We start from the raw sequence: 65,428 nt of genomic DNA on the forward strand, positions 1-65,428 counted from the left end.
GGTTTTATTGTGGTTGTGTCAACAGTGCGAATGCAAAATTTGTTTGCCACCAAGTATGATTAAAATCGATATGGCTCAAGACATATCTTTTAGCATCTTATGTTATCCACGCGTGCCTCTTAGATCCTTTGGGTTAGTTATGTCTGATTTGTTTGTTTGTTGTTGTTTAACGAAGCACTCACCAATATTTCAACTCAACTAAATGACGGCGGTCTGTAAATAATCGAGTTTGCTCATGTATTGTCATTTTAGCCATTAATAATAAGCGGCACTGCTTTTCAACCAAACCTTGTGAAATCATTTTATACCACCCGTTATTATTTTTTGTGTATCATGCACAATGTTAGACAAAAGGATGTGTTGAAAGTCTCTATGTTCTAACACTCATATGTTGAGTTTGTGTTCTGTTTCCAAAATAGAAAACACTACCATTTAACACTGCAAATTAGGGCTGGGACGGGTGACTCGGGTACTCGAGTCTTGTGGGCCCTGAATAGGACCCGGGTACCCACAGGACTACCCAGACCCGTGGTTGGTCACGTTATATTTTGTTTAAAGACAAAAACATACTATAGCTCAATGGTTACAATACAAGTCGCTAATGTTAAGATTATTTTCTGACGATGCACTCATTCCTTTTGACTTGTAAATGTTTGAGTAAAAATAAAGCTTCAGTCAACTTCAGTGTATGCATGATCTGATTGTTTGATATATGTATCTGAATAGCTTTAGCCAGGGCTGCGGTAAAACAATTACCAATCTGACATTTTGTTCCCTACTCTTGACACTTACAGTGGGTACCCGGGTAATAGGGGATCGGGTAACCGGGTAGTAAATTTGAACTCGTCCCAGCCCTACTGTAAATATATCACAAAATAAATGCTTCAATAACTGCAAACTGTGAAAAGTTTTATTGTGGTATGGTACTTAGTTTTAAGTCTTAATTTCATTCCATCTGTGCTTTAAACTTAAATTTACAAATAAAGCGTGTGTGACAGTGTTAATGCACTTTTACATTTCCCAATACAAGGAATAAAATCTGGTATTCAAGTTTCAGTGAATGTTACTTTTGTTAGAAATACAGTCAAAATCAATTGGGTTTCTGTCACTTGCAGAACTACAACAATGGATCATCTCAAGCATGACAAATATTACAGTACATCCTTAATATCAGAACTCAGCTATTTATCATATCTAGCTTGTGACAATTTTAACATGATATTCTCGTTTCACATTTGTCAACTGAATAATGTGTTATAGTTCACAAGAAAATTAAGTTAGCCAGTCAGGCAACCTTAATGTTATTTCCATGAGCCCTGCTTGAAATTAATGGTTTCTTAACCATAAAAGGTCGGGGATTTAATCTTTCCGAGGACATTTTCTAGTGTGACTTATAACTTGAAAACTACAGCATAGATTCTTCTCAAACTTTGTGTATTAATAGGACAGGTGCTGTGTGAGGTTTGATTTCAATTTTTGGATTTTCTGAAAAAATACAGCTGTTTTTCATTGGGTTACTTATATTTTTTCTACTTAAACATTTTAAGCACTGCATGCATTCTTTTGAAATTTAGGGAACAGTTTCCATACTAAAATAGAGGAGGTGCAGTGCACAGTTTGATAAGTGGAATTTCTCAGAAAATATACCGGTATCTTGTTTCATGTTTTCAACTTAGAAATATTTTTATACCCCTGACCTAAAAGCTTCAAAAGGGCAGCGCATCATATTTAGGACATAAACATACTGTGTTTTCAATGTAGAGCTAGGTTACCTGTAGATTTAACCATGCTAAATTGAATTTGGAACCAAAAGCGCAGCATGAGGTTTCAAATATTAAATCTCCATTCTACCACGACTAAATAAAATGCCAACTCTTTTGTAATACAAAAATATATTGAGTGAAGTGGCATGGGTTGAGTCCAGTATTTTGAGTGGGTTGTTGATCTGAATTTACGGAATCCCTGACAACAGCCTGTAAACACAATATGGTGCTCTATATGTCCAGCAGTTCCTTTACACTGTAATACTTCACACAAACTTATCATACCCGTGAAGACCCGGGGTAGATTAGGTCTTCAGCAACCTATTCTTGTCATTGATATCATGAGCATCAATCCACACAATTGGGATCGATGACATGCTTCAACCAAGTCAGCGATCCCGACCACCCGATCCCATTAGTCGCCTCTTATGACACGCATAGTCGCCTTTTAGGGCAAGAATGGGTTGCCTAAGACCTATTCTACACTGGATCTTCACGGGTCAACTGTTATGATGTCATATTGCTCATTGTGATGCCAAACACATCCAACGTCGTACAAAAGTGCCAAATAGCAAGCTCTCTGTTGACCTTAAAGCTTAAAATACATTCTCTTTGCGGATTACTGTCATGTTCTCTGCATGAAAATATTTGCCACACATCCTTTGAAACATCGTACAATCGCATCGTTTATGACTCCTACTAGAACGTCTACAAATTATTATATAAAAGAAACATCGCTGTGTGTTTTTTCCAATATCAATTAAACAGGAGACGAACACTGGTCGCGGAAAGGGACATCTACAGACTTTTCACATTGCTTGCATATAGCGCGTGGGTAAATAGTGGTCACTACCTCCAAAGCTGTCGTAATATATATATGTTATTTTTACTATGCATGACCCCTACAGGCCACTCTACAGATTATTATATAACAAAAACATCCCTGTGTGTTTTCCAATATCAATTAAACAGGAAACGAACACTGGTCGCGGAAGGGGCCATCTACAGACTTTTCATATTGCTTGGATAATGCGTGTGGGTGAATAGTGGTCACTACCTCCAAAGCTGTCGTAATATATATATGTTATTTTAAATATGTATGACTCCTACTGGTCACTCTACACATTATTATATATAAAAAAACCATCCATGTGTGTTTTCCAATATCAATTAAACAGGAGACGAACACTGGTCGCGGAAAGGGACAACTACAGACCTTTCACATTGCTTGTCTATTGAGTGTAGGAAGTGAACGTCGCTACCTCCACAACTGTTGTAATATATTTATTATTTTGACTATGTATGACTCCTACTGGTCATTCTACACATTATTATATCAAAGAAACATCCCTGTGTGTTTTCCAATATCAATTAAACAGAAGACGAACACTGTTCGCGGAAAGGGACAACTACAGACTTTTCATATTGCTTGTATGTAGCGCGTGGGTAAAAAATCGTCGCTACCTCCACAACTGTTGAAATATAATGATTATTTTTACTATTTATGACTCCTACTGGTCAGTATACACATTATTATAAAAAAGAACCATCGCTGTGTGTTTTCCAATATCAATTAAACCGGAGACGAACACTGGTCGCGGAAAGGGACAACTACAGACTTTTCATATTGATTGGATATGGCGCGTGGGTAAATAGTGGTCACTACGTCCACAGCTGTTGTAATATATTTATTATTTTTACTATGTATAACTCCTACTGGACCGTCTACACATTCTATATAAAAGAAACATCCCTGTGTGTTTTCCAATATCAATTAAACGGGAGACGAACATTGGTCGCGGAAAGGGACAACTGCAGACTTTTCACATTGCTTGTCTATTCAGTGTAGGAAATAATCGTCGCTACCTCCACAACTGTTGCAATATTTTTATTATTTTTACTATGTATGACTCCTACTGGACCGTCTACACATTATTATGTAAAAGAAACATCCCTGTGTGTTTTCCAATATCAATTAAACAGGAGACGAACACTGGTCGCGGAAAGGGACAACTACAGACTTTTCACATTGCTTGTCTATTGAGTGTAGGAAGTAATCGTCACTACCTCCACAGCTGTTGTAATATATTTATTATTTTTACTATGTATGACTCCTACTTGTCACTCTACACATTATTATATCAAAGAAACATCCATGTGTGTTTTCCAATATCAATTAAACCGGAGACGAACACTGGTCGCGGAAAGGGACCACTACAGACTTTTCATATTGCTTGCTTATAGCATGTGGGTAAATAGTGGTCACTACCTCTACAACTGTTGAAACATAATGATATGACTCCTACTGGACCGTCTACACATTATTATATAAAAGAAAGATCCCTGTGTGTTTTCACTTATCAATTAAACAGGAGACGAACACTGGTCGCGGAAAGGGACAACTACAGACTTTTCATATTGATTGGATATGGAGCGTGGGTAAATAGTGGTCACTACGTCCACAGCTGTTGTAATATATTTATTATTTTTACTATGTATGACTCCTACTGGACCGTCTACACATTATTATGTAAAAGAAACATCCCTGTGTGTTTTCCAATATCAATTAAACAGGAGACGAACACTGGTCGCGGAAAGGGACAACTGCAGACTTTTCACATTGCTTGTCTATTCAGTGTAGGAAATAATCGTCGCTACCTCCACAACTGTTGTAATATTTTTATTATTTTTACTATGTATGACTCCTACTGGACCGTCTACACATTATTATGTAAAAGAAACATCCCTGTGTGTTTTCCAATATCAATTAAACAGGAGACGAACACTGGTCGCGGAAAGGGACAACTACAGACTTTTCACATTGCTTGTCTATTGAGTGTAGGAAGTAATCGTCACTACCTCCACAACTGTTGTAATATATTTATTATTTTTACTATGTATGACTCCTACTGGACCGTCTACACATTATTATATCAAAGAAACATCCATGTGTGTTTTCCAATATCAATTAAACGGGAGACGAACAGTGGTCGCGGAAAGGGACAACTACAGACTTTTCATATTGCTTGCTTATAGCATGTGGGTAAATAGTGGTCACTACCTCTACAACTGTTGAAACATAATGATATGACTCCTACTGGACCGTCTACACATTATTATATAAAAGAAAGATCCCTGTGTGTTTTCCAATATCAATTAAACCGGAGACGAACACTGGTCGCGGAAAGGGACAACTACAGACTTTTCATATTGATTGGATATAGCGCGTGGGTAAATAGTGGTCACTACGTCCACAGCTGTTGTAATATATTTATTATTTTTACTATGTATGACTCCTACTGGACCGTCTACACATTATTATATAAAAGAAACATCCCTGTGTGTTTTCCAATATCAATTAAACAGGAGACGAACACTGGTCGCGGAAAGGGACAACTGCAGACTTTTCACATTGCTTGTCTATTCAGTGTAGGAAATAATCGTCGCTACCTCCACAACTGTTGTAATATTTTTATTATTTTTACTATGTATGACTCCTACTGGACCGTCTACACATTATTATGTAAAAGAAACATCCCTGTGTGTTTTCCAATATCAATTAAACCGGAGACGAACACTGGTCGCGGAAAGGGACAACTACAGACTTTTCACATTGCTTGTCTATTGAGTGTAGGAAGTAATCGTCACTACCTCCAGAACTGTTGTAATATATTTATTATTTTTACTATGTATGACTCCTACTGGTCACTCTACACATTATTATATCAAAGAAACATCCCTGTGTGTTTTCCAATATCAATTAAACCGGAGACGAACACTGGTCGCGGAAAGGGACAACTACAGACTTTTCATATTGCTTGCTTATAGCATGTGGGTAAATAGTGGTCACTACCTCCACAACTGTTGAAACATAATGATATGACTCCTACTGGACCGTCTACACATTATTATATAAAAGAAAGATCCCTGTGTGTTTTCCAATATCAATTAAACAGGAGACGAACACTGGTCGCGGAAAGGGACAACTACAGACTTTTCATATTGATTGGATATGGCGCGTGGGTAAATAGTGGTCACTACGTCCACAGCTGTTGTAATATATTTATTATTTTTACTATGTATGACTCCTACTGGACCGTCTACACATTATTATTTAAAAGAAGCATCCCTGTGTGTTTTCCAATATCAATTAAACAGGAGACGAACACTGGTCGCGGAAAGGGAAAACTGCAGACTTTTTACATTGCTTGTCTATTCAGTGTTGGAAATAATCGTCGCTACCTCCACAACTGTTGTAATATTTTCATTATTTTTACTATGTATGACTCCTACTGGTCACTCTACACATTATTATGTAAAAGAAACATCCCTGTGTGTTTTCCAATATCAATTAAACAGGAGACGAACACTGGTCGCGGAAAGGGACAACTACAGACTTTTCACATTGCTTGTCTATTGAGTGTAGGAAGTAATCGTCGCTACCTCCACAACTGTTGTAATATATTTATTATTTTTACTATGTATGACTCCTACTGGTCACTCTACACATTATTATATCAAAGAAACATCCCTGTGTGTTTTCCAATATCAATTAAACCGGAGACGAACACTGGTCGCGGAAAGGGACAACTACAGACTTTTCATATTGCTTGTATGTAGCGCGTGGGTAAAAAATCGTCGCTACCTCCACAACTGTTGTAATATATTTATTAATTTTACTATGTATGACTCCTACTGGTCACTCTACACATTATTATATCAAAGAAACATCCCTGTGTGTTTTCCAATATCAATTAAACCGGAGACGAACACTGGTCGCGGAAATGGACAACTACAGACCTTTCATATTGCTTGTATGTAGCGCGTGGGTAAAAAATCGTCACTACCTCCACAACTGTTGAAATATAATGATTATTTTTACTATTTATGACTCCTACTGGTCAGTATACACATTATTATATAAAAGAACCATCGCTGTGTGTTTTCCAATATCAATTAAACAGGAGACGAACACTGGTCGCGGAAAGGGACAACTACAGACTTTTCATATTGATTGGATATGGCGCGTGGGTAAAAAGTGGTCACTACGTCCACAGCTGTTGTAATATTTTTATTATTTTTACTATGTATGACTCCTACTGGACCGTCTACACATTATTATGTAAAAGAAACATCCCTGTGTGTTTTCCAATATCAATTAAACAGGAGACGAACACTGGTCGCGGAAAGGGACAACTACAGACTTTTCACATTGCTTGTCTATTGAGTGTAGGAAGTAATCGTCACTACCTCCACAACTGTTGTAATATATTTATTATTTTTACTATGTATGACTCCTACTGGTCACTCTACACATTATTATATCAAAGCAACATCGCTGTGTGTTTTCCAATATCAATTAAACAGGAGACGAACACTGGTCGCGGAAAGGGACATTTACAGACTTTTCACATTGCTTGGATATAGCGCGTGGGTAAATAATGGTCACTACCTCCACAGCTGTTGTAATAGATAGAATATTTTTGCTATGCATGACCCCTACTGGTCACTCTACACATTATTATATAAAAGAAACATCCATGTGTGTTTTCACTTATCAATTAAACAGGAGACGAACACTGGTCGCGGAAAGGGACAACTACAGACTTTTCATATTGCTTGTATGTAGCGCGTGGGTAAAAAATCGTCGCTACCTCCACAACTGTTGTAAAATATTTATTAATTTTACTATGTATGACTCCTACTGGTCACTCTACACATTATTATATCAAAGAAACATCCCTGTGTGTTTTCCAATATCAATTAAACCGGAGACGAACACTGGTCGCGGAAATGGACAACTACAGACCTTTCATATTGCTTGTATGTAGCGCGTGGGTAAAAAATCGTCACTACCTCCACAACTGTTGAAATATAATGATTATTTTTACTATTTATGACTCCTACTGGTCAGTATACACATTATTATATAAAAGAACCATCGCTGTGTGTTTTCCAATATCAATTAAACAGGAGACGAACACTGGTCGCGGAAAGGGACAACTACAGACTTTTCATATTGATTGGATATGGCGCGTGGGTAAAAAGTGGTCACTACGTCCACAGCTGTTGTAATATATTTATTATTTTTACTATGTATGACTCCTACTGGACCGTCTACACATTATTATGTAAAAGAAACATCCCTGTGTGTTTTCCAATATCAATTAAACAGGAGACGAACACTGGTCGCGGAAAGGGACAACTACAGACTTTTCACATTGCTTGTCTATTGAGTGTAGGAAGTAATCGTCACTACCTCCACAACTGTTGTAATATATTTATTATTTTTACTATGTATGACTCCTACTGGTCACTCTACACATTATTATATCAAAGCAACATCGCTGTGTGTTTTCCAATATCAATTAAACAGGAGACGAACACTGGTCGCGGAAAGGGACATTTACAGACTTTTCACATTGCTTGGATATAGCGCGTGGGTAAATAATGGTCACTACCTCCACAGCTGTTGTAATAGATAGAATATTTTTGCTATGCATGACCCCTACTGGTCACTCTACACATTATTATATAAAAGAAACATCCATGTGTGTTTTCACTTATCAATTAAACAGGAGACGAACACTGGTCGCGGAAAGGGACAACTACAGACTTTTCATATTGCTTGTCTATTGAGTGTAGGAAATAATCGTCGCTACCTCCACAGCTGTTGTAATATATTTATTATTTGTACTATGTATGACTCCTACTGGACCGTTTATACATTATTATAGGAGAAACATCCCTGTGTGTTTTCCAATATCAATTAAACAGGAGACGAACACTGGTCGCGGAAAGGGACAACTACAGACTTTTCATATTGCTTGCTTATAGCGTGTGGTTAAATAGTGGTCACTACTTCCACAGCTGTTGTAATATAATGATTATTTTTACTATGTATGACTCCTACTGGTCAGTATACACATTATTATATAAAAGAACCATCGCTGTGTGTTTTCCAATATCAATTAAACAGGAGACGAACACTGGTCGCGGAAAGGGACAACTACAGACTTTTCACATTGCTTGTCTATTCAGTGTAGGAAATAATCGTCGCTACCTCCACAACTGTTGTAATATTTTTATTATTTTTACTATGTATGACTCCTACTGGACCGTCTACACATTATTATGTAAAAGAAACATCCCTGTGTGTTTTCCAATATCAATTAAACAGGAGACGAACACTGGTCGCGGAAAGGGACAACTACAGACTTTTCATATTGCTTGCTTATGGCGTGTGGTTAAATAGTGGTCACTACTTCCACAGCTGTTGTAATATAATGATTATTTTTACTATGTATGACTCCTACTGGTCAGTATACACATTATTATATCAAAGAACCATCGCTGTGTGTTTTCCAATATCAATTAAACAGGAGACGAACACTGGTCGCGGAAAGGGACAACTACAGACTTTTTACATTGCTTGTCTATTCAGTGTAGGAAATAATCGTCGCTACCTCCACAACTGTTGTAATATTTATTATTTTTACTATGTATGACTCCTACTGGACCGTCTACACATTATTATGTAAAAGAAACATCCCTGTGTGTTTTCCAATATCAATTAAACAGGAGACGAACACTGGTCGCGGAAAGGGACAACTACAGACTTTTCACATTGCTTGTCTATTGAGTGTAGGAAGTAATCGTCGCTACCTCCACAACTGTTGTAATATATTTATTATTTTTACTATGTATGACTCCTACTGGTCACTCTACACATTATTATATCAAAGAAACATCCCTGTGTGTTTTCCAATATCAATTAAACAGGAGACGAACACTGGTCGCGGAAAGGGACTACAGACTTTTCATATTGCTTGTATGTAGCGCGTGGGTAAAAAAACGTCGCTACCTCCACAACTGTTGTAATATATTTATTAATTTTACTATGTATGACTCCTACTGGTCACTCTACACATTATTATATCAAAGAAACATCGCTGTGTGTTTTCCAATATCAATTAAACCGGAGACGAACACTGGTCGCGGAAAGGGACAACTACAGACTTTTCATATTGCTTGTATGTAGCGCGTGGGTAAAAAATCGTCACTACCTCCACAACTGTTGAAATATAATGATTATTTTTACTATTTATGACTCCTACTGGTCAGTATACACATTATTATATAAAAGAACCATCGCTGTGTGTTTTCCAATATCAATTAAACAGGAGACGAACACTGGTCGCGGAAAGGCACAACTACAGACTTTTCATATTGATTGGATATGGCGCGTGGGTAAAAAGTGGTCACTACGTCCACAGCTGTTGTAATATATTTATTATTTTTACTATGTATGACTCCTCCTGGTCACTCTACACATTATTATATCAAAGCAACATCGCTGTGTGTTTTCCAATATCAATTAAACAGGAGACGAACACTGGTCGCGGAAAGGGACATTTACAGACTTTTCACATTGCTTGGATATAGCGCGTGGGTAAATAATGGTCACTACCTCCACAGCTGTTGTAATAGATAGAATATTTTTGCTATGCATGACCCCTACTGGTCACTTTACACATTATTATATAAAAGAAACATCCATGTGTGTTTTCACTTATCAATTAAACAGGAGACGAACACTGGTCGCGGAAAGGGACAACTACAGACTTTCCATATTGCTTGTCTATTGAGTGTAGGAAATAATCGTCGCTACCTCCACAACTGTTGTAATATATTTATTATTTGTACTATGTATGACTCCTACTGGACCGTTTATACATTATTATAGGAGAAACATCCCTGTGTGTTTTCCAATATCAATTAAACGGGAGACGAACACTGGTCGCGGAAAGGGACAACTACAGACTTTTCATATTGCTTGGATATAGCGTGTGGTTAAATAGTGGTCACTACTTCCACAGCTGTTGTAATATTTTTTCTTATTTTTACTATGTATGACTCCTACAGGTCAGTATACACATTATTATATAAAAGAAACATCGCTGTGTGTTTTCCAATTTCAATTAAACAGGAGACGAACACTGGTCGCGGAAAGGGACAACTACAGACTTTTCACATTGCTTGTCTATTCAGTGTAGGAAATAATCGTCGCTACCTCCACAACTGTTGTAATATTTTTACTATGTATGACTCCTACTGGACCGTCTACACATTATTATGTAAAAGAAACATCCCTGTGTGTTTTCCAATATCAATTAAACAGGAGACGAACACTGGTCGCGGAAAGGGACAACCACAGACTTTTCATATTGCTTGTCTATTGAGTGTAGGAAGTAATCGTCGGTACCACCACAACTGTTGTAATATATTTATTATTTTTACTATGTATGACTCCTACTGGTCACTCTACACATTATTATATAAAAGAAACATCCCTGTGTGTTTTCCAATATCAATTAAACAGGAGACGAACACTGGTCGCGGAAAGGGACAACTACAGACTTTTCATATTGCTTGGATATAGCGCGTGGGTAAATGATGGTCACTACCCCCACAGCTGTTGTAATATATAGAATATTTTTGCTATGCATGACCCCTACTGGTCACTTTACACATTGTTATATCAAAGAAACATCCCTGTGTGTTTTCACTTATCAATTAAACAGGAGACGAACACTGGTCGCGGAAAGGGACAACTACAGACTTTTTATATTGCTCGCTTATAGCATGTGGGTAAATAGTGGTCACTACCTCCACAACTGTTGAAACATAATGATATGACTCCTACTGGACCGTCTACACATTATTATATAAAAGAAACATCCCTGTGTGTTTTCCAATATCAATTAAACAGGAGACGAACACTGGTCGCGGAAAGGGACATCTACAGACTTTCCTTATTGCTTGGCTATAGCGTGTCAGTAAATAGTGGTCACTACGTCCACAACTGTTGTAATATTTTTTCTTATTTTCACTATGTATGACTCCTACTGGACCGTCTACACATTATTATATAAAAGAAACATCCCTGTGTGTTTTCCAATATCAATTAAACAGGAGACGAACACTGGTCGCGGAAAGGGACAACTACAGACTTTTCATATTGCTTGGATATAGCGTGTCAGTAAATAGTGGTCACTACGTCCACAACTGTTGTAATATTTTTTCTTATTTTTACTATGTATGACTCCTACTGGCCACACTACACATTATTAGATAAAAAAACCCATCCCTGTGTGTTTTCCAATATCAATTAAACAGGAGACGAACACTGGTCGCGGAAAGGGACAACCACAGACTTTTCACATTGCTTGTCTATTGAGTGTAGGAAGTAATCGTCGGTACCACCACAACTGTTGTAATATGTTTATTATTTTTACTATGTATGACTCCTACTGGTCACTCTACACATTATTATATCAAAGAAACATCCCTGTGTGTTTTCCAATATCAATTAAACAGGAGACGAACACTGGTCGCGGAAAGGGACAACTACAGACTTTTCATATTGCTTGGATATAGCGCGTGGGTAAATGATGGTCACTACCCCCACAGCTGTTGTAATATATAGAATATTTTTGCTATGCATGACCCCTACTGGTCACTTTACACATTATTATATCAAAGAAACATCCCTGTGTGTTTTCACTTATCAATTAAACAGGAGACGAACACTGGTCGCGGAAAGGGACAACTACAGACTTTTTATATTGCTCGCTTATAGCATGTGGGTAAATAGTGGTCACTACCTCCACAACTGTTGAAACATAATGATATGACTCCTACTGGACCGTCTACACATTATTATATAAAAGAAACATCCCTGTGTGTTTTCCAATATCAATTAAACAGGAGACGAACACTGGTCGCGGAAAGGGACATCTACAGACTTTCCTTATTGCTTGGCTATAGCGTGTCAGTAAATAGTGGTCACTACGTCCACAACTGTTGTAATATTTTTTCTTATTTTTACTATGTATGACTCCTACTGGACCGTCTACACATTATTATATAAAAGAAACATCCCTGTGTGTTTTCACTTATCAATTAAACAGGAGACGAACACTGGTCGCGGAAAGGGACAACTACAGACTTTTCATATTGCTTGGATATAGCGTGTCAGTAAATAGTGGTCACTACGTCCACAACTGTTGTAATATTTTTTCTTATTTTTACTATGTATGACTCCTACTGGACCGGCTACACATTATTATGTAAAAGAAACATCGCTGTGTGTTTTCACTTATCAATTAAACAGGAGACGAACTCTGGTCGCGGAAAGGGACAACTACAGACTTTTCATATTGCTTGGATATAGCGTGTCAGTAAATAGTGGTCACTACGTCCACAGCTGTTGTAATATTTTTTCTTACTTTTACTATGTATGACTCCTACTGGACCGTCTACACATTATTATATCAAAGAAACATCCCTGTGTGTTTTCCAATATCAATTAAACGGGAGACGAACACTGGTCGCGGAAAGGGACAACTACAGACATTTCATATTCCTTGGCTATAGCGTGTCAGTAAATAGTGGTCACTACTTCCACAACTGTTGTAATATTTTTTCTTATTTTTACTATGTATGACTCCTACTGGACCGTCTACACATTATTATATAAAAGAAACATCCCTGTTTGTTTTCCAATATCAATTAAACAGGAGACGAACACTGGTCGCGGAAAGGGACAACTACAGACTTTTCATATTGCTTGCTTATAGCGTGTGGTTAAATAGTGGTCACTACTTCCACAGCTGTTGTATTATAATGATTATTTTTACTATGTATGACTCCTACTGGTCAGTATACACATTATTATATAAAAGAACCATCGCTGTGTGTTTTCCAATTTCAATTAAACAGGAGACGAACACTGGTCGCGGAAAGGGACAACTACAGACTTTTCATATTGCTTGCTTATAGCGTGTCAGTAAATAGTGGTCACTACGTCCACAACTGTTGTAATATTTTTTCTTATTTTTACTATGTATGACTCCTACTGGCCACACTACACATTATTAGATAAAAAAAAACATCCCTGTGTGTTTTCCAATATCAATTAAACAGGAGACGAACACTGGTCGCGGAAAGGGACAACCACAGACTTTTCACATTGCTTGTCTATTGAGTGTAGGAAGTAATCGTCGGTACCACCACAACTGTTGTAATATGTTTATTATTTTTACTATGTATGACTCCTACTGGTCACTCTACACATTATTATATCAAAGAAACATCCCTGTGTGTTTTCCAATATCAATTAAACAGGAGACGAACACTGGTCGCGGAAAGGGACAACTACAGACTTTTCATATTGGTTGGATATAGCGCGTGGGTAAATGATGGTCACTACCCCCACAGCTGTTGTAATATATAGAATATTTTTGCTATGCATGACCCCTACTGGTCACTTTACACATTGTTATATCAAAGAAACATCCCTGTGTGTTTTCACTTATCAATTAAACAGGAGACGAACACTGGTCGCGGAAAGGGACAACTACAGACTTTTTATATTGCTCGCTTATAGCATGTGGGTAAATAGTGGTCACTACCTCCACAACTGTTGAAACATAATGATATGACTCCTACTGGACCGTCTACACATTATTATATAAAAGAAACATCCCTGTGTGTTTTCCAATATCAATTAAACAGGAGACGAACACTGGTCGCGGAAAGGGACATCTACAGACTTTCCTTATTGCTTGGCTATAGCGTGTCAGTAAATAGTGGTCACTACGTCCACAACTGTTGTAATATTTTTTCTTATTTTTACTATGTATGACTCCTACTGGACCGTCTACACATTATTATATAAAAGAAACATCCCTGTGTGTTTTCACTTATCAATTAAACAGGAGACGAACACTGGTCGCGGAAAGGGACAACTACAGACTTTTCATATTGCTTGGATATAGCGTGTCAGTAAATAGTGGTCACTACGTCCACAACTGTTGTAATATTTTTTCTTATTTTTACTATGTATGACTCCTACTGGACCGGCTACACATTATTATGTAAAAGAAACATCCATGTGTGTTTTCACTTATCAATTAAACAGGAGACGAACTCTGGTCGCGGAAAGGGACAACTACAGACTTTTCATATTGCTTGGATATAGCGTGTCAGTAAATAGTGGTCACTACGTCCACAGCTGTTGTAATATTTTTTCTTATTTTTACTATGTATGACTCCTACTGGACCGTCTACACATTATTATATCAAAGAAACATCCCTGTGTGTTTTCCAATATCAATTAAACGGGAGACGAACACTGGTCGCGGAAAGGGACATCTACAGACATTTCATATTGCTTGGCTATAGCGTGTCAGTAAATAGTGGTCACTACTTCCACAACTGTTGTAATATTTTTTCTTATTTTTACTATGTATGACTCCTACTGGACCGTCTACACATTATTATATAAAAGAAACATCCCTGTTTGTTTTCCAATATCAATTAAACAGGAGACGAACACTGGTCGCGGAAAGGGACAACTACAGACTTTTCATATTGCTTGCTTATAGCGTGTGGTTAAATAGTGGTCACTACTTCCACAGCTGTTGTATTATAATGATTATTTTTACTATGTATGACTCCTACTGGTCAGTATACACATTATTATATAAAAGAACCATCGCTGTGTGTTTTCCAATTTCAATTAAACAGGAGACGAACACTGGTCGCGGAAAGGGACAACTACAGACTTTTCATATTGCTTGCTTATAGCGTGTGGTTAAATAGTGGTCACTACTTCCACAGCTGTTGTAATATAATGATTATTTTTACTATGTATGACTCCTACTGGTCAGTATACACATTATTATATAAAAGAACCATCGCTGTGTGTTTTCCAATTTCAATTAAACAGGAGACGAACACTGGTCGCGGAAAGGGACAACTACAGACTTTTCACATTGCTTGTCTATTCAGTGTAGGAAATAATCGTCGCTACCTCCACAACTGTTGTAATATTTTTATTATTTTTACTATGTATGACTCCTACTGGACCGTCTACACATTATTATGTAAAAGAAACATCCCTGTGTGTTTTCCAATATCAATTAAACAGGAGACGAACACTGGTCGCGGAAAGGGACAACTACAGACTTTTCACATTGCTTGTCTATTGAGTGTAGGAAGTAATCGTCGGTACCACCACAACTGTTGTAATATATTTATTATTTTTACTATGTATGACTCCTACTGGTCACTCTACACATTATTATATCAAAGAAACATCCCTGTGTGTTTTCCAATATCAATTAAACAGGAGACGAACACCGGTCGCGGAAAGGGACAACTACAGACTTTTCATATTGCTTGGATATAGCGCGTGGGTAAATGATGGTCACTACCCCCACAGCTGTTGTAATATATAGAATATTTTTGCTATGCATGACCCGTACTGGTCACTTTACACATTGTTATATCAAAGAAACATCCATGTGTGTTTTCACTTATCAATTAAACAGGAGACGAACACTGGTCGCGGAAAGGGACAACTACAGACTTTTCATATTGCTTGGATATAGCGCGTGGGTAAATGATGGTCACTACCCCCACAGCTGTTGTAATATATAGAATATTTTTGCTATGCATGACCCGTACTGGTCACTTTACACATTATTATATAAAAAAACATCCCTGTGTGTTTTCCAATATCAATTAAACAGGAGACGAACACTGGTCGCGGAAAGGGACAACTACAGACTTTTCATATTGCTTGCTTATAGCGTGTGGTTAAATAGTGGTCACTACTTCCACAGCTGTTGTAATATAATGATTATTTTTACTATGTATGACTCCTACTGGTCAGTATACACATTATTATATAAAAGAACCATCGCTGTGTGTTTTCCAATTTCAATTAAACAGGAGACGAACACTGGTCGCGGAAAGGGACAACTACAGACTTTTCACATTGCTTGTCTATTCAGTGTAGGAAATAATCGTCGCTACCTCCACAACTGTTGTAATATTTTTATTATTTTTACTATGTATGACTCCTACTGGACCGTCTACACATTATTATGTAAAAGAAACATCCCTGTGTGTTTTCCAATATCAATTAAACAGGAGACGAACACTGGTCGCGGAAAGGGACAACTACAGACTTTTCACATTGCTTGTCTATTGAGTGTAGGAAGTAATCGTCGGTACCACCACAACTGTTGTAATATATTTATTATTTTTACTATGTATGACTCCTACTGGTCACTCTACACATTATTATATCAAAGAAACATCCCTGTGTGTTTTCCAATATCAATTAAACAGGAGACGAACACCGGTCGCGGAAAGGGACAACTACAGACTTTTCATATTGCTTGGATATAGCGCGTGGGTAAATGATGGTCACTACCCCCACAGCTGTTGTAATATATAGAATATTTTTGCTATGCATGACCCGTACTGGTCACTTTACACATTGTTATATCAAAGAAACATCCATGTGTGTTTTCACTTATCAATTAAACAGGAGACGAACACTGGTCGCGGAAAGGGACAACTACAGACTTTTCATATTGCTTGGATATAGCGCGTGGGTAAATGATGGTCACTACCCCCACAGCTGTTGTAATATATAGAATATTTTTGCTATGCATGACCCGTACTGGTCACTTTACACATTATTATATAAAAAAACATCCCTGTGTGTTTTCCAATATCAATTAAACAGGAGACGAACACTGGTCGCGGAAAGGGACAACTACAGACTTTTCATATTGCTTGCTTATAGCGTGTGGTTAAATAGTGGTCACTACTTCCACAGCTGTTGTAATATAATGATTATTTTTACTATGTATGACTCCTACTGGTCAGTATACACATTATTATATAAAAGAACCATCGCTGTGTGTTTTCCAATATCAATTAAACAGGAGACGAACACTGGTCGCGGAAAGGGACAACTACAGACTTTTCATATTGCTTGCTTATAGCGTGTGGTTAAATAGTGGTCACTACTTCCACAGCTGTTGTAATATAATGATTATTTTTACTATGTATGACTCCTACTGGTCAGTATACACATTATTATATAAAAGAACCATCGCTGTGTGTTTTCCAATTTCAATTAAACAGGAGACGAACACTGGTCGCGGAAAGGGACAACTACAGACTTTTCACATTGCTTGTCTATTCAGTGTAGGAAATAATCGTCGCTACCTCCACAGCTGTTGTAATATTTTTATTATTTTTACTATGTATGACTCCTACTGGACCGTCTACACATTATTATATAAAAGAAACATCCCTGTGTGTTTTCCAATATCAATTAAACAGGAGACGAACACTGGTCGCGGAAAGGGACATCTACAGACTTTTCATATTGCTTGGATATCGCGTGTCAGTAAATAGTGGTCACTACGTCCACAACTGTTGTAATATTTTTTCTTATTTTTACTATGTATGACTCCTACTGGCCACACTACACATTATTAGATAAAAAAAAACATCCCTGTGTGTTTTCCAATATCAATTAAACAGGAGACGAACACTGGTCGCGGAAAGGGACAACCACAGACTTTTCACATTGCTTGTCTATTGAGTGTAGGAAGTAATCGTCGGTACCACCACAACTGTTGTAATATGTTTATTATTTTTACTATGTATGACTCCTACTGGTCACTCTACACATTATTATATCAAAGAAACATCCCTGTGTGTTTTCCAATATCAATTAAACAGGAGACGAACACTGGTCGCGGAAAGGGACAACTACAGACTTTTCATATTGGTTGGATATAGCGCGTGGGTAAATGATGGTCACTACCCCCACAGCTGTTGTAATATATAGAATATTTTTGCTATGCATGACCCCTACTGGTCACTTTACACATTGTTATATCAAAGAAACATCCCTGTGTGTTTTCACTTATCAATTAAACAGGAGACGAACACTGGTCGCGGAAAGGGACAACTACAGACTTTTTATATTGCTCGCTTATAGCATGTGGGTAAATAGTGGTCACTACCTCCACAACTGTTGAAACATAATGATATGACTCCTACTGGACCGTCTACACATTATTATATAAAAGAAACATCCCTGTGTGTTTTCCAATATCAATTAAACAGGAGACGAACACTGGTCGCGGAAAGGGACATCTACAGACTTTCCTTATTGCTTGGCTATAGCGTGTCAGTAAATAGTGGTCACTACGTCCACAACTGTTGTAATATTTTTTCTTATTTTTACTATGTATGACTCCTACTGGACCGTCTACACATTATTATATAAAAGAAACATCCCTGTGTGTTTTCACTTATCAATTAAACAGGAGACGAACACTGGTCGCGGAAAGGGACAACTACAGACTTTTCATATTGCTTGGATATAGCGTGTCAGTAAATAGTGGTCACTACGTCCACAACTGTTGTAATATTTTTTCTTATTTTTACTATGTATGACTCCTACTGGACCGGCTACACATTATTATGTAAAAGAAACATCCATGTGTGTTTTCACTTATCAATTAAACAGGAGACGAACTCTGGTCGCGGAAAGGGACAACTACAGACTTTTCATATTGCTTGGATATAGCGTGTCAGTAAATAGTGGTCACTACGTCCACAGCTGTTGTAATATTTTTTCTTATTTTTACTATGTATGACTCCTACTGGACCGTCTACACATTATTATATCAAAGAAACATCCCTGTGTGTTTTCCAATATCAATTAAACGGGAGACGAACACTGGTCGCGGAAAGGGACATCTACAGACATTTCATATTGCTTGGCTATAGCGTGTCAGTAAATAGTGGTCACTACTTCCACAACTGTTGTAATATTTTTTCTTATTTTTACTATGTATGACTCCTACTGGACCGTCTACACATTATTATATAAAAGAAACATCCCTGTGTGTTTTCCAATATCAATTAAACGGGAGACGAACACTGGTCGCGGAAAGGGACATCTACAGACATTTCATATTGCTTGGCTATAGCGTGTCAGTAAATAGTGGTCACTACTTCCACAACTGTTGTAATATTTTTTCTTATTTTTACTATGTATGACTCCTACTGGACCGTCTACACATTATTATATAAAAGAAACATCCCTGTTTGTTTTCCAATATCAATTAAACAGGAGACGAACACTGGTCGCGGAAAGGGACAACTACAGACTTTTCATATTGCTTGCTTATAGCGTGTGGTTAAATAGTGGTCACTACTTCCACAGCTGTTGTATTATAATGATTATTTTTACTATGTATGACTCCTACTGGTCAGTATACACATTATTATATAAAAGAACCATCGCTGTGTGTTTTCCAATTTCAATTAAACAGGAGACGAACACTGGTCGCGGAAAGGGACAACTACAGACTTTTCATATTGCTTGCTTATAGCGTGTGGTTAAATAGTGGTCACTACTTCCACAGCTGTTGTAATATAATGATTATTTTTACTATGTATGACTCCTACTGGTCAGTATACACATTATTATATAAAAGAACCATCGCTGTGTGTTTTCCAATTTCAATTAAACAGGAGACGAACACTGGTCGCGGAAAGGGACAACTACAGACTTTTCACATTGCTTGTCTATTCAGTGTAGGAAATAATCGTCGCTACCTCCACAACTGTTGTAATATTTTTATTATTTTTACTATGTATGACTCCTACTGGACCGTCTACACATTATTATGTAAAAGAAACATCCCTGTGTGTTTTCCAATATCAATTAAACAGGAGACGAACACTGGTCGCGGAAAGGGACAACTACAGACTTTTCACATTGCTTGTCTATTGAGTGTAGGAAGTAATCGTCGGTACCACCACAACTGTTGTAATATATTTATTATTTTTACTATGTATGACTCCTACTGGTCACTCTACACATTATTATATCAAAGAAACATCCCTGTGTGTTTTCCAATATCAATTAAACAGGAGACGAACACCGGTCGCGGAAAGGGACAACTACAGACTTTTCATATTGCTTGGATATAGCGCGTGGGTAAATGATGGTCACTACCCCCACAGCTGTTGTAATATATAGAATATTTTTGCTATGCATGACCCGTACTGGTCACTTTACACATTGTTATATCAAAGAAACATCCATGTGTGTTTTCACTTATCAATTAAACAGGAGACGAACACTGGTCGCGGAAAGGGACAACTACAGACTTTTCATATTGCTTGGATATAGCGCGTGGGTAAATGATGGTCACTACCCCCACAGCTGTTGTAATATATAGAATATTTTTGCTATGCATGACCCGTACTGGTCACTTTACACATTATTATATAAAAAAACATCCCTGTGTGTTTTCCAATATCAATTAAACAGGAGACGAACACTGGTCGCGGAAAGGGACAACTACAGACTTTTCATATTGCTTGCTTATAGCGTGTGGTTAAATAGTGGTCACTACTTCCACAGCTGTTGTAATATAATGATTATTTTTACTATGTATGACTCCTACTGGTCAGTATACACATTATTATATAAAAGAACCATCGCTGTGTGTTTTCCAATATCAATTAAACAGGAGACGAACACTGGTCGCGGAAAGGGACAACTACAGACTTTTCATATTGCTTGCTTATAGCGTGTGGTTAAATAGTGGTCACTACTTCCACAGCTGTTGTAATATAATGATTATTTTTACTATGTATGACTCCTACTGGTCAGTATACACATTATTATATGAAAGAAACATCCCTGTGTGTTTTCCAATATCAATTAAACAGGAGACGAACACTGGTCGCGGAAAGGGACAACTGCAGACTTTTCACATTGCTTGTCTATTCAGTGTAGGAAGTAATCGTCGCTACCTCCACAACTGTTGTAATATATTTAATATTTTTACTATGTATGACTCCTACTGGACCGTCTACACATTATTATGTAAAAGAAACATCCCTGTGTGTTTTCCATTGTCCATTAAACGGGAGACGAACACTGGTCGCGGAAAGGGACAACTGCAGACTTTTCACATTGCTTGTCTATTGGGTGTAGGAAGTAATCGTCGCTACCTCCACAACTGTTGAAATATAACGATTATTTTTACTATTTATGACTCCTACTGGACCGTCTACACATTATTATATCAAAGAAACACCCCTGTGTGTTTTCCAATGTCAATTAAACAGGAGACGAACACTGGTCGCGGAAAGGGATATCTACAGACTTTTCATATTGCTTGTCTATTCAGTGTAGGAAGTAATCGTCGCTACCTCCACAACTGTTGTAATATATTTAATATTTTTACTATGTATTACTCCTACTGGACCGTCTACACATTATTATGTAAAAGAAACATCCCTGTGTGTTTTCCATTGTCAATTTAACGGGAGACGAACACTGGTCGCGGAAAGGGACAACCACAGACTTTTCACATTGCTTGTCTATTGGGTGTAGGAAGTAATCGTCGCTACCTCCACAACTGTTGTAATATATTTATTATTTTTACTATGTATGACTCCTACTGGTCACTCTACACATTATTATATCAAAGAAACATCCATGTGTGTTTTCCAATATCAATTAAACAGGAGACGAACAGTGGTCGCGGAAAGGGACAACTACAGACGTTTCATATTGCTTGTATATAGCATGTGGGTAAATAATCGTCGCTACCTCCACATCTGTCGTAAGATCTTTACTATTTTTACTATGTATGACTCCTACTGGTCACTCTACACATTATTAGATCAAAGAAACATCCCTTTGTATTTTCCAATATCAATTAAACAGGAGAAGAACACTGGTCGCGGAAAGGGACAACTACAGACAACTACAGACTTTTCATATTGCTTGTATGTAGCGTGTGGGTAAATAATCGTCGCTACCTCCACAACTGTTGAAATATCATGATTATTTTTACCATGTATGAATCCTACTGGACCGACATTTCTTTCAGTAAGGTCTTCTGTTCTCTGTAGTATAATAAACTGTAGACAATTGTAAATTTAGTAGAAGCATGCAATTCTATTCAATACTCAAATGGCATGACAACTACCTTCTTTTGCCTCACAGATGTATGCGCGTACTTGCAGAGCCATGTTTGTGAAGACACAATCACAAACAGGGAACCATCTATGGGTCTAATGTCCTCATTCTTGCCATTTTGCATTACCCGTGCATTATCGGACGCAGTAGGTATATCTATAAGAATAAAAAATATATATTACTTCAAAGACGTTTCTTAGTTCCTAACGAAAAACTTTACTTATGACATGTTTTATTACTTAAAACTTACTTGTCGGAAACAAATTATACCATTCTTATTATATTACAGTTATGCACTGTCTATTATAATTTTAACACATAATAAATATTACAACTGTTCAGTGTATGGTATCCGATTCTTTATTTACAGTTTATATTATAATTTATCTTTTTATAATTTTTATAAGTTTTGCCCTGTATTTTCAACGGTGACTTTTCTATCTTAAGCCATATAAGGCATTATTCAACATCTTTTATTGGTTGTTGCTGTATTTGGAAAAGAGTCACTCACTGAAAAAGGCGGGGCTTAAGCAAAGTAAGTAGCAATCTGGTTGGTTAAAGACCATCACCTTTCTGGATTATTTCATTCAGAAATAGCTGCCTGTGAAATTTTGATAGTATCGCTGACATCTGGCATCGTGGTGAAAGACCTGTCATCAAGGGCCAATGCAACGCCGGTGTTTTCTGTAATTATAATGATGATGTAAATTTAAATCGACAGTTCTTAATTAGGAGTTAACGATGTGACTCGGGGGTCACATTCATTGAGCGCTGGATCTTCCTATCTCACAGATATTATAAACAAACAGTCATTGCTTCAGTCTTGTGCGGTAATTAAATCATCAATTTATTAAATTGTATTGACACTTGTATCCCATGTGTTCGTCCCCCGTTTAATTGATAATGGAAAACACACAGGGATGTTTCTGTTATGTAATAATGTGTAGAAGGACCAGTAAAAGTCATACATAGTAAAAATAATAGATATATTACAACAGTTGTGGAGGTAGCGACGATTATTTACACTCACGCTATGAACAAGCAATATGAAAAGTCTGTACTTATCCCTTTCCGCGACCAGTGTTCCTCTCCCGTTAAATGGATAATGGAATTAACACAGGGATGTTTCTTTTATCTAATACTGTGTAGTGTGGCTAGTAGGAGTCATAAATAGTGCGAATAATAAATATATTACAACAGTTGTGGAGCCAGCGACGATTATTTACCCACACGCTATACACAAGCAATATGAAAAGTCTGTAGCTGTCCCTTTCCGCGACCACTGTTCGTCTCCCGCTAAATGGATAATGTAAAACACACAGGGATGTTTCTTTTATCTGATAATGTGAAGTGTGACCAGTAGGAGTCATACATAGTAAAAATAATAAATATATTACAACAGTTGTGGAGGTAGCGACGATTATTTACCCACACGCTATATACAAGCAATATGAAAAGTCTGTAGCTGTCCCTTTCCGCGACCAGTGTTCGTCTCCCGCTAAATGGATAATGGAAAACGCACAGGGATGTTTCTTTTATCTGATAATGTGTATTGTGATCAGTAGGAGTCATGCATAGTAAAAATAATAGATATATTACAACTGCTGTGGAGGCAGCGACGATTATTTACACACACACACGCTATATACAAGCGTGCAATATGAAAAGCCTCTACTTGTCCCTTTCTGCGACCACTGTTCGTCTTCCGTTAAATAGATAATTGAAAACACACAGGGATGTTTCTTTGATAAAGTACTGTGTAGTGTGGCCAGTAGGGGTCATACATAGTAAAAATAATAGATATATTACAACTGTTGTGGAGGTAGCGACGATTATTTACACACACACACGCTATATACAAGCGTGCAATATGAAAAGTCTGTAATTGTCCCTTTCCGCGACCACTGTTCGTCTTCCGTTAAATAGATAATTGAAAACACACAGGGATGTTTCTTTTATCTAATACTGTGTAGTGTGGGCAGTAGGAGTCATACATAGTAAAAATAATAGATATATTACAACAGTTGTGGAGGCAGCGACGATTATTTACACACACGCTATGTACAAGTGATAGGAAAAGTCTGCAGCTGTCCCTTTCCGCGACCACTGTTCGTCTCGCGCTAAATGGATAATGGAAAACACACAGAAATGTTTCTTTTATCTAATAATGTGTAGTGTGGCCAGTAGGAGTGATGAAAAGAAAAATAATAGATATATTACAACAGTTATGGAGCCAGCTACGATTATTTACACACACACACGCTACATACAAGCGTGCATTATGAAAAGTCTGTACTTGTCCCTTTCCGCGACCACTGTTCGTCTTCCGTTAAATAGATAATTGAAAACACACAGGGATGTTTCTTTTATCTAATAATGGGAATTGTGGCCAGTAGGATTGATGAAAAGTAAAGATAATAGATATATTACAACAGTTGTGGAGGCAGCGACGATTATTTACACACACGCTATGTACAAGTGATAGGAAAAGTCTGCAGCTGTCCCTTTCCGCGACTACTGTTCGTCTCCCGCTAAATGGATAATGGAAAACACACAGGGATGTTTCTTTTATCTAATACTGTGTAGTGTGGCCAGTAGGGGTCATGCATAGTGCGAATAATAAATATATTACAACAGTTGTGGAGGTAGCGACGATTATTTACATACACTCTATACACAAGCAATATGAAAAGTCTGTAGCTTTCCCTTTCCGCGACCACTGTTCCTCTCCCGTTAAATGGATAATGGAAAACACACAGGGATGTTTCTTTTATCTAATAATGTGTAGTGTGGCCAGTAGGGGTCATACATAGTGCGAATAATAAATATATTACAACTGTTGTGGAGGCAGCGACGATTATTTACACACACACTCTATACACAAGCAATATGAAAAGTCTGTAGCTGTCCCTTTCCGCGACCACTGTTCGTCTCCCGCTAAATGGATAATGGAAAACACACAGGGGTGTTTCTTTTATCTAATAATGTGTAGTGTGGCCAGTAGGGGTCATACATAGTGCGAATAATAAATATATTGCAACAGTTGTGGAGGTACCGACGATTATTTACACACACGCTATATACAAGCAATAGGAAAAGTCTGTAGCTGTCCCTTTCCGCGACCACTGTTCGTCTCCCGCTAAATGGATAATGGAAAACACACTGAAATGTTTCTTTTATCTAATAATGTGTAGTGTGGCCAGTAGGACTGATGAAAAGTAAAGATAATAGATATATTACAACAGTTGTGGAGGCAGCGACGATTATTTACACACACGCTATGTACAAGTGATAGGAAAAGTCTGCAGCTGTCCCTTTTCGTCTCCCGCTAAATGGATAATGGAAAACACACAGGGATGTTTCTTTTATCTAATACTGTGTAGTGTGGCAGTAGGGGTCATACATAGTGCGAATAATAAATATATTACAACAGTTGTGCAGGTAGCGACGATTATTTACATACACTCTATACACAAGCAATATGAAAAGTCTGTACTTGTCCCTTTCTGCGTCCACTGTTCGTCTTCCGTTAAATAGATAATTGAAAACACACAGGGATGTTTCTTTGATAAAGTACTGTGTAGTGTGGCCAGTAGGGGTCATACATAGTAAAAATAATAGATATATTACAACAGTTGTTGAGGTAGCGACGATTATTTACACACACACACGCTATATACAAGCGTGCAATATGAAAAGTCTGTAATTGTCCCTTTCCGCGACCACTGTTCGTCTTCCGTTAAATAGATAATTGAAAACACACAGGGATGTTTCTTTTATCTAATACTGTGTAGTGTGGGCAGTAGGAGTCATACATAGTAAAAATAATAGATATATTACAACAGTTGTGGAGGCAGCGACGATTATTTACACACACGCTATGTACAAGTGATAGGAAAAGTCTGCAGCTGTCCCTTTCCGCGACCACTGTTCGTCTCGCGCTAAATGGATAATGGAAAACACACAGAAATGTTTCTTTTATCTAATAATGTGTAGTGTGGCCAGTAGGAGTGATGAAAAGAAAAATAGTAGATATATTACAACAGTTATGGAGCCAGCTACGATTATTTACACACACACACGCTACATACAAGCGTGCATTATGAAAAGTCTGTACTTGTCCCTTTCCGCGACCACTGTTCGTCTTCCGTTAAATAGATAATTGAAAACACACAGGGATGTTTCTTTTATCTAATAATGGGAATTGTGGCCAGTAGGATTGATGAAAAGTAGATAATAGATATATTACAACAGTTGTGGAGGCAGCGACGATTATTTACACACACGCTATGTACAAGTGATAGGAAAAGTCTGCAGCTGTCCCTTTCCGCGACTACTGTTCGTCTCCCGCTAAATGGATAATGGAAAACACACAGGGATGTTTCTTTTATCTAATACTGTGTAGTGTGGCCAGTAGGGGTCATGCATAGTGCGAATAATAAATATATTACAACAGTTGTGGAGGTAGCGACGATTATTTACATACACTCTATACACAAGCAATATGAAAAGTCTGTACTTGTCCCTTTCCGCGACCACTGTTCGTCTCCCGCTAAATGGATAATGGAAAACACACAGGGATGTTTCTTTTATCTAATAATGTGTAGTGTGGCCAGTAGGGGTCATACATAGTGCGAATAATAAATATATTACAACTGTTGTGGAGGCAGCGACGATTATTTACACACACACTCTATACACAAGCAATATGAAAAGTCTGTAGCTGTCCCTTTCCGCGACCACTGTTCGTCTCCCGCTAAATGGATAATGGAAAACACACAGGGGTGTTTCTTTTATCTAATAATGTGTAGTGTGGCCAGTAGGGGTCATACATAGTGCGAATAATAAATATATTGCAACAGTTGTGGAGGTACCGACGATTATTTACACACACGCTATATACAAGCAATAGGAAAAGTCTGTAGCTGTCCCTTTCCGCGACCACTGTTCGTCTCCCGCTAAATGGATAATGGAAAACACACTGAAATGTTTCTTTTATCTAATAATGTGTAGTGTGGCCAGTAGGACTGATGAAAAGTAAAGATAATAGATATATTACAACAGTTGTGGAGGCAGCGACGATTATTTACACACACGCTATGTACAAGTGATAGGAAAAGTCTGCAGCTGTCCCTTTTCGTCTCCCGCTAAATGGATAATGGAAAACACACAGGGATGTTTCTTTTATCTAATAATGTGTAGTGTGGCCAGTAGGGGTCATACATAGTGCGAATAATAAATATATTGCAACAGTTGTGGAGGTACCGACGATTATTTACACACACGCTATATACAAGCAATAGGAAAAGTCTGTAGCTGTCCCTTTCCGCGACCACTGTTCGTCTCCCGCTAAATGGATAATGGAAAACACACTGAAATGTTTCTTTTATCTAATAATGTGTAGTGTGGCCAGTAGGACTGATGAAAAGTAAAGATAATAGATATATTACAACAGTTGTGGAGGCAGCGACGATTATTTACACACACGCTATGTACAAGTGATAGGAAAAGTCTGCAGCTGTCCCTTTTCGTCTCCCGCTAAATGGATAATGGAAAACACACAGGGATGTTTCTTTTATCTAATACTGTGTAGTGTGGCAGTAGGGGTCATACATAGTGCGAATAATAAATATATTACAACAGTTGTGCAGGTAGCGACGATTATTTACATACACTCTATACACAAGCAATATGAAAAGTCTGTACTTGTCCCTTTCCGCGACCAGTGTTCGTCTCCTGTTTAATTGATATTGGAAAACACACAGGGATGTTTTTTTTTATCTAATAATGTGTAGTGTGGCCAGTAGGAGTCATACATAGTAAAAATAATAGATATATTACAACAGTTGTTGAGGCAGCGACGATTATTTACACACACACACTCTATACACAAGCAATATGAAAAGTCTGTAGCTGTCCCTTTCCGCGACCACTATTCGTCTCCCGCTAAATGGATAATGGAAAACACACAGGGATGTTTCTTTTATCTAATAATGGGAAGTGTGGCCAGTAGGAATCATACATAGTAAAGATAATAGATATATTACAACAGCTGTGGAGGCAGCGACGATTATTTACACACACACACTCTATAAACAAGCAATATGAAAAGTCTGTACCTGTCCCATTCCGCGACCACTTTCGTCTCCCGTTAAATGGATAATTGAAAACACACAGGGATGTTTCTTTTATCTAATAATGGGAAGTGTGGCCAGTAGGAGTCATACATAGTAAAGATAATAGATATATTACAACAGCTGTGGAGGCAGCGACGATTATTTACACACACACTCTATACACAAGCAATATGAAAAGTCTGTAGCTGTCCCTTTCCGCGACCACTGTTCGTCTCCCGTTAAATGGATAATTGAAAACACACAGGGATGTTTCTTTTATCTAATAATGTGTAGTGTGGCCAGTAGGGGTCATACATAGTGCGAATAATAAATATATTACAACAGTTGTGGAGGCAGCGACGATTATTTACCCACACGCTATATACAAGCAATAGGAAAAGTCTGTAGCTGTCCCTTTCCGCGACCACTGTTCGTCTCCCGCTAAATGGATAATGGAAAACACACTGAAATGTTTCTTTTATCTAATAATGTGTAGTGTGGCCAGTAGGACTGATGAAAAGTAAAGATAATAGATATATTACAACAGTTGTGGAGGCAGCGACGATTATTTACACACACGCTATGTACAAGTGATAGGAAAAGTCTGCAGCTGTCCCTTTTCGTCTCCCGCTAAATGGATAATGGAAAACACACAGGGATGTTTCTTTTATCTAATAATGTGTAGTGTGGCCAGTAGGGGTCATACATAGTGCGAATAATAAATATATTGCAACAGTTGTGGAGGTACCGACGATTATTTACACACACGCTATATACAAGCAATAGGAAAAGTCTGTAGCTGTCCCTTTCCGCGACCACTGTTCGTCTCCCGCTAAATGGATAATGGAAAACACACTGAAATGTTTCTTTTATCTAATAATGTGTAGTGTGGCCAGTAGGACTGATGAAAAGTAAAGATAATAGATATATTACAACAGTTGTGGAGGCAGCGACGATTATTTACACACACGCTATGTACAAGTGATAGGAAAAGTCTGCAGCTGTCCCTTTTCGTCTCCCGCTAAATGGATAATGGAAAACACACAGGGATGTTTCTTTTATCTAATACTGTGTAGTGTGGCAGTAGGGGTCATACATAGTGCGAATAATAAATATATTGCAACAGTTGTGCAGGTAGCGACGATTATTTACATACACTCTATACACAAGCAATATGAAAAGTCTGTACTTGTCCCTTTCCGCGACCAGTGTTCGTCTCCTGTTTAATTGATATTGGAAAACACACAGGGATGTTTTTTTTTATCTAATAATGTGTAGTGTGGCCAGTAGGAGTCATACATAGTAAAAATAATAGATATATTACAACAGTTGTTGAGGCAGCGACGATTATTTACACACACACACTCTATACACAAGCAATATGAAAAGTCTGTAGCTGTCCCTTTCCGCGACCACTATTCGTCTCCCGCTAAATGGATAATGGAAAACACACAGGGATGTTTCTTTTATCTAATAATGGGAAGTGTGGCCAGTAGGAATCACACATAGTAAAGATAATAGATATATTACAACAGCTGTGGAGGCAGCGACGATTATTTACACACACACACTCTATAAACAAGCAATATGAAAAGTCTGTACCTGTCCCATTCCGCGACCACTTTCGTCTCCCGTTAAATGGATAATTGAAAACACACAGGGATGTTTCTTTTATCTAATAATGGGAAGTGTGGCCAGTAGGAGTCATACATAGTAAAGATAATAGATATATTACAACAGCTGTGGAGGCAGCGACGATTATTTACACACACACTCTATACACAAGCAATATGAAAAGTCTGTAGCTGTCCCTTTCCGCGACCACTGTTCGTCTCCCGTTAAATGGATAATTGAAAACACACAGGGATGTTTCTTTTATCTAATAATGTGTAGTGTGGCCAGTAGGGGTCATACATAGTGCGAATAATAAATATATTACAACAGTTGTGGAGGCAGCGACGATTATTTACCCACACGCTATATACAAGCAATAGGAAAAGTCTGTAGCTGTCCCTTTCCGCGACCACTGTTCGTCTCCCGCTAAATGGATAATGGAAAACACACTGAAATGTTTCTTTTATCTAATAATGTGTAGTGTGGCCAGTAGGAGTCATACATAGTAAAGATAATAGATATATTACAACAGTTGTGGAGGCAGCGACGATTATTTACACACACGCTATGTACAAGTGATAGGAAAAGTCTGCAGCTGTCCCTTTCCGCGACCACTGTTCGTCTCCCGCTAAATGGATAATGGAAAACACACAGGGATGTTTCTTTTATCTAATACTGTGTAGTGTGGCCAGTAGGGGTCATACATAGTGCGAATAATAAATATATTACAACAGTTGTGCAGGTAGCGACGATTATTTACATACACTCTATACACAAGCAATATGAAAAGTCTGTACTTGTCCCTTTCCGCGACCAGTGTTCGTCTCCTGTTTAATTGATATTGGAAAACACAAAAGGATGTTGTTTTTTTATCTAATAATGTGTAGTGTGGCCAATAGGAGTCATACATAGTAAAAATAATAGATATATTACAACAGTTGTGGAGGCAGCGACGATTATTTACCCACACGCTATATACAAGCAATAGGAAAAGTCTGTAGCTGTCCCTTTCCGCGACCACTGTTCGTCTCCCGCTAAATGGATAATGGAAAACACACTGAAATGTTTCTTTTATCTAATAATGTGTAGTGTGGCCAGTAGGAGTGATGGAAAGTAAAGATAATAGATATATTACAACAGTTGTGGAAGCAGCGACGATTATTTACACACACGCTATGTACAAGTGATAGGAAAAGTCTGCAGCTGTCCCTTTCCGCGACCACTGTTCGTCTCCCGCTAAATGGATAATGGAAAACACACAGGGATGTTTCTTTTATCTAATACTGTGTAGTGTGGCCAGTAGGGGTCATACATAGTGCGAATAATAAATATATTACAACAGCTGTGGAGGCAGCGACGATTATTTACACACACACTCTATACACAAGCAATATGAAAAGTCTGTAGCTGTCCCTTTCCGCGACCACTGTTTGTCTCCCGCTAAATGGATAATGGAAAACACACAGGGGTGTTTCTTTTATCTAATAATGTGTAGTGTGGCCAGTAGGGGTCATACATAGTGCGAATAATAAATATATTGCAACAGTTGTGGAGGTACCGACGATTATTTACCCACACGCTATATACAAGCAATATGAAAAGTCTGTAGCTTTCCCTTTCCGCGACCACTGTTCGTCTCCCGCTAAATGGATAATGGAAAACACACAGGGGTGTTTCTTTTATCTAATAATTTGTAGTGTGGCCAGTAGGGGTCATACATAGTGCGAATAATAAATATATTACAACAGTTGTGGAGGTAGCGACGATTATTTACATACACTCTATACACAAGCAATATGAAAAGTCTGTACTTGTCCCTTTCCGCGACCAGTGTTCGTCTCCTGTTTAATTGATATTGGAAAACACACAGGGATGTTTCTTTTATATAATAATGTGTAGACGGTCCAGTAGGAGTCATATCAATATGTTTCAACAGTTGTGGAGGTAGTGACCACTATTTACTGACACGCTATAGCCAAGCAATAAGCAAAGTCTGTACTTGTCCCTTTCCGCGACCAGTGTTCGTCTCCTGTTTAATTGATATTGGAAAACACACAGGGATGGGTTTTTTTATCTAATAATGTGTAGTGTGGCCAGTAGGAGTCATATCATTATGTTTCAACAGTTGTGGAGGTAGTGACCACTATTTACCCACATGCTATAAGCGAGCAATATAAAAAGTCTGTAGTTGTCCCTTTCCGCGACCACTATTCGTCTCCTGTTTAATTGATAAGTGAAAACACACATGGATGTTTCTTTGATATAACAATGTGTAAAGTGACCAGTAGGGGTCATGCATAGCAAAAATATTCTATATATTACAACAGCTGTGGGGGTAGTGACCATCATTTACCCACGCGCTATATCCAAGCAATATGAAAAGTCTGTAGTTGTCCCTTTCCGCGACCAGTGTTCGTCTCCTGTTTAATTGATATTGGAAAACACACAGGGATGTTTCTTTTATCTAATACTGTGTAGTGTGGCCAGTAGGGGTCATACATAGTAAAGATAATAGATATATTACAACAGCTGTGGAGGCAGCGACGATTATTTACATACACTCTATACACAAGCAATATGAAAAGTCTGTAGCTGTCCCTTTCCGCGACCACTGTTCGTCTCCCGCTAAATGGATAATGGAAAACACACAGGGATGTTTCTTTTATATAATAATGGGAAGTGTGGCCAGTAGGGGTCATACATAGTAAAAATAATAGATATATTACAACAGTTGTTGAGGCAGCGACGATTATTTACACACACACTCTATACACAAGCAATATGAAAAGTCTGTAGCTGTCCCTTTCCGCGACCACTATTCGTCTCCCGCTAAATGGATAATGGAAAACACACAGGGATGTTTCTTTTATATAATAATGGGAAGTGTGGCCAGTAGGAATCATACATAGTAAAGATAATAGATATATTACAACAGCTGTGGAGGCAGCGACGATTATTTACACACACACTCTATAAACAAGCAATATGAAAAGTCTGTAGCTGTCCCTTTCCGCGACCACTGTTCGTCTCCCGTTAAATGGATAATGGAAAACACACAGGGATGTTTCTTTTATCTAATAATGGGAAGTGTGGCCAGTAGGAGTCATACATAGTAAAGATAATAGATATATTACAACAGCTGTGGAGGCAGCGACGATTATTTACACACACACTCTATACACAAGCAATATGAAAAGTCTGTAGCTGTCCCTTTCCGCGACCACTGTTCGTCTCCCGCTAAATTGATAATGGAAAACACACAGGGATGTTTCTTTTATCTAATAATGGAAAGTGTGGCCAGTAGGAGTCATACGTAGTACAAATAATAAATATATTACAACAGTTGTGGAGGCAGCGACGATTATTTACCCACACGCTATATACAAGCAATAGGAAAAGTCTGTAGCTGCCCTTTCCGCGACCTCTGTTCGTCTCCCGCTAAATGGATAATGGAAAACACACTGAAATGTTTCTTTTATCTAATAATGTGTAGAGTGGCCAGTAGGAGTGATGAAAAGTAAAGATAATAGATATATTACAACAGTTGTGGAGGCAGCGACGATTATTTACACACCCGCTATGTACAAGTGCATGATAGGAAAAGTCTGCAGCTGTCCCTTTCCGCGACCACTGTTCGTCTCCCGCTAAATGGATAATGGAAAACACACAGGGATGTTTCTTTTATCTAATACTGTGTAGTGTGGCCAGTAGGGGTCATACATAGTAAAGATAATAGATATATTACAACAGCTGTGGAGGCAGCTACGATTATTTACATACACTCTATACACAAGCAATATGAAAAGTCTGTAGCTGTCCCTTTCCGCGACCACTGTTCGTCTCCCGCTAAATGGATAATGGAAAACACACAGGGATGTTTCTTTTATCTAATACTGTGTAGTGTGGCCAGTAGGGGTCATACATAGTGCGAATAATAAATATATTACAACAGTTGTGCAGGTAGCAACGATTATTTACATACACTCTATACACAAGCAATATGAAAAGTCTGTACTTGTCCCTTTCCGCGACCAGTGTTCGTCTCCTGTTTAATTGATATTGGAAAACACAAAGGGATGGGTTTTTTTTATCTCATAATGTGTAGTGTGGCCAGTAGGAGTCATACATAGTAAAAATAATAGATATATTACAACAGTTGTGGAGGCAGCGACGATTATTTACACACACACTCTATAAACAAGCAATATGAAAAGTCTGTAGCTGTCCCTTTCCGCGACCACTATTCGTCTCCCGCTAAATGGATAATGGAAAACACACAGGGATGTTTCTTTTATATAATAATGGGAAGTGTGGCCAGTAGGAGTCATACATAGTAAAGATAATAGATATATTACAACAGCTGTGGAGGCAGCGACGATTATTTACACACACACTCTATACACAAGCAATATGAAAAGTCTGTAGCTGTCCCTTTCCGCGACCACTATTCGTCTCCCGCTAAATGGATAATGGAAAACACACAGGGATGTTTCTTTTATCTAATAATGGGAAGTGTGGCCAGTAGGAGTCATACATAGTAAAGATAATAGATATATTACAACAGCTGTGGAGGCAGCGACGATTATTTACACACACACTCTATACACAAGCAATATGAAAAGTCTGTAGCTGTCCCTTTCCGCGACCACTGTTCGTCTCCCGTTAAATGGATAATTGAAAACACACAGGGATGTTTCTTTTATCTAATAATGTGTAGTGTGGCCAGTAGGAGTCATACATAGTAAAGATAATAGATATATAACAACAGTTGTGGAGGCAGCGACGATTATTTACACACACGCTATGTACAAGTGATAGGAAAAGTCTGCAGCTGTCCCTTTCCGCGACCACTGTTCGTCTCCCGCTAAATGGATAATGGAAAACACACTCGGATGTTTCTTTTATCTAATACTGTGTAGTGTGGCCAGTAGGGGTCATACATAGTGCGAATAATAAATATATTACAACAGTTGTGGAGGTAGCGACGATTATTTACATACACTCTATACACAAGCAATATGAAAAGTCTGTACTTGTCCCTTTCCGCGACCACTGTTCGTCTCCCGCTAAATGGATAATGTAAAACACACAGGGATGTTTCTTTCAACTAATAATGTGTAGAGTGACCAGTAGGGGTCATACATATAAATATATATATATATATATATATACATTACAACAGTTGTGGAGGTAGCGACGATTATTTACACACACGCTACACAAGGATGTTTCCTTTATATGATAATGTGCAGTGTGACATGTCAGTGGCGTAAATATAAAAAAACATATTTGTATTATAATAGTTGTGGGGTAGTGGGGTTATTGTTCCCACACCAGGCAACATGAACAGTCTGTAGTTGTCCCTTTCCCAGACCAATATAATTATTTGATCACTGTGTTCGGTTCTTCGCTCAGGATGCTGTACGGGGTACCTTGACTTTACTGAGGGTTTATTGAGAATCACATGTTAAGTAAGGATAAGAATTTATGGATGAACAACTTATTTATTACAATTAAGAGCGACTTTTCGGTGTAGGTTCTAAAGCCGTTATCAAAGTGATATACAGAGCCTGGTTGACAAGTATATACAAGTCGGAAGCAATGTTTATACAGTAGAGTAGATATTGTTATACTGGAGTAGAGAATCCTGTTATGTATATACAAGGCCATTCGTGCAACAAGTTGTCCCAGTTTCCCAGACCAATGCCCGTCCCCCGTACAAATAATAATTGTATAATACTAGTTATGGGGGTATTGTGGCGATGATTTTCCCACAGCCAATGCAAGGCAATAGGAACAGTGTGCAGTTGTTCCTTTCCCAGACCAATGTTCGCGCCCCGTATAAAATAATATGAAACATACGCAATGCTCTTTTTTCATAATAATGTGTAAGAGTGCCGTTTCAGTGGACCGAATAAAAAAGCACTGTATTATACCCATTGTAGGGGTAGCCATGAGGATTTTTACATATCTAAAAAAGGCAATATGAAGACTCTGTAGTTGTCACTTTCCCAGACCAACGTACGCCTCTCGTTTAATTGATGGGGAAAATACACAAGGATGTTTCTTTTATATAATAGTAATGTGTAGAGTGACCAGTCAGTGGCTTGAGTATACAAAAAATAATTGTATTAAACTGGTTGTAGGGGTAGCGGCGATGATTTACGCACACGCTATATACAAGGCAATATGAAGAGTCTGTAGTTGTCTGTAGTTGTTTATAAAATAACGAAAATACGCAAAGCTCTATTTCATAACCTATGTGTAGGGTGGCTACAAAGAATACATTCTGAAGAACGTTGACTAGATTAAAGTGAGTCAGCATAAATGGCACTGGATTCGAATATGCCAAAGCATGTATTTTTCCATATTTTTTATCTGTGAATTCGACGATATAGGATATAGTGGTAAAGCTTATGTTAAGTCGAGATTCCCCTTTGATAGAAATTATTTAAATCCGATTGTCAAAAGAAAATATTGTATAAAAAAAGTGAGCTAACCAGTTTAAACATATCTGTTTACCTCTCTGATGACTTGATAGCAAAAAATAAGGGATCAGAGTAAATTAAAGTGGCCTGTGTTCTGAAAAGAAAGTTCGGCTATCGTTTGTCAGCTATATTTGTGAGATTGCGAGAATGTGTATAATGAATATGTATGTATATGTCCGTTCTAGTACCTAGACAAACGGATTTTACAAACATGCATGTATTTATTAGTTTAGTGTAGTGTGATACATTACCACGATGTCTAAAGAGACTGAATCAAACCACAGATGATCTCAATCGTCACCTCACTAACAGTACAGATAAAAAAAATAATGGCTTTAAATGTGTTAAAATTGAGTGAGCTTGATCGAGTAAGTATATATACATATTATATATAAAAGAATACTGCGTTCATAATATTTATTCAGACAAAAATGTATGGAATTGTTATAATTTGACTGGGATTTGTCTATAGATAGCCGCGCATTTCGTATTGTCGTGCGGAAGCTTAAATACAGTATAGTTGAACTACACGCGCGAGTATAACAGGCATACCTCTCGATAAACGTAGCTCTGAGGCCTGGTCTGGGAAAGGGACGTATACTGACTCGACCCATTTCCGCTCTCTGAACTGTAATTGTAACTCTAAACAAAGCTTTTTCAATTGTCAACAGTGCTAGCGAGTCCTATGACCTAGCGTAAGGAGTTCACGTTTAGTCCTCCAAGGGAGATAAACATTCTTACAAGCCATTTTTGCATCGTTACATCTTTAATACAGGTTCGATTCTCTTCTTATGAGTTCATAATCTGGGTTTTTTTCTGTTTTCATCGCATTATTTTTGTGAGGGATTATCATGTCTTGCCATAACGTTCATTCCATACTTGAGGAAGTTTACCTATGTGTTTTATTTCTCTCTATATATTGGGGCGGTCGGGTAGCCTAGTGGTTAAAGCGTTCGCTCGTCACGCCGAAGACCCGGGTTCGATTCCCGACATGGGTACAATGTGTGAAGCTCATTTCTGGTGTCCCCCGCCGTGATATTGCTGGAATATTGCTAAAAGCGGCGTAAAACCATATTCACTCACTCACTCTCTTTATATTAAAAAGGTTATAAAAGCCCATGTAGCCATACATGTCACACTCCGTGGTCTTGTGGCTGCGCGTCCGCCCGGAGAGCGGTAGGTCCGGGGTTCGATCCCCGGCCCCGTCATTATACAATCTTTCGGATATATTTCAGCTAAAATATCTAAATATGGAATAATGAATGAAAAATACAATAAGCAAGTGAAGACATCTTTCATATGTAAATTCTCCAACTAAACACGCCACAAAGCATAATATATGAGGAAAAACCCTTTTCTATTTGTTTCCAGAATCCCCGACTCTGAAATTGAAAATAAAATAAACAAAATATTTCAAAGTCACCATTTTCTACAAACCTTACCGCTATTTTGCCTTTTACGCCATATGGAATCTGTTTCGTCAGATAATCGACACTGGATATTCTCTGGCACTGAGGTTTTATATTTATCCAACTTATAAACCGTCTAAATACAAGAAATACCAGAAAACAATCGAACAAATCGGGATACATTGTAGTGAAATAATATATAAAAAGAATTCGATGACAAGATGACACGATGAACACGTGCAGCTGACAACTGAAGTCCGTCACGTGTATGATTGAACCCCTTTTCATCTCCGACCACTGGTGTTTAGATTTTTAACCGAGCCCTGTCATTTATCTGTCATTTTAGAAAAAGAAATCTAAAACAACATTTATCAACAATTTCATGTTTCCAACACACTCTCCGTGAACCTCAGGAAACGGACGTAAAATATCCCTTGCTGGCGTACATGAACTTGAAAAGGGCAATTCCTAAAAGCATTGTGGTTGATCAGCGCCTCTGCAGGCGGTTGCAGGGTGTGGGTTCTTTCTGGCTTAATAACACGCACCATTTGTTGTTTGGTTTCACCTCATTGTCATGTCTATAAATAGATTGTGTTCACGTGCAAAATATATCTATGGGACAAAGGTACTTTCTGTAGTGAATATGTTGATTTTAAAGCCGCTTTTGACAGTATTCCAGTTATATCACGGCGTATCAGTTTGATGTGGGAGGAAAGCCTAAAGTGATGCAATTCTTAGACGTTTACCACTTTGGTGAAACCCACGAGCACGGGTATCGTGCTGACAAACCTAGAAACACAATAGGGGCGAATCACACGATCATAGGTTTCTGGCGTGTCCAAGGGACGCAACTCTGATCAGGGAAATGGACTACCCGTGCCACCAACCTTCTGTAGAAAGTTCCTGCAAAGTGGTTACTCTGCGAAAACAAGCCCCCGTAAAAATAATATTACGTCGTCACTAGACTTTTTTTCTGAGATGTAAAAACCTCAAATCAAAATGGGACGACGTCACTGGAGGCTTATGATGTTGGTAACATGTTTAAACTCGATGTACAACCATATGATAATAATGAATCCGTGTTTCTTCCTGTCCAAGCCATCACGACAAGAACCTATGACAGTATAGGCTCGAATCCCGGTTCGCCCTGTGTCACGGAGCTGTGCTCCAATGATCAGGGGTGTCATGAAAAAAGAATAAAATGATAAAGAAAACGTGGTAAAAAGTTCACAGGTTTATTAAATAACTACTAATTGTACTGATGGTTGACAATTACCAATAAATCCACTATGTGCTAACACAGATCATAAATTAGTTCTATCAGCCCAAATATACAACCAATTTGAGCCAGCTGTAATGCTATAAAAAGGAAGGTAGACAATGCGATCGCGATGCAACCTCTTGGCGACTGATTTCCTTTGCGACCGACTGGCGATCGCTGAGACCGGTGCAATTACTTCTATCCATATTTGGAATTAGCGTATGATCGCCGATCATTAAGAGATAGGTTTTGCAACTTGTCAGTGACTGATCGGCAACTGTCCACCGCAGATACGGCGAAATGTTTGCAACCGGTTGAGACCGATCGGTGACTAGTCAGCGAATCTTCGGTGACTTGTTGCAACTGAACGGGGACTGGTCAGTGACTAGTTGTCGATCGATCACCGATCAAAACATAATGCGTATAAAAATGGTGCTTTTTCTGAATCAAATCATTTCTTTGCAAGCTGCCCAGATGTTAACAGCAGAAAAGTTGCAGCTGCTCCGTCTGCAAAGAATAAATCAAAATGCTGCAGTTGCTGCCATGATGATGTACTGGCGAATGAGAAGGACAACGCGAAGGCAGTATTGGCTGAGATCTTGGATCGCGAGAAGGCCACAGCTAGGAGACTAGGAGAATCTGATAGCAGAGTTGGAGAGAGAAAGTCGGGGGTGATTTCATGGGCTAGCTCAGAATGCAGTGCCGTAGCCGGGGGGGGGGGGGGGGGGGGGAGAGTTGCCCCCCTGGATTTTTGTTTATAGAAAACAGTTTTATTTGAATCAAGTTGGGGACAAGTGATACTTGTACAAATATAATATGGCTCTTCCTCCTCATCGGGTATCCGCCTTGTTCAATTGTAGCAGACCTGTGCACCACAGCAGTAGTCTCTATTGTATCTTCTACAATTTTTCGTTCTTTTGTGTTCCTGCCTTTACGGACCATAGTGATGAATGGAAATAATTGATGTGAACTCTCGGAGTACTTATGACAAAATGATGCTGTAATGCACAGACAGGTCTTGTTCCCGACGGTGACATGTTGCAAACCCACGCTTGGAAACCACTTTGCAACCGACCGGCAACCAGTCACCGATGAAGCGCCGGTGGATCACCGCCTCATGACTGATCAATCACCGATAGGTCGCCTCCAGGTTGCAAAGAGTCAACACCTTGTGTAGACGAAATCGATCGCCAATCGGAAACCAATCTGCGATTAGAATCGTTTTGAATTCCCTATTGTAGCTTTATGACAGAAATCAACTGAATCTTATTTCATGGACAGAAATAAGCGCATTTGCGCATAATAAAGAAGTTGCTCATCCATAACAATTTTGTCTCAGTTTAATACATGGAATATGTCAGAAATAACATAAAAAAGGGCGATAGCTGATCGGTGACCTGTAGACGATTACATCTGAATAACAACTAGTCTTAATCGACTAAAGTTTCTGTCACTTTGACTGAAGAAGGAAATACTAAAGTTCCCAGATAGTTAGTTAATAGCAAGTATCAAAATAAAACGCTGAACATAAACTATCCAATTGTATCATAAACAAATCACAACAGACTATGTACAATATGACCACAGATACATGAGAAATATCTAAATGTAGATATAAATCCCCCTAATGTTTGCAATTCGTACAAAAACATTTTCAATACAAGAATATAGTAGCGAACATATGAGAGACAACACACATCCTGTCATTCCATGGTTTGAGTGTGTCATTAGATTACTAGAGAGAAAAATAGTTGGGCCACAAATTTTCTAACAGCAAATGATATGACTGTAAGATAGCGACCGCCGGAGATTACCGAGCGGTGCCGGAAATATAGTCGGAGAACATAGCGGCACTGGACCGTTACATGAGAAACAGTTATCCACGGTGACACCCTGATTATGTTTTTAGACTTGTCAGAACCATATCATGCAGGGGAAGTGAATTAGTCATGTAAGGTAGAAGGAAACTACGTCACAAGTTACAATGCAGGTGAATGATGTGCGATGACACATACCCGTTAACAGTATTTCAGTTAATGTTGACGTGTTGTCACAAGCTGTTAAACTAAAAATGTGCTGTACAGAAAAGTAGATAAACGCGTTAATTCCCCAGGGGAGACAGAATACGTCATAAGTATGACTAATGAAGGATTGATGGCTCTTCCGGTATTACTGAGAAGAAAAGGCTAGTGAATTCTTCTTATACACTAAATTTGTAACAGCGACCGGAAGGTTAGGAAACATCGCATTTACTATTGTGCCTGGTAGATTGCACGCATCAGCGGTGGCGAGAAGGGTATCATATTTCCGATACGGCGCTAAGACTCGCCATTTTGAGACCAGGAGTTATGTAAAACAAAACGTGTCTAATTTTTTTACCTGTCACTTACTTTTTCTATTACTGTGTAAATGCACATAGACCGTGGCGCCTTTGTCTTTGACCGGACATTCATTGACTGAACTGTCAATAAAACACCCCTCGGCAGTGACGGAACTTCCTTTTCCCCATGATGATAGAATGCTTTCATGAAAAACATGTGTCGCAAGTGGAATTCGAAACAGCGAGGTCCACACCAAACTAAATATTTCCTTACTGATAGTAACAGTTTTATGCAGTGCGTTCAATGTTATTCTGGCCCGTCAAAATCCAGGGTAGCATAGGTCTTCAGCAATTCATGCTTGCCGTAAAAGGCGACTATGCCAGTCTATGGTTGTCGTTAGAGGCGACTAACGGGATCGGGTGGTATTGGCTTGATGCATGTCATCGTATCCCAATTGGATCGATGCTCATGATGGCAATCACTCGACTGTCTGGTCCAGACTCGATTATTTACAGACCGCCGAGCGTGGCGTGGCGTTAAACAACAAACAAAATCAATGTTATTCTATGCATTGTACTTATTCATACTGGATTCATGGCTTAGACCTGTGTTTGTTTGTTTTTGTTTGTTTGTTTTTTAACGCCGCACTCAGCAATATTCCAGCTATATGACGGGGGTCTGTAAAATAATCATGGATCAGACAATCAAGTGATTGACATCATGAGCATCGATCCACTCAATTGGGATCGATGACATACTTCAACCAAGTCAGCGAGCCTGACCACCCGATCCCGTTAGTCGCCTTTTACGACAAGCATAGTCGCCTTTAACGGCAAGTGTGGGTTGCTGAAGACCTATGCTACCCCGGAATCTTCACGGGTCCTTAGAACCTGTGTCTTCATCAAGTTCAGCAATACAATAACGTCTATCTGACAGTATAAGTTTGTCTACCTCCTTGATTGAATCTTCATCGATGGAAGTTGAGGGACGTCCATACCTAGGGTCATCATCAAGGCTTGTTCTCTGAGCCTTACACGTAGCTGCCAAGCGTTAACAGTGGAATAGCTAGGGCACTTATCCCTATACACTTTCTTGGGGACTACTTTTCTCTAAAGTCAAAAACCTGATGACTGCTCGGTACTCGTTCTTGGAACCCTATCACGTTCAACTGGCTGTCACTAATATACAAACGGCCTCAACAGACCAAAGACACTTGCAATGAACAACCTAAACTATATACTACATTGACCAGTTCACTTTGTAATAGCATATAGTTTAAAGTTAGTCAGGCTTAGAACTTGTTGATTTGACCAGCCATCGTAGTAAACTGTACTATTTCTGACAATGTGTAGGACATTTTTCAAGGCGGCGTTAAATCCAACTCACTGATTCACTCATTCATTTATAGGGTAGTGGGGTAGCCTAGCGGTTAAAGCGTTTGCTCGTCACGCCGAAGACCCGGGTTCGATTCCCCATATGGTTAAAATGTGTGAAGCCCATTTCTGGAGTCCCTCGCCGTGATATTGCTGGAATGTTGCTCAAGCAGCATAAAACTATACTAACTCATTCAGTAATAACAGCTATGTCTTGTTTGATAAAAAAAAAGCTTCCTTTATCGTGGTCTTATCTCACTCTCCGGTCCATCCTTTTTTGTGACGTATGATATTGTTTGTTTGTTTTGTTTGTTTAACTGTTTGTTAACTGTTTATCAGCAATATTCCAGCAATATTCCAGCTGTATGACGGCAGTCTGTAAATAATCGAGTCTGGACCAGACAATCCAGTGATTGACATCTTGAGCATCGTTCCACGCAATTAGGATGCTTTGACATGCATCACCCAAGTCAGCGAGCCTGACCACCAGATCCCGTTAATCGCCTCTTACGACAAGCATAGTCGCCTTTTACATGGGTACTTGAAGACCTATTTTACCCCGGATCTCCACGGGTCGTGTGATCATCAGTGCCACTCCAGATCTATATATTGCATGTTTGGTATCACTATTGTCATGGTAACGTTTTCAGTTTTACAAAATGGGACAATATGAGTTAGTTTATGAACAATATTTGTGAAATACAGATTGAGATATCCAACCGACACCAGTTATACTCATGGCGTATTCTGTCTTCCTTGGGTTGTTAACTTTTTCATCTATGTCTCCCAAGGCTTCTGTGTACAGCACATTTTCAGTACGTGATATCAGATTGCAAATTAACAGAAAACCTGTTAACAGATATATGGGTCTTCGCATTGTAACCTACATTCGTCACATGTGAAGAATTTTCATTCTACCTCAGATGACTAATGATTTCATCCAGTAAGCTACTTGTCCCATGACCTACTGTGACTGAACATTGCATCTTTAACATTAAACAAGTCACAAGAAGACAAATCAAATGTGTCTTTTGAGAGCTACGGTAAAATGAATAACACAACGTTAGGCCCAATACAATAACACAATATTAGCACCCATTGAAAAACACCCCCTTCAAACCACTGAATAAAACTCCAGTAGAACCCAAGACCACTGAATAACACAGTGTTAGAACCCATTGCATAACAACGCTATTCCCCATTGATTAACATTGATCCAACCACAGAATTTGTTCTCAAAGAAGCAGAAATAAAACAATTTGTCCCTAAGTTTCAGAATAAGATCGATTTTAGGAGGTGCTGGGTGTTCTGAAAATAAGGCGTGGGTCAGAACAAAATGGTTAGTTCCCCCTGTCACCGAAAAATAAATATGTCTTCAAAAAAATGTTATAAAATGACTCAAACAAAATGGTTCATAACAGCTCGAGTGTGAATAACACAACGCTATTCCACTGTGGATCAACGTGATATGCGCATGAAACTCAAACGTAAAAGCGGCAGGGTGAATGCCCATTGACAATATCAACCCGAGGCCCTATTTCAAAGACAAAATGCTCGTCAGCTTAAGCCTGCTCTGTGATCTCCTATACCTAACTAGTAAGCTTGACATTTTGATGCCATAAGTTTTTCAAATTTATCAAAGGATGGATTGTCATAATAATAATGATATAGATCAAATGTTTTTAAACATTATAATTTGCTTTTGCAAATGAGTAAAACGCGATATAAATGTTCTACATGATTATATCCAAATCGGATGCAGTTGGGATACACTGGTTGTTCTTCGTCATCCTATTTTAATGATTTGTTCGCAACGCAATCGAATAATAATGAACAAACGTTATGTTCTTCTCTCGAAATGAACAATGTTGGGCTTATAATGTATTTTTAAAGGGTTCGGATAGTTGAAGCACTCTGTAAGACCGTTCCCAGTTTTATATTATTCGGTTACCTTATTTTTCAGGGCATTATCATTTGCAGAAGCCCTAGATCTCTGTCATTAACTAGCGGACGAAGGAGGGCACAGACCAAGGGTTTCTGCAAATGATGTCACTAAAAATACCGTTACCGTTATTATAGCTAAAGTGTATAGAATTTGTAGCTAATTCCAAAATGAGTAAGACAAGAAACAGTAGCATAAGTTTAGTGGTTGTATGAAAACCTCACAATGGAGGTCATTGATTTACTAACAGCAAGGTCATAGAACACAATATATGATGACACCACAGACAAGAAACGTGACGCCAATGACGTCAAATAACGGATAGCAGCCCGTCGTTAGAGAATGCGGGCTGCTATCAACTTACAGTGGCCTGAAGTTTTCTGATAACATGCGGGCATTTTTATGATAATTCTATCCATTTTAGCTATATAAAGCATTTAGCTTAAAATACAAGTCACGTAAACATGTTGGTATATTTCCATTTAGGGTCACGAGAGGCTGTAAGCTTACAATAATATGTGTACATGTAATTGTCAAAAATTAAATTATTGAGTATAAGATAGTATTGCTAGCTGAGCATGGTCTAACAATTAAGATAAAGGTCAATGAATAAACAATTATCGTATAAAAGAAGACACTTTAAAAACATAAGCTCACAGGTCTTGCCACTATTTCAAGTCATTGTTGTCTTCAAGGCCACCCAAACACATACACATGAGTGAAAAAATATACAATGTAACATTCGCCAATGTTACAGATGGGATTTACTGTTTTCGTAAGTCATTATACAAAGGACAAACAATATATATTAATTTTCACATTTTATCCTGTGAATCAAAGACGCTCGGTGAAGAGCATCTTCCCGAGGCAAGAGAAAAGTCCAGTTTCCACCCTTGCCGAACTAGGCTGGAATTCCTGGGCTCGATCGTAGCGCCACCAGTGGCTGTTACGAGTTATGTCCCTTCTATGCCTTTCCTATAGACCAATCAGATTCCACCTCTGGTATCACTTGCATTTGCTTCAAACAAAACGGCGGCGCCAAGTCAAGACAATCTGATCGATAATCAAGATCCATAACTCGTGATAAAACGAGTCCTACATTGTGAGGTGCATCAAATCACGTGAGCACCTTGATTAAAAACATGCAAAGATTTAGAAAATATCTGTTGACAACGAATGAGCGCTGCACATGCTAAGCAAATCCTGCAATCGACCGAAACCTGCATGGCAATTTACGAACTGGATTTCGATTTCGGAGCGCAATTTTGATTGGACTATGCATGGACTCGTTCGTCCAGCCAAAATGTAACTCCATGATACCAGCCTAGTTCGACAAGGGTGGAAACTGGACTTTTATAGTCAGTTAACTCTCTTGCCTCGGGAAGATGAGTGAAGAGTTGCAATTAGGAATTAGATAATTGTTTAACGTGCGAAAGCGTTTCAAGGCAATAGTATTCAATATGTGTAATTATTTCTTGTGTCTGTCTACAATTACATCGACTGATATAAAATCATATTTTAGTGAAAGGCTTATTATAGAAAGGGTAACACTCTTTTTCATCACAGTAAAATATATTTAATTACAGTAGTTCTTTTTTAATTTTTAATTATTTGCCTATTTACACATTTTGTAACTTTTAGTTGTCTTCAGCCATGTGCTACCCAATATACATTGTTAAAATTTCCCTTTTGGCTTAAGTTTAACCATATTGTTATGCATGAACTCTCATGGAGGGAGGACTATTCTTTACTGCTTCCCTCCCGTCACCTGATCAAAGCTTCATGATTATATATAATCCAAACCTGCCTCCTGTTTATACGAGCAGCCCACTGGCTGGACATCTAATCACCGCCCCCGAATACAAAATCAAAGACTTAATTTCGCAAAATAAAAACATTAACATGCTTGAACCGGTGTCGTACAAGTACAGCGATACCCCAACAACTTTTGGCATATAAAAAGTTTGAACGGGCACGTGGAATATCAAGGCATTCGTGGCTCATTCGGTAGAGAGGTTTCAATATTTGTTCCAACCTTCATGCAGTTTACGGGTTCAATCCCCGAGTCTGGCTTGGCTGCAAATGTTTCTATGTCATGTTCGGTCACCTGACGGTCTGTCACTCTGACATGTGCAGGCACGCCCCTAGGCACGCTATCTGTCGCTATCAGTTGCTCCACGCCTTGATGGTGTGTCGGGAGCTATTGTACACGTAAAGTCAAAGGTAACGTCGCAGCCATTTATAAGATATCTTAGGTATACGATTTTACTTTTGTGAATGATTTTTACTTTCCTTTTGCTATTTGTCGTTATTTCATCAATGTTAATATATTGTAAGTATCTGAAGTTGATGTATCATTGCAATTTCATACTTTTTAGGCGTAGACTGGTACTAGACCCCGGGAAAGATTGGCACTTCTTACAACGTCTAGACCTGGACTGGTAATATACCTGGGACTGTTTGGGGCAAATTACAACTACAAGACCTATATGTGTAACTAGACTGGTAACATCCCCGGGATAGTTGGGCTCTAATTACAGCATGTAGAACTAGACTGGTAACACCCCGGAGTAGTTGGGCTCTAATTACAGCATGTAGAACTAGACTGGTAACACCCCGAAGTAGTTGGGCTCTAATTACAGCATGTGCATCTAGAATGGTAACACCCCGGGGTAGTTGGACTCTAATTACAGCAAGTAGATCTAGACTGGTAACCCCCCGAAGTAGTTGGGCCGTAATTACAGCAAGTAGATCTAGACAGGTAACACCCCCGGAATAGTTGGGCTCTAATTCAGCATGTAGATCTAGACTGGTAACACCCGGAGTAGTTGGGCTCTAATTACAGCATGTAGAACTATACTAGTAACACCCATTGAGTAGTTGGGCTCTAAATACAGCATGAAGATCATGACTGGTAACAACCCGGGACAGTTGGGCTCTAATTACAGCAAGTAGATCTAGAGTGGTAACACCCGCTGAGTACTTGGGCTCTATTTACAGCATGTAGATCAAGACTGGTAACATCCCCGGAGTAGTTGATCTCTAATTACAGCAGGTAGAACTATACTAGTAACACCCATTGAGCAGTTGGGCTCTAATTTCAATATAGATCAAGACTGGTAACATCCCCGGAATAGTTGGGCTCTAATTACAGCATGTCGATCTAGACTGGTAACACCCCGGGGTAGTCGGGCTCTAATTACAGTATGTAGAACTTTACTAGTAACACCAACGGCGTAGTTTTGCTCTAATTTCAGCATGTAGATCGAAACTGGTAGCACCCCGTGGTAGTTGGGCTCTAATAACAGCGTGTACATCTACACTGGTAACACCAACGGAGTAGTTTGGCTCTAATTACAGCATGTAGATCTAGACAGGTAACACCACCCGAGAAGTTGGGCCGAAATTACAGCAAGTAGATCTAAACTGGTCACACACCCCGGGGTAGTCGGGCTCTAATTACAGTATGTAGAACTTTACTAGTAACACCAACGGCGTAGTTTTGCTCTAATTACAGCATGTAGATCGAAACTGGTAGCACCCCGTGGTAGTTGGGCTCTAATAACAGCGTGTACATCTACACTGGTAACACCAACGGAGTAGTTTGGCTCTAATTACAGCATGTAGATCGAGACTGGTAGCACCCCGTGGTAGTTGGGCTCTAATAACAGCGTGTACATCTACACTGGTAACACCAACGGAGTAGTTTGGCTCTAATTACAGCATGTAGATCTAGACAGGTAACACCACCCGAGAAGTTGGGCCGAAATTACAGCAAGTAGATCTAAACTGGTCACACACCCCGGAGTAGTTGGGCTCTAATTACAGCTTGAAGATCTATACTAGTAACACCCCGGAGTAGTTAGGCTCTAATTACAACATGTAGAACTATACTAGTAACACCCCGGAGTAGTTGGGCTCTAATTACAACATGTAGAACTATACTAGTAACACCCCGGAGTAGTTAGGCTCTAATTACAACATGTAGAACTATACTAGTAACACCCCGGAGTAGTTAGGCTCTAATTACAACATGTAGAACTATACTTGTAACACCCCGGAGTAGTTGGGCTCTAATTACAACATGCAGAACTATACTTGTAACACCCCGGAGTAGTTGGGCTCTAATTACAACATGTAGAACTATACTTGTAACACCCCGGAGTAGTTGGGCTCTAATTACAACATGTAGATCTAGACAGGTAACACCCCCGGAGTAGTTGGGCTCTAATTACAACATGTAGAACTATACTAGTAACACCCCGGAGTATTTCGGCGCTAATTACAAGTAGATCTAGACAGGTAACACCCCCGGGATAGTTGGGCTCTAATTACAAGTAGATCTAGACTGGTAACACCCCGGGATAGTTGGGCTCTAATTACAACCTGTAGATGTAGACAGGTAACAACCCAGGGGTACTTGGGCTCTAATTACAGCAAGTAGATCAAGACTGGTAACACCCCCTGGGTAGTTGGCTTCTAGTTACAGCATGTACATCTAGACTGGTAACACCCCCGGGGTAGTTGGGCTGTTATTACAGCATGTGCATCTAGACTGGTAACACCCCCGGGGTAGTTGGCTTCTAGTTACAGCATGTACATCTAGACTGGTAACACCCCCGGGGTAGTTGGGCTGTTATTACAGCATGTGCATCTAGACTGGTAACACCCCCGGGGTAGTTGGCTTCTAGTTACAGCATGTACATCTAGACTGGTAACACCTCCGGGGTAGTTGGCTTCTAGTTACAGCATGTACATCTAGACTGGTAACACCCCCGGGGTAGTTGGCTTCTAGTTACAGCATGTACATCTAGACTTGTAACACCCCCGGGGTAGTTGGCTTCTAGTTACAGCATGTACATCTAGACTTGTAACACCCCCGGGGTAGTTGGCTTCTAGTTACAGCATGTACATCTAGACTTGTAACACCCCCGGGGTAGTTGGCTTCTAGTTACAGCATGTACATCTAGACTGGTAACACCCCCGGGGTAGTTGGCTTCTAGTTACAGCATGTACATCTAGACTGGTAAAACCCCCTGGGTAGTTGGGCTCTAATTACAGCATCTAGATCTAGACTGGTAAAACCCCGGGGTAGTTGAGCTCTAATTACATCATTAAGAACTATACTAGTAACACCAACGGCGTAGTTTTGCTCTAATTACAGCATGAAGATCTTAACTGTTGCACCTCGTGGTAGTTGGGCTTTAATTACAGCGTGTACATCTACACTGGTAACACCCACGGAGTAGTTGGGCTCTAATTACAGCAAGTAGATCAAGTCTGGTCACGCACCCCGGAGTAGTTGGGCTCTAATTATAGCATGTATATCTAGACTGGTAACACTCCGGGGTAGTTGGGCTCTTATAACCGCATGTAGATCTAGACTGGTAACACCCGCGGGATAGTTGGGCTCTAATTACAACATGCCGATGTAGACTGGTAACACCCCCGGGGTGGTTAGGCTCTAATGACAACATGCCGATCGAAACTGGTAACACCCCCGGGGTAGTTAGGCTCACATTACACCATGTCGATCTACACTGGTAACACCCCCTAAATAGTTGGGCTCTAATTCAGCATGTAGATCAAGACTGGTAACAACCCGGAGTAGTTGGGCTCTATTTCAGCATGTAGAACTATACTAGTAACAGCCCGGAGTAGTTGGGCTCTAATTACAACATGTAGAACTATACTAGTAACACATCCGGAATAGTTGGGCTCTAAGTCAGCATGTAGATCAAGACTGGTAACAACCCGGAGTAGTTGGGCTCTATTTCAGCATGTAGAACTATACTAGTAACATCCCGGAGTAGTTGGGCTCTAATTACAACATGTAGAACTATACTAGTAACACATCCGGAATAGTTGGGCTCTTATTCAGCATGTAGATGAAGACTGGTAACAACCCGGAGTAGTTGGGCTCTAATTACAGCATGTAGATCTAGACTGGTAACATCCCCTGAGTAGTTGGGCTCTATTTCAATATGTAGAACTATACTAGTAACATCCCGGAGTAGTTGGGCTCTAATTACAACATGTAGAACTATACAAGTAACACCCCCGGAATAGTTGGGCTCTATTTCATCATGTAGAACTATACTAGTAACATCCCCAGAATAGTTGGGCTCTAATTACAACATGTAGAACTATACTAGTAACACATCCGGAATAGTTGGGCTCTAAGTCAGCATGTAGATCAAGACTGGTAACAACCCGGAGTAGTTGGGCTCTAATTACAGCATGTAGATCTAGACTGGTAACATCCCCTGAGTAGTAAGGCTCTATTTCAATATGTAGAACTATACTAGTAACATCCCGGAGTAGTTGGGCGCTAATTACAACATATAGAACTATACAAGTAACACCCCCGGAATAGTTGGGCTCTATTTCAGCATGTAAAACTATATAAGTAACACCCCGGAGTAGTTGGGCTCTAATTACAACATGTAGAGCTATATTAGTAACACCCCCGGAATAGTTGGGCTCTATTTCAGCATGTAGAACTATACAAGTAACTACCCCGGAGTAGTTGGGCTCTAATTACAACATGTAGAACTATACTAATAACACCCCCGGAATATTTGGGCTCTATTTCAGCATGTAGAACTATACTAGTAACATCCCAGAGTAGATGGGCCCTAATTACAGCCTGTAGATCTAGACTAGTAACATCCCTGAGTAGTTGGGCTCTAATTACAGCATGTGCATCTAGAATGGTAACACCCCGGGGTAGTTGGACTCTAATTACAGCAAGTAGATCTAGACTGGTAACCCCCCGAAGTAGTTGGGCCGTAATTACAGCAAGTAGATCTAGACAGGTAACACCCCCGGAATAGTTGGGCTCTAATTCAGCATGTAGATCTAGACTGGTAACACCCGGAGTAGTTGGGCTCTAATTACAGCATGTAGAACTATACTAGTAACACCCATTGAGTAGTTGGGCTCTAAATACAGCATGAAGATCATGACTGGTAACAACCCGGGACAGTTGGGATCTAATTATAGCAAGTAGATCTAGAGTGGTAACACCCGCTGAGTACTTGGGCTCTATTTACAGCATGTAGATCAAGACTGGTAACATCCCCGGAGTAGTTGATCTCTAATTACAGCAGGTAGAACTATACTAGTAACACCCATTGAGTAGTTGGGCTCCAATTTCAATATAGATCAAGACTGGTAACATCCCCGGAATAGTTGGGCTCTAATTACAGCATGTCGATCTAGACTGGTAACACCCCGGGGTAGTCGGGCTCTAATTAAAGTATGTAGAACTTTACTAGTAACACCAACGGCGTAATTTTGCTCTAATTACAGCATGTAGATCGAAACTGGTAGCACCCCGTGGTAGTTGGGCTCTAATAACAGCGTGTACATCTACACTGGTAACACCAACGGAGTAGTTTTGCTCTAATTACAGCATGTAGATCAAGACTGGTAACAACCCGGAGTAGTTGGGCTCTAATTACAGCATGTAGATCTAGACTGGTAACATCCCCTGAGTAGTTGGGCTCTATTTCAATATGTAGAACTATACTAGTAACATCCCGGAGTAGTTGGGCGCTAATTACAACATATAGAACTATACAAGTAACACCCCCGGAATAGTTGGGCTCTATTTCAGCATGTAGAACTATATAAGTAACACCCCGGAGTAGTTGGGCTCTAATTACAACATGTAGAGCTATATTAGTAACACCCCCGGAATAGTTGGGCTCTATTTCAGCATGTAGAACTATACAAGTAACTACCCCGGAGTAGTTGGGCTCTAATTACAACATGTAGAACTATACTAATGACACCCCCGGAATATTTGGGCTCTATTTCAGCATGTAGAACTATACTAGTAACATCCCAGAGTAGATGGGCCCTAATTACAGCCTGTAGATCTAGACTAGTAACATCCCTGAGTAGTTGGGCTCTAATTACAGCATGTGCATCTAGAATGGTAACCCCCCGAAGTAGTTGGGCCGTAATTACAGCAAGTAGATCTAGACAGGTAACACCCCCGGAATAGTTGGGCTCTAATTCAGCATGTAGATCTAGACTGGTAACACCCGGAGTAGTTGGGCTCTAATTACAGCATGTAGAACTATACTAGTAACACCCATTGAGTAGTTGGGCTCTAAATACAGCATGAAGATCATGACTGGTAACAACCCGGGACAGTTGGGATCTAATTACAGCAAGTAGATCTAGAGTGGTAACACCCGCTGAGTACTTGGGCCCTATTTACAGCATGTAGATCAAGACTGGTAACATCCCCGGAGTAGTTGATCTCTAATTACAGCAGGTAGAACTATACTAGTAACACCCATTGAGTAGTTGGGCTCTAATTTCAATATAGATCAAGACTGGTAACATCCCCGGAATAGTTGGGCTCTAATTACAGCATGTCGATCTAGACTGGTAACACCCCGGGGTAGTCGGGCTCTAATTAAAGTATGTAGAACTTTACTAGTAACACCAACGGCGTTGTTTTGCTCTAATTACAGCATGTAGATCGAAACTGGTAGCACCCCGTGGTAGTTGGGCTCTAATAACAGCGTGTACATCTACACTGGTAACACCAACGGAGTAGTTTTGCTCTAATTACAGCATGTAGATCGAGACTGGTAGCACCCCGTGGTAGTTGGGCTCTAATAACAGCGTGTACATCTACACTGGTAACACCAACGGAGTAGTTTGGCTCTAATTACAGCATGTAGATCTAGACAGGTAACACCACCCGAGAAGTTGGGCCGAAATTACAGCAAGTAGATCTAAACTGGTCACACACCCCGGAGTAGTTGGGCTCTAATTACAGCTTGAAGATCTATACTAGTAACACCCCGGAGTAGTTGGGCTCTAATTACAACATGTAGAACTATACTAGTAACACCCCGGAGTAGTTGGGCTCTAATTACAACATGTAGAACTATACTAGTAACACCCCGGAGTAGTTGGGCTCTAATTACAACATGTAGAACTATTCTAGTAACACCCCGGAGTAGTTAGGCTCTAATTACAACATGTAGAACTATACTAGTAACACCCCGGAGTAGTTGGGCTCTAATTACAACATGTAGAACTATTCTAGTAACACCCCGGAGTAGTTAGGCTCTAATTACAACATGTAGAACTATACTAGTAACACCCCGGAGTAGTTAGGCTCTAATTACAACATGTAGAACTATACTAGTAACACCCCGGAGTAGTTAGGCTCTAATTACAACATGTAGAACTATACTTGTAACACCCCGGAGTAGTTAGGCGCTAATTACAACATGTAGAACTATACTAGTAACACCCCGGAGTAGTTAGGCTCTAATTACAACATGTAGAACTATACTAGTAACACCCCGGAGTAGTTAGGCTCTAATTACAACATGTAGAACTATACTAGTAACACCCCGGAGTAGTTAGGCTCTAATTACAACATGTAGAACTATACTTGTAACACCCCGGAGTAGTTAGGCGCTAATTACAACATGTAGAACTATACTAGTAACACCCCGGAGTAGTTAGGCGCTAATTACAACATGTAGAACTATACTTGTAACACCCCGGAGTAGTTGGGCTCTAATTACAACATGTAGAACTATACTTGTAACACCCCGGAGTAGTTGGGCTCTAATTACAACATGTAGAACTATACTTGTAACACCCCGGAGTAGTTGGGCTCTAATTACAACATGTAGAACTATACTAGTAACACCCCGGAGTAGTTGGGCTCTAATTACAACATGTAGATCTAGACAGGTAACACCCCCGGGATAGTTGGGCTCTAATTACAAGTAGATCTAGACTGGTAACACCCCGGGATAGTTGGGCTCTAATTACAACCTGTAGATGTAGACAGGTAACAACCCTGGGGTACTTGGGCTCTAATTACAGCAAGTAGATCTAGACTGGTAACATCCCCGGAGTAGTTGGGCTCTATTTCAATATGTAGAACTATACTAGTAACATCCCAGAGTAGTTGGGCTCTAATTACAACATGTAGAACTATACTAGTAACACATCCGGAATAGTTGGGCTCTAAGTCAGCATGTAGATCAAGACTGGTAACAACCCGGAGTAGTTGGGCTCTAATTACAGCATGTAGATCTAGACTGGTAACATCCCCTGAGTAGTTGGGCTCTATTTCAATATGTAGAACTATACTAGTAACATCCCGGAGTAGTTGGGCGCTAATTACAACATGTAGAACTATACAAGTAACACCCCCGGAATAGTTGGGCTCTATTTCAGCATGTAGAACTATATAAGTAACACCCCGGAGTAGTTGGGCTCTAATTACAACATGTAGAACTATATTAGTAACACCCCCGGAATAGTTGGGCTCTATTTCAGCATGTAGAACGATACAAGTAACTACCCCGGAGTAGTTGGGCTCTAATTACAACATGTAGAACTATACTAATAACACCCCCGGAATATTTGGGCTCTATTTCAGCATGTAGAACTATACTAGTAACATCCCGGAGTAGATGGGCCCTAATTACAGCCTGTAGATCTAGACTAGTAACATCCCTGAGTAGTTGGGCTCTAATTACAGCGTGTAGATCTAGACTGGTACCACCACGGAGTAATTAGGCTCTAATAACAGACTGTAGATCTAGACTAGTAACACCCCGGGGTAGTTGGGCTCTATTTCAGCATGTAGAACTATACAAGTAACACCCCGGCGTAGATGGGCCCTAATTACAGCCTGTAGATCTAGACTAGTTACATCCCTGAGTAGTTGAGTTCTAATCACAGCAGGCAGATCTAGACTGGTAACAAATTTGTTTCATAGCGACTTGCATAAGACTTGCAACTTGAGAGCATGAGTCACGGAATGGAGGTGTGGTGATTTGTCAAGCACGGTGATGTCCATATCAGTTAAACGTGAGACAAACATGACACGTATCCTACGTAAGGGCGCAATCAACAAATTGGAAAGACACGAATTGTTTAGTCACTGTATCTGAAAACTATTTAGAGCTTCAAATGAAAACTTCGCATTGAAGATTATTTCATTCATGTAGCGACATGCATGCACGTATGTTCAACCAATTTATAGTCAAGTTTATAGTATAGATTTGCAAGTTATAAGTTTGGGCCCAAATACTAGAAACTCATATGTTTAACAATTTTAGAAAACGTAAGTATCCCCTACATAAGGCCGGGTTGGTTCGGAGTACCGTGTCTAATTATACTGACTCACCTCACCTCACCTCACCTCACCTCACCTCACCTCACCTCACCTCACCTCACCTCACCTCATCTCACCTCACCTCACCTCACTTCGCCTCACCTCATCTCACTTCACCTCACCTCACCTCACCTCAACTCAACTCAACTCACCTCAACTCAACTCACCTCACCTCATCTCACCTCACTTCGCCTCACCTCACCTCATCTCACCTCACCTCACCTCACTTCGCCTCACCTCATCTCACCTCACCTCACCTCACCTCGCCTCACCTCACCTCACCTCACCTCATACCCACGTAGGTAAGTATCATACCTTTGTTTTCCAAGTAACACAGAGAGTTCCCATGATCACCAGGATCTCGTGTTACCTAGCTGTTAAATGAAACACACGAAGATGGCACACCGAAACCTCGTTATTCTAACTTGGATTGCATCGCCGTGTGTTTGACGCTCAAACGTACGCATACATATCATGATGCTGTAATTCCACGATTCAAGATAGTGATCGTCACGCTAAAGACCCGGGTTCGATTCCCATATGGGCACAAAGTGTGAAGCCCATTTCTGGTGTCAACTGCCCCGATATTTCTGGAACATGGCTAAAAGCAGCGTAAAACCATACTCACTCACTCACTCACTCACTCACTCACTCACTCACTCACTCACTATATGTGAGGTACATAAGTGAGCTACGCCTTCCCGTTTGTTTTGGGTGACACTTATTCAAATATCAGACATTACGTCAGTCCAGAATGAACACATTGTCGCAATACTGTTTTATATTTGTTCAACGTTTTATTTTACAAAATAACATAGAAAAACATTTTTGAACGCCGACCAGGGGACAGCATCAAAAGTGGGGACTGTTGGCGAACTTTCGGACGAGCCTTGAAGTGTCTTCGCCGTACTTCAAACAGATGAACCACCACCTGGAACACAAGAGCTGAATCAACAACAACGGAGGTGAATACTCTACAGGATGCAGTAGTAAACAATAAAGAGATAACTAAAACATTATGTGTTCTCAGATTTGCGAGTTTTATTAAGTACTCAATGCCCATAAATTTCATTTGGAACCGACGGATTTAGAACTTAAAACTCGATCATGGTTACTTTATCCTTTGAGTGAATTGAAACTGTCTTGAATATTTAGAAACAACGTGATGGACGTATGCACATAGACAGTTTTGGAAACCTTGTGATCTGTTAAAAGTATAGTTTTGTAATGTAAGAGGCTTGCAAAATTTAATTCTTAGTTCCAATTTTTAAATGTTATGAATAAATATCACATTTAAAGACTGATGGGCTGCTACGTTTTGCGTTTCATTACAGGTATTTCATATTTTGTATGTCCTTATTATATAATTATTTACTTCAAAGGATGTGTATGCACACATAATTTCAAAAAGTAAGGTGTTTTCTTTATATTATTATTTTCTTTCTAACCAAGAAGTGTCAAAATGAAAGTTGTTTGTTTCACACGAGTCGGAAAACATGTTTATTTCACAGGGGTTGCTCAGACACCATTTACATAGTATTTCATTACTGACTAAGTATACAGTCAACTGTTTTCATTTGTTGTATCCTATATTACCAAGTTCAAGCCAGTGAAATAGACTTCTTTATTTAGTACGATATCTGTTTGGATTTAGATTGAGTTCTAATTATATTTGTTTGGGTTGTTATCATTTGAGATAATGTTGAATCTTAATACCATTGTTTTGAGGGTTCCTGGTACAGAGTCCTGTCCATACTGTATAATTCAATTCTTACCTATTCTGTACTCAGTATTCATATTTGAAGACGTTTCAACTTTCTCCATAGATCAAAGAATCTGGGGAGCTCTGTTTTAAAGATGCTAGATAATTTAAACATTAAACAATATTATCTAAACATGTACAATATATACGTGACTAATTTGTACGAATAAACGGACATTATCTCACCTTACATTAGACTACTAGCTTCCGATTGGTTAAGGAGTCGCAATTATTTTCCCGCTCATGTACCCCGCTACGTGCGTACAGTTGAGTTGAAATGAACCGATGTTTATCCGAATGCATTGGGTGAAGGGAAGTAACTCGATTCGCTCGAGTCGTCTGCTAGCTGTCATAGATATACGTATCAGTTCCTCTTGTCAAGGAGGTAAGCCAGTATGTGATAGACATGCGTATTGCTTTAATCATTACATGAACAGGCATCAGTCCCTCTTGTCAAAGAAGGTAAGCCAGTATGTGATAGACATGCGTATTGCTTTAATCATTACATGAACAGGTATCAGTTCCTCTTGTCAAAGAAGGTAAGCCAGTATGTGATAGACATGCGTATTGCTTTAATCATTACATGAACAGGTATCAGTCCCTCTTGTCCAAGGACCAGAGGCGGATATTGTTATTTCAGATCATGTCAGACACGTTGGTAATGCTGTATTCACAGTCATACACAACTGAAGAGTATCAGTTCCAGACCCGTGAAGATCCGGGACAGAATAGGTCTTCAGCAACCCATGCTTGCAGTAAAATGTGACTATCAGTATGCTTGTCGTAAGTGGCGACTAACGGGATCGGGTGGTCATGATCGCTGACTTGGTTGATGCATGTAATCGTATCTGTAATTGCGTGGATCGATGCTCATGATGTCAATTACTGGATTGTATGGTCCAGACATGATTATTTACAAACCGCCGTCATACAGCTGGAATTTTGCTAAGAGCAAAAGAAGTATCAGTTCCAAGAACGTTACACGAAGGCAAACGTCGCTGTCTGGTGTTGTGTGAGAAACGTGTATTATTTCAATAATTTCCTAAATGGATATCAGTTCCCCTACCTTTGAATACACTTTTGGGGATGTCCATACGTCATGCACTTGATGCTCAGCAGATTAAAGAATATCTTGCCTACATTTTCAGCTGCATCGTCCCGAGACGCCTTGAGACACTGGTACAGCTCCTCGTCACAGTCACAGTCAAACCTTCAAGCGACAAACACACGGTAAGTACCTTTACCAGCGATATCGAAATTACTCTCATAATTGCTTTTAAGAGTTCATATTTCTTGAATCAGTTTTGTTCTGTTCATACGTAAATTCTGTTTGCGCATATAAATTAGATCCTTTGGCGTTGCAAAGCATGTTTGCAGGCATTGGGAATATGAGGTGTGACGTTTTAAAAACACACACACACACACACACATACACACACACACACACACACCATTTAGCTCTTACAATGACTAACATCTGTGTTTCCACACACACCGTAATTCATATTGATAAATGTTCAGAGCGGGGCTAAACCAAACTACAAAGTCTTGAATACGAATGAGATGGTGAGTATGGTTTAACGCCGCTTTTAGCAATATTCCAGCAATATCACGGCGGGGGACACCAGAAATGGGCTTCACACATTGTACCCATGTCGGGAATCGAACCCGGGTCTTCGGCGTGACGAGCGAACGCTTTAACCACTCAGTTACCCGACCGCCCCGTCCAGAATCCGATAGCTTTCACTCTTCAGAACTTTCGGGGTTTCCAGCTTTAATTGCTTTAGCTTAATTCACAAATGACACACGTGCCAAAACCCAGTACTATATTGGGATGAGATATGTCAGCAGCAGATGTTGTATGTCCTACGTATGTATCTCTGAAACGGCAGCTGTTTCCGCTCAGACTTATAAATAGTTCACACCGCTAAGGAAATAGAAACGAGAAAACAAAATTGCCAAAAGCAGAGTGGATTGTAGGATTCCGACTATATCATGCGCATGTCACTATAGTATAGTTTTCAGTTAGTTAACCCTCTTAATTTTGTTTAAAAAAAAGATTTCCAAAACCTCAGTTTGGGAGTCTTTGCGTCACACATTTATTTGTAAAGGGTTCAAGAGTATTCAGTCGTCTGAGGCAACGCAATTTGCCTCTCTTAGGCGTGCCGAGACCTGTATGGTGTATGAACGTGGGTTTGAATCCCGGTTCGCCTCCGGTTTCTTGGTTAATCAGCACCATACCCGTACTCATGGATTTCATTAAAGTCCAAAACGTCTAAGACCTGCATCACTTCAGGTTTTCCTGCCACATCAAACTGACCCGCCGTGATAAAACTAAAGAAACCAGGACTTGTGCACCATCCAGCTGCCACGCCCTGCTAACAGAACTTCGGCCACACACTCCTTACACGATGACTGTACCTGGTGTACAGGGCGAAGTTATACAGGCCATATTTCGACGTGAACGGAAGTATGTAGTCTGGGCAGTAGTCGTGCTGACGGCAGCAGGCGTCGGTGTAGTTGTGAACCCCGAGCTCGGCGGAGTGACTGGAGATGTTGCCAACGCCGCACCACTTGGTTCCTAGCGAAGGGAGACGTGAACATATGAAGAATTTAGAAATTGACTGTCAAATGCCAAACCAATTTGATTACCTTTGTCGTATCAGACATGCTGCACAATATGCCTACAACATCTCATCGTTCAGTGTGAAACTCGGAAATACATTAATTACTTTGACAAAATAATAACGTAATATGAAGCCGGATTTGCATTTAATGGCTCATTCAAATTCTTCGTACGTTAGTTCATTGTCTGCACAGGCTCTGGCGTAAGACATTGTGTATGGGGATGGACATCGTCAGAAACTTCAGTTAACACTGTGTTAATAAATAAAATCATCCTGAAATTCAAAAGTATGCTACAATGAAATCTCGTTTACTCTAACTCATTTAACCTATATTGCTTAAGACGATGTCTGAAGTCTTCATCAAAACGGTGGCCGTCAATACTGACTATAGTATGATAATGTCATGATGAAAGTCGTGTACACAAACCTGTGAAGAAATGACGATGCCTTGACGAATGTCAAATATGACCTGCTATTATTTATCATTAATGTATTGAATCTTCAGTGTTCTCTTCCACTGAAATGACACTTGCCCGATACCGTTTTGGTAGTGAATAACACAAGAAGATTTGTCTGTCTGAGTACGCTATTACGATGTGCTTAACTAATTACACTCAAATATTGTAAATATGTGGATACGTTCTGAGCCTCAATTAGAGAGATTTGTCCTCATATTTTTGTTTTATTTGGCAACATGATTCCAGTCCACGTAGATACGCCTTTGCCAACGGTTTTGGGGGGATGTTATCCTAGTACTGAACTTGGCTGTCAAAAACATTCTGAGGGCATGGGTGGCCCAGTCGTCTAAGACGCCGCGATTCGCTGTGCAGAGTTGCGTCCCTTCGGCACGCCAGAAACCTTTGATTGTGGGTTCGAATCCCGGTTCGCCCCGATTATGTTTCTAGGTTTGTCAGCACCATACCCATGCTCATTGGTTTCACCGAAGTGGTAAACGTCTGAGACCTGCATCACTTCGGGCTATCCTCCCACATAAAGCTGACACGCCATGATATAACTGGAATACTGTTAAAAGCGGCGTTAAACCCAACTCACTCACTCCAAAACATTCTGCACAGATACTATGACGTCAGCGTTCGAGTCGAAATGAGTTCCGACAAGAGCATTCTTCATGTTTTGGAACAGATGAGAATTCTGATGGATCCAGGTCAGAAGAATACGGTGGGTGTTGAAGGACATGCAAGCCACACTCTCGGGTTGTAGCCTTGGCAAAGACTGATGTGTAAACTGGCGTGTTATCCTGGTGGAATAGCATACCTTGTCTCGGTGTCCAACGTCTCTTAGGCTTAATTTTCATCCCGTGATTGCCTCATCAGTGCAGAGTAATATGCATGTCTGGCCTTTCGGAAGATAGTCCACCAGCATGATCACACCCCCAGCATCCCAGATCACGGAGGCTATCACCTTTCATGCAATGTATGTAGCCATTTCTGGTGTCCCCTGTCGTGATATTACTGGAATATTGTTAAGAGAGGTGTACAACTATACTCATTCATTCACTATGACCTTTCAAGATGATGGGACTGTCTCTACCTTCTTTGGTGGTGGTGATGTCAAATGCTTCCTCCACTGTTTTCACCGTTGTTTAGACTGGAAGTGGCGAACCTTGGTTTCATCCACAATCCCAAAATCGCTGCAAGAACCTTTACAGATCAGCTTCAAACAAAGTTATATTATCACGAGTTAATGATGCCTGCTGCGTATCTGATCGTTTGTCAGAAGCTTTGTCAACGAGCTGATTTACTCTCTCTCCTAGGAAATGTCTACTGAACGCTCGATTGGTCATCGCCACATCGTGGAGTCTCTGTATCTTTTCTGATGTGACCGACACAGGCCCTCCAGGACAGGGATCTTGTTCAAGGCTCTCCCTGACCTTGAGGAACTCTGTTGCCAACATCTTTAGAGAGGCATAGGAAGGGACATCCTTCCCTAGTGTTGTACTCGTGTCTTTATGGATGGCTGTTGGTATTAATTTTTTTTCTGCAAACACTTCATCACAGTTCGCACCAGTTTGTCCATTAACCGTAGGAAAACAATTCGAAACAATTCGTTCAAACGACTCACATTTTGTCGATATAAGACCATGACATCATGTTATGTCCTCGAGAAAAATATTCACTGTTATGCAATCACTTATTTGTGAGTGAGTGAGTGAGTATGGTTTTACGCCGCTTTTAGCAATATTCCAGCAATATCACGGCGGGAGACATCAGAAATGGGCTTCACACATTGTACCCATGTCGGGAATCGAACCCAGGGCTTCGGCGTGACGAGCTAACGCTTTAACCTACTTCTTTGTGAGACTCAGAACTTATCAATCAACCCTTCGTATGACTGTTATCATTCTTCGTCTTACCTGGGTAAATGGCGGCGAATCTCTTTTTTCTCAGGGGACTGTCGTTCAAGGTCAGGTGAAAGTTGTGACATTTCTCAATATATAGGTCAAGGTCACTTTTACTGACCTCGACAATCTTTTCTGCTGAGACGTCCTTTAAAATATTTGCAACCGCGTGCCTAGAATAAGAATACATTAGATGTTTAGAATAGACCTTCAATGTGTGGCATTGATACATCAAGCACTCCCTTAATCGTCTTCAATTGGTGGGAGAGTGGGTGGGAGTTTGGGTGGGTGTGTATGGGTGTGTGTGGGTGGGCGGTGGTTGGGGGGGGGGGGGGGGATGGGGATATTGGAGTGAGTGAGTGAGTGAGTGAGTGAGTGAGTGAAACCCACGAACACGAGTGTGGTGATGAAAAAATCAAGAAACATTATCAGGGCGGTTCTTGGAATCAAACCCACAATTATAGTTTTCTGACACGCCTAAGGCACGCAAATGCGGCGCCGTAGATATATGAGATAACATACATGTATATCAAATACATACGTGATAAAAGCACACGGTTAAACCGCTAGAGAATAAATTTTACGGATATCCAATTCTCTTACAAAGAATATGAAGACACTGGACAACGGCGACCGCCTGACTTTGCCGAACGGTAACGATGCCGGGCAATTAAGGGAGAGGGAAGCGGTACGGTGACTGATATGTACACAAACTGCTCAGGTCCGCATTCATTTCTGACAAGCCCCCCTCTCACTTAAGCAATCCTACTTTTGCTGTAGGCGTTATTTTCCTAACCCCTTCTCCGCTGTCTGACAACTCCCGATAAACTAACAACGAAGCAGTACATTGATCCTAAGTTAAAGTAAGAAGAAGAAGCATCCAGGTGTCCAGCGGTGTATTCATGTTAAAATAGACATAATATCACATTAAACAAGTGCACATCGCCCGGCCGACAAGGGCCTATTAGACACTGATAGCCGTGTTACGGTCAAACATATTAGAAGCACTATTCAGCGCTAAAATACTGTGGGACATGTTCCCTGTTTAAATTATATATACTACAACGAAAAGGCCAACAAACACCCGACTCCCCCATATGACCATAGTCAATCTGTCGTGGCATGACAGGCTAACCATAGTCACATGGGAAAATCGGGCGCCTCCTAACTTACCCGAGCAGCATACATTGCATATATTCAAATATTGAAATAATTACTGTCATTAATAATTATGACAATTATAGTGCTGAATGACCTGACCCATCCAAAAACCAGATCTGTTAGTTCCCCGAGATCTGAAACCTTATTAGGAAGCCACTTCACATACGTGTCGGTCAGGTGATGTCGCCACCTGTATGGCGTTATGATGCAGAATTCCTTAGGAATACGAAAGTTGGAGAAATTGTGCAAAGTACACCAGAACACTGTCCTCGTCCACAAACGCGGAATCCGTTAGAATTCTCAGTGAGCTGAGCCAGCGAAACCTGTAACTTCCGTGACATAGTCTCGTCTTTTCATGTCCGTAAATATCTATCTACACAATTGGGATACGATTACATGCATCAACCAAGTCAGCGATCCTGACCACATCCCGTTAGTCGCCTCTTACGACAAGCATAGATTGCTGAAGACCTATTGTCTACTCAGTTCTTCACGGGCGGAATTTGATTTAACACCACTTGACTGGTAGTATTCCGGTAATATCACGGCGGGTCCGTGGGAGGATAGCCCTAAGTGATCGACGCAGTCCCTTAGACTTAGTCCCTTAGACGTTTTCAACGTCGGTGAACCGGGTTACCGGCCGTATATGGTGCTGACAAACCAAGAAGCTGATTGGGGACGAATCTAGCAATAAAACCAACAATTATAGACTTCTGGTAGTCCTATGTTATTGGCGAGTGTAATTCCGGGCTTAAAGTAGCAATACTCGAGTTAAGTTACAGAAAATTAAATAATCGAGGCAGGGCCAAATAAACTAGTCGTTAATAGTATAAACAACGACAGGGTACTTCGACGATACACAATCAGACAGATGACACATTACTACCACGATCTGGAAACAATTTTACAGAGTTGGAAATAAATGGATCATTATACAGAAAACATTAAAACCTCTCGCTTCTATGAACATCTTAGCTGGGGTCTTTCAAGGAGGAATAGAGAAAAGTGAAAGGTCAGCTTGGTTCTACCTTTTCTTTTTTGACAAACAAATAATGCGTCGTTCTTGTGTACAGGGTCGTTCACGATTCCCTCTGACAGGAACGAAGTAAAACCACACTTACTTATTGTGATAGGTACATTGTACTAATTTGTAGACACAA

The 65,428-nt window shown here is 39.6% G+C and overlaps 1 protein-coding gene and 1 long non-coding RNA gene across 2 annotated transcripts in view; both read right to left on the bottom strand.

Annotated features, from left to right (window-relative positions):
* Window positions 1-22,675: 22,675 nt before the first annotated feature.
* Window positions 22,676-37,490, bottom strand: LOC125379981. The gene is made up of 3 exons (XR_007220975.1): window positions 37,430-37,490; window positions 23,229-23,343; window positions 22,676-22,815 (listed from the first exon to the last, which is right to left on the bottom strand). It is a non-coding gene; the product is annotated as an uncharacterized LOC125379981 (long non-coding RNA).
* Window positions 37,491-57,131: 19,641 nt separating this feature from the next.
* LOC124110419 (phospholipase A2 hemilipin-like) overlaps window positions 57,132-65,428 on the bottom strand; it is an 11,650-nt gene continuing 3,353 nt past the window's right edge. Inside the window, exons 2-5 of the mRNA XM_046469776.2 lie at window positions 63,123-63,280; window positions 60,543-60,702; window positions 59,188-59,331; window positions 57,132-57,290 (exon numbers count right to left, since the gene is read on the bottom strand). Of these exons, the coding sequence (XP_046325732.1) occupies window positions 57,212-57,290; window positions 59,188-59,331; window positions 60,543-60,702; window positions 63,123-63,280 (541 nt within the window). The 3' untranslated portion in view covers window positions 57,132-57,211. The remainder of the gene's footprint in view (window positions 57,291-59,187; window positions 59,332-60,542; window positions 60,703-63,122; window positions 63,281-65,428) is intronic.

This window comes from Haliotis rufescens, unplaced genomic scaffold, assembly GCF_023055435.1.
Source record: "Haliotis rufescens isolate VD_foot unplaced genomic scaffold, xgHalRufe1.0.p SCAF_15, whole genome shotgun sequence".
Classification (NCBI taxonomy): Eukaryota; Metazoa; Mollusca; class Gastropoda; order Lepetellida; family Haliotidae; genus Haliotis; species Haliotis rufescens.